At 33.0% G+C, this 72,089-nt stretch overlaps 2 protein-coding genes and 1 pseudogene across 13 annotated transcripts; 1 reads left to right on the top strand and 2 right to left on the bottom strand.

The window, feature by feature from the left end:
- Positions 1-1,291: 1,291 nt before the first annotated feature.
- On the bottom strand, positions 1,292-7,135 carry SAY1 (Ubiquitin-like superfamily protein). 2 transcript variants are annotated; one of them, XM_039047922.2, is made up of 11 exons: positions 6,839-7,135; positions 6,291-6,361; positions 5,555-6,137; positions 5,372-5,452; positions 5,185-5,297; positions 4,265-4,466; positions 3,947-4,147; positions 3,733-3,864; positions 2,233-2,376; positions 2,087-2,143; positions 1,292-1,699 (listed from the first exon to the last, which is right to left on the bottom strand). In XM_039047922.2, the coding sequence occupies exons 1-11, from the start codon at positions 6,920-6,922 to the stop codon at positions 1,592-1,594; spliced, it is 1,776 nt and encodes a 591-aa protein (XP_038903850.1). In that variant the 5' UTR covers positions 6,923-7,135; the 3' UTR covers positions 1,292-1,591. The 2 variants fall into 2 exon arrangements, with proteins under 2 accessions (XP_038903850.1, XP_090162909.1); XM_090306783.1 differs by lacking the exon at positions 6,291-6,361 and having other exon boundaries at positions 6,839-7,081.
- Positions 7,136-39,639: 32,504 nt separating this feature from the next.
- Positions 39,640-49,493, top strand: LOC120090446 (uncharacterized). Of its 10 annotated transcripts, XR_016524227.1 has the most exons (9): positions 39,648-40,091; positions 40,221-40,280; positions 40,359-40,451; positions 40,537-47,984; positions 48,065-48,306; positions 48,385-48,584; positions 48,679-48,771; positions 48,849-48,950; positions 49,060-49,493. XR_016524227.1 is itself a non-coding variant. In XM_090306514.1 (8 exons), the coding sequence occupies exons 6-8, from the start codon at positions 48,682-48,684 to the stop codon at positions 49,414-49,416; spliced, it is 549 nt and encodes a 182-aa protein (XP_090162640.1). In that variant the 5' UTR covers positions 39,640-40,451; positions 40,537-40,601; positions 47,770-47,984; positions 48,065-48,306; positions 48,385-48,584; positions 48,679-48,681; the 3' UTR covers positions 49,417-49,493. The 10 variants fall into 10 exon arrangements, 5 of the variants coding, with proteins under 5 accessions (XP_090162640.1, XP_090162642.1, XP_090162641.1 ...); XR_005485544.2 differs by having other exon boundaries at positions 39,640-40,451; positions 40,537-47,666; positions 47,770-47,984; XM_090306514.1 differs by having other exon boundaries at positions 39,640-40,451; positions 40,537-40,601; positions 47,770-47,984.
- A 10,142-nt stretch (positions 49,494-59,635) lies between these two features.
- Positions 59,636-64,978, bottom strand: LOC120090131 ((-)-germacrene D synthase-like; annotated as a pseudogene). The gene is made up of 8 exons (XR_016524880.1): positions 64,740-64,978; positions 64,017-64,020; positions 63,608-63,856; positions 61,847-62,222; positions 61,551-61,769; positions 61,252-61,390; positions 60,201-60,449; positions 59,636-60,082 (listed from the first exon to the last, which is right to left on the bottom strand). The product of XR_016524880.1 is annotated as a (-)-germacrene D synthase-like (transcript).
- Positions 64,979-72,089: the final 7,111 nt, after the last annotated feature.

Here is a 72,089-nt window from a genome sequence, read left to right as displayed (position 1 = left end):
ATTATTATCCAAAAAGAAAAGTTCCACTTAGATCATAAATACTTAAATAGCATGAGAATAAGAGTGTACACTTAAAAATACCTTTTAAACCTTTATAATTGCTTCTTTTTCACTTAAAAAATACTTTTTTCTTTTTGCACCCTTCCCTCCCCTTGCTCTTCCCTCATCACATTAAGTATTAGGATTTTCGGGACATCAGAACCAAATACCAACTCAAACCAACCCGAATTTATTATTAACTTTAAATTATAATTTTTATTACTTATAACACAATTATTTATACATATATTGATTTTAATTTTATTTAATTTTAATATTTTTTGAATAATTTATTCGTCAACAATTTTTAAAAATAGTTTCATTGCATTTTAAAAAGAAAATTTTCAATATATAGATTGAAATTGAATTGTTAATCTTAATTTAATATATAAAAATAATTAAATTATATTTTTATATATTTACATTTTCGAACAAAATTTTAAATAAATAATCCAATTATCCAAAACCAACCCAATCCAAATATTTCATGATTAAGTTGAATTTGATTCATTTTGTAATAGGAGTTATTTGGATTGAAAAATTTACAACTCGAACAATTAAATTGAACCTAAAAAATCTTTCAACCTAACCCCGAATCTAAATACCTTTATAAAAAAATTCTTTCTTTTGTTTTGTTTTTTTTTTTAGAAAAAGGGTTAATACAACTTTAAATGATTTTAAAGTGCAAAATTGTTAAGTCTTGACAAATAAATAAAAAAACACGTGAGTTAAAAGTTACTTTAATTAAGATTTAAAAAAAACTTCTTGAACCTCTAAATTTATTAAAAATTAAAATATATATTACACAAAAGCATTAACTTATTAATTTTTCAAAATTGATTTGGTTTAAAATATAATTTTTTTTCTAAAAGATTGATAAACTCTATCAACCTCTATCGACTTCTAAACGCTCAATGATAGACTTCTATCAACGTCTATCATTGATAGACTTCTATCAACGTCTATAAAAAGATTAAAACTTTACTATGGTATAAATAATTTTCCTTATTTTTCAATTTTTGAAAATCCACTTCTTTTTTCAAATTCCCACACACTTTTTCGACATATTCCAAAGTATGTCTCTTCATCCTCCATTTGCTCTTTTGATATAAAAGCTTGAATCATGTCCTTCAAACCAGAAAGAAGCTGATTTATCAAGGCTCTGAAATGTCCAAAAGATGAAAATGACAAGGAAACATCAGAACCAAAATAACCATTTTGTGGAGCTATCTAAAGATTTAGGCTAACAATCTAACATATGCAACGTTTGCGTCTAAAATGAATTGAACTCTAGTCATGTACAAAGCAGCAGCCACATAATTCAATATGATTTCTAAAATCATAGTATTAACAGGAAAAGCTGCATACAGGCAACAACCTCCACGGCACAAGGATCAACAAATATTTTGCACTTCAAAGATCATTATTTATACCTTCAAATGCCATCTCTGTTTCATCCACACAAACAAAGCTCCAACAGAGAGGGAAGACGATGTAGTTTTCATGTATATGTCATTTAAATTTCCGTGGTTCAGAACCGATGCAGTTGCAATTAAATCAACTCCAGATACAAAACTTCTTGTTTGCTGTTAAGTCCAAGTTCATTCAACGTTAATGAACCCTCCCCATCTCCGAACGCTTTTCGAGGATATGGCCTCACCTGTTCCATGGATACATACATACATCAGATGAAATCTCCAAAATATTAACCATAGGTTTAATCATTAGATTCTGTATTAGTCTTTGATCTAACTTTTGAACTTCCTATTTTAGCTCCCATGACCTGGGATATGTAAGTATTTCATTCATACAAAGTAAATGTCTACTCTTCAAGCAAATGATCAAATAATCAAATGTCTCTGTTGGGTTTTAAAATAAATTTTGATTGTTTATTGACAAATCACACCCCTTCCAAATTTGTTCTTACTCTCTAGTTAGCATAGCATCGGAATTACTATATAGTCTTGGAAGAAAGACAAAAATAATCACTTGACCGAGAAACAGGACACATGATATTTGCTCGTCTTAGCATATTGAATGTACTCACCAGTCTATAGGAGCCAGGCTTGACAACTCTACCAATATCAATGAAGTCCATGAGACACTACAAAACATATCACAGGCGGTAACTGGTAAGGCAAAGAGAGGGGCATAGAATACAAATCCACCGTCAACAACCTTTATAAAATTCACCTGTAACTTATCAGTTTTGAGAAATCGACGACCACGGCGACTGCCATCTGGCATGCGCACTAATAGTGTCACAGCATTCTCATCATCTGTTCTTGGTTCACTTGGAAGAGAAGCTTCTATTTCTGCCAAGCATCTTTCGAGTTCCTGCTAATTAAAAAACCATGGAGTGAACATCTAGAACAGAAGATTGCTAATTGTTCCTAAATTCCAAAAATGTGGAATATATGGACCAAATATATCTTGCGGAAGTTAAAATATATTTCACCATTATAAAAGGAATTACAGTACAAATTACACCTAACCAACCCAAACAAAAGGTTTCGGAAAGGAACATTCATTTGAAGATCAATATTCATCACAGCAATGCTATGTTATCTTTTTTTTTTTTTTAATAAATATTCGTGAGTGTTCAAGCCAGCTTACGTGCATCTCAACTAATCTCACGAGACAACCTGCTTGATTTTACCACATTTGGGTGTTAAGAAAACTAGTAGGATATAAAATCCTAGGTAGGTGGCCACCATGGATTAAAATAATGCTATGTTATCCAAACACTATTTTTGGATCATTAAACAGCCTTTGAATAAATGAGAAACTGAGCAACAACGTCAGTTTGGTATAGAGAAAAATGATAACCTCCAGTTAATTTCTATCAAGTTACCACAAAAACGCTAATAGAAAATAAAATAAAATAAAGCAAGGACATGGATAGAAGACGGATACCACAAGGACACATCTATTAAAAATGTGTAATATATAAAATAGTTTATATGCATTTTAATGAAATTCCCGCTATGAATTTGTTAGTACCTTATGATATTTTCATATTAGACACCTAAAAGAAGTGTTGAAATATGCAACGCAACACCGCTCTAAGAGGTTGAAGAAACAAATTACCTATTTCTAGTGATAAAAGCCTTAATCATTTAACATTCTATACAAAATTTCAAAGTACTAGTGCATTTATATATTCTTTTTTTGAAAACATAAGTCTGATGTTTTTACTCTTAAAATTTATTGTATATTTCCCAACATATCATTTTAGCATCTTATAAAAGTAGTATCAAATGACAAACAATTATTTGAGAGGAAATCAATAGATAGCTCTGTCGTGGTTAACAATTGCTAGAGATAAGTTTCACAAGTATCGAACTCATATTTAATTTGTTCAATCAGTGTTCAACGTGTTGTAAAAATCTATTACATGTTCACATGGACACATTACCCTAGTTTGTCCTATTATACCTCAGAAGATAAAGTTCATAACTATAACAATCAGTAATGGGATGTAATGTTTGTCGAGACTACTCAGAATAGAGTACAATGTTCTGTGTGGAGCCTGAATCCCCTGAGAGTACAAGAGAGCAAACAGACATATAATACACACACACACACACACAAGTAACTTCTCTCAAATATATATGTAATATTCTATGAATTAATTACAACGGATGGGAAAAGGGATCTCCAGAAGAGAGCTACAGAAATGACCAGAATTACCTTCTCAGCATCCAATTTCTGACGGGATTCTTCCTCTCTTTGTCTTTCTTTTTCACGAACAGCTTCAGCTTCTGCCATGGCCTTTAGTTCTTTTTCCCTGTCAGCTTGTAAGGCTGCAAGATACTCATCATCCTGCATGCGCAAGTGACTTGCAATTAGACACAGTAGATGGCAACCAATTGAACAGTTTTTCCACTTAATACCAAAGCCAAACCTGTTGTTCCCTTATCAAACGCTGAGCTACTAAAGAGGGTGAAGGAGGGCGAGGGGCTGGCTGCATATATGAACCTTGATTTCTCATGAATTCATGAGGTGCAGATGGAAAACGATATGAACTTCCTTCAGAACCTCCACCAAACATGGCAGCCTCAAGCATGACTGCTTCATCATGCTCCTCTGAAGAAATTCCACCCCACTTCAACAGAGAAGGTCAACAGTTAAAACAGATAGTTACAAATCAGCAGCTAAGAAGAAAAATCTTTTTATCATAACAATGCAGAAAAAAGAAATATGGACATGCCAGACTCTATACCTCATCAGAAGGAAAGATATTCCCATTGTGCTGTGGATTATTACTAGTATCGGAATGCTTGGGACTAGATGAAAGGTCTACATCTACTTCAACCCCCTTTGCAGGCTCAACATAGGACTTGCGTTTAGATCGATGCCTAACTAAATTATCTTCCTCTAGGTCTTCAACTTCAACTTGAGCAGACGTGCTTCCCATTTCCATCCTGAATTTTTCCAATATAACATCATCAGCCTTTTGCATCAAACAATACAACACAAATTACAGACTCTCCTACTCAGTAGGCATCATAATAAACAAGTTAATGATAATTTATATTAAAGCTTAGTTTGAGATTGTTGTAACTTTCAAAATAATTGGAGATAACTATATTTTGAAGAAAATCAATTTTGAAATGAAGTAAATTAGTGTTAGGTAAATATCAATCTTAAACCTGAAAATGTATGTTTCGGTGTTTGAAAAATTAATACTAAATTCTTGTGATTCATCTATCGTGACCAAAGTAGGCATACCATTGCAATTATTTCATATTGTTATTTAATGCCTAATTTATTATAAGATAATTATTTAAAATTATAAATGATTAAAATTGCAAGTAAAGCTTTTTTAATATAAATTATTTCATAAGATTTAGGAGAACTAATTGTGTGTGTGTGTGTGTGTGTATGGAAGGATAGAATTGGATCTTTTAAAATTTTGCAGGAGAAGGTGCAAATTTTTAGGATAGTTAATTTCAAAGTTTCTATCCACCTGATAGCTAGATCGGAAAGTGATTCAAACTAGATAAATTATATAAATAGTCATTTTACGAAACAATATTGACAGTTAAGACTTTCTTATAATTTCTTTTGGTAACTCCAAAAGCAATCCAAATGAATCTAGCTAGCATAGTTTACAGATAATACAGTTCTTGAAAAGAATACCTTCCATTTAGTGCTCTGACTTTCCTCAGCTCCACGTCCACCTCAGGTAACTTAGAAGCTTCTATTTTCGATCCTCCAATATTCTCCCCTCGCTGAGGGATTTCTTCCTCTGGCTGCATTGTCAATACAAGTCAACCATGAGATGGTGTAAGCTTTGAGACAAAAAGGGGCTTTTAGACGAAAAAACCTTGATAGATGAAGCTGCAGGTGGAAATTCAAAATTATTCAAGTGAGAAAGATGTTCTTGAGTTCTAAGGTTGTTTAAATCCTGCCATCATGATAAAAGCCAAATCAGTAATATACCACAATACGATGCAATGCCTCCACAGAAAATAAAAAACCACACCACATTTTTAGTGTTAGTGCATACAGTGTGAGTAGTTATGGGATCACTAGGATAAGCTTGCCCAACATCCTTCTTTGAAGCCTCAATTGCAGCACGAATCATTTCTTCTTCAATATCATTTCTGTCCTGAAATTCATCACCATCAAAGGCACGAGATATAACATTTCTGTCACGAGATATGTTACTTGCAACAGCCCGATGCTCTAAATCTGGTGCATGTGCTATAGAAGCAACTGGAGGTTCTTCATCTTCCCTATCATCAATTATTACAGTCCCATGAACCTCTGGACCATGGGCATCTAGAGTCCCAGTGACATCCTCAATTGTCGGCTCATGGCCAGATTGGCCAGACGGTCGATCACCATCTCTAAATTCTATGGGAATCTCCCTCAACTCTCTTGGATGAGTAACAACTGGAGCAGAACTTGTAAAATCAGAGGTGCGGTCAAAGAACCCCTGGCGAAGATTTTGATCAAGTAATGAAAATGGATTCATTATCTCTCTAGCTGTAGATAGAAGAGACCGAGGAGGACCCTGGGGTTCAACTTCAACTGGATCATCAATGTCCATGAAATCATATTCACCAGAAACAGAGGTTTGACGTGCACTGGAGATGATGGGAAGAGTTTCAAGTTCATCATCAGAATATGGTTAGATACAAAAAAGAATGTATAGATATGCAGGTAAGCAATTCAATTCCTTTTTCAAAAGAAAAGTTTAGAAAAAGAAAACACGGAGTGAAACGGAACTAGTAGCATACTTTACAGACGAACTTCTATCTCCTTCATTGAAATATGCATTCACAGCAGCATTGAGATCAGCACCATGTGCCTAAATGTAAGACCAAAAAAAGAAATTGATTGAAGAAATTAACAACCAAAAAAGAAGTCTAACTAATCATCAATGCTTAGCATTTGTATCCCCCCTCCTAATCTTTACTATCACATCTGCCAGCAAAACACCCACCCCACGAACTGCCAACAAATAACCAAGAGACCAGAAGATACTAAATTTAACTAAAATTTCACCACCCCGCATATCCATAGTTGAAATTAAAGAACCCCCGAAAACAAAAATATAGAAAAATTAAGTAAATTAAACACTCCCATTGACAAACCACAAAATTAGTTTCAGAAGCAATGACCTAAACCTAAACGCCCTAAACGTCCTAAAATCGACATCAACAGTCCAGAGGGAGCATAAACAAAAATCAAGCTGAGGCAAAATCATCATCTTCGTTCCAGGAAGGGAGAACGGCAACGCGATTACAAAAAAAGAAAAAGGGAAAGAAGAATATAGCTAAAAAACCTCTAGGCTTTGAACGGCGATGGCTTCGGAGGCTCCTGTGACGCTGATGAAAGTATCAATTGCTTCACGCGAAGGCATCGCCATAGAAATCAAAAATGATTAGAGAGAAATTGGAGAAGGAGGAAGTTGATCGGAGGAGTATTATCTTGGTGAATAATGAGAAAATTGGCCTTGATTATACGTAAGGAATATAAAGAGATTGGTATTGGAAGCCGAAAGCGCTGGAAAGGAAACGTAACGGACAATTAACCTAGACACGTGTTCTACAAATTTGTTGGCACTCCAATAACTATCCCTAAACTCTCCCATTTACACACTTGGGGACATTTGATGAGCGATAAAAGTACAGAGTTAGTTGAATTGGTAATTATTGTTAGATGAAGTTGGGTTGTGTGATAATTATTGTCCGTGTTAGAGGCTGACTTGAGTTGAGTTGAGTATCTGGTGCTGTTTTTATAAATGGAATTGATTGTATTTTTTTTTTTGGATTTTAATTTTCAACTATATACATATTTTCCTAACTTTTCTAAGATAAAAACAAAAAAGCTTCGAATTCTTTTCCATTTTCAAAACATGACAAATTCTCTATAAAATATTCACATACAGGACACAAAAATTTGAATTTAATTTTTTAAACACTCAAATAGGAGTGGATATTCCATTCAAAAACCCAACTTAATCATTAATTACCGTAAAAGTTAAAAAGAACCGAAAGGATTAATGCAATCAAATGAAATTATTGGCATTATTTTAGATAAAAGAGGTGACACTTATATGTTATCTTATGATCTAAATCATAAAACCAACTATTAGATGGTCTTTTTTTACCAATGTGTGGAATATAGATTTATCTTTTTCTAAAACGGGTGAAATGATTTTAGAAATATTGATGTATATTTTTTTCTACTATTATGTTGCATCAGTGTACAAACTATCTTTTTTTTTAAAAAAAAAAAAAACTTGAGCCATAATTTTAAATTTCACTATTTCATTAGAATTATGTAATATTTGAAAACATCAAGGGGTATATTGTTTAAAACATATTGTTGAACTTTTGTTTAGTGAAACAATAATAGGAACGTCGTATGTAATACTTTTTAGATCTAAGAAAAAAATAAAATAGAAGAAGAATAACTAGATCCAAAAAACAACCATAGAAAGAAAATTAAAAAAAAAAATGAAAAATGAGGAGTTGAGAAAGAAAAGGGAGAATAAAAATCATACAAGCCAGACAGAGAAAGAAGAGAGAAAATGAGAAAGACGAACTAGAAAGCGAAAGAAGCGAGAAGATGATAGAAGGTGAGTAAATGTGAAGAGATGCATGAGAGAGAAATGGCAAAGTAATTGAGGGAATTGGGAGAGTAATGAAAATGCGTGGGAAAACGGGTGAGAGTGAAGGTGATAAAATGGTGGATAATTAAATCCACCGTTTTTATTTTTATAAGTGGTCGTCGAAGTTGGGCACACAAAAGTGATAGTTGAAGTATGTCACCGAAGTTGCTTGTGCGAAGGTAGTCGTTGGAGTTAGTCGCTAGAGTTGTCATCGGATGTGGACGGTGGAGCCTGAAGTTCTTCGTCAAAGTTGGGCGTGCGAATGTGAAAGTCGTAGTTGGCCAATCGAAGGTGGTCATCAGAGTATGTCGCCGGACTGTGGTAGCGGTAATTGCCAATGGAGACTGATCGGCGGAGCCATTAAAAACATTAGAGGTAGAGAGAATTGGGGTGAGTTGGTAAAATAACCAACTTAACCCCATCAACATTTAAAGTTTGTTGTCAAACATTGAGTTGGTAAAAAATACCAAATCAACCCAACTCCCTTTGAGTGGTCAAACACCCCCTTGATGGGCCCAATTTATTATATATACCACTTTTACCATACTTCATTGAATGATATATTAATTTATTTAATAAACATCGTTATATATATATTTTTTTTAAGGTATGTTTGATTCAAGGAGTTGGAAAGTAGAAACCGTGAACTCCACTTATTATTTAGCCCAAAAAGTCTATGGGTCCTACTACCAAAAAAACATCAAGAGATGTTTACATAAAACATCCTCTTTAGGACATATATTTCAAAAATATCTTTAAATTTGAATTTTTTTTCAAGAAAGGGTTTTAGTATTATTTTTGGCCAAATTTACCCTTTTTTTTTTATTTATATATATATATTTCTCTATTTACAAAGCTTTCTTTGATGGTGTTGACATTCAACATACGGAAGTAATTAAGATCTTAAACACTTAATTTCATCAATTTTGGTAATCTAGCAAGCATGGTCATAATAAAGAAAATAGGGTTTCATTAATTATACCTTTGAAGAACTCTTCTTTCCTTCAAACCTAGTTTGAATCTCTTCTCCAACAAAATGTAGACCACCATTTGATCTTCCCTATTATGCTTCTCTACTATGCTCTAGGACCTCAGATTGGATTGTGAGATCCAAAATGAGCTGAAATTGAAAGGAATTTTGGAGAGAAAAGCTGGTTTTTCAGGTTTTGAGAGAAAACACTTTTTCTTCAAAAATGGTTCAGCTGCATGCTCTAGAATCTCAGCCCATTTACCTGAATTTTGTTCAACCGCCTCATGCAATTAGATTGCATAATAATTTGACACCAAATGTGTCAATATTTAGTGGAATTTTAGTGTTCAAAGTGGGAAAACCCACTATATTTTAAAATTTGATTTAAAATAAATTTTTTTTATCGAATTTTCAATATAATTCAAATTTTCAATTTTTAATTAAAATTTTTAAAATTTAAATTAAAACAGAAATTGATTTTTCATAAAATTCAAAATTTTCAATTTTAAATTAAATTAATTCAAACATTTAATTTTAAATAAATTTTCTTTAAATAATCAATTAAACAATCTAATTAATTGAATTAATTTAATATGAAATATTAAATTAATTAAGCGCTAATTCCTCAATCATTATTCATGTAATTAATATTTAAATCAAATTGAAATATTATCCAATTATCCAATTTTGTTTAATTCAATAATTAAATGTATCATTATATCGTATATAATTACTGATTCTCATAATTCGAATTTGAACGTTTCAAATTCTCTATCACGCTATTCTAAGGTTTAGTCTGTTTGTGAGCTAGTAGGGGACCTAATGAATCTACAGATCATGAGCTCTAATAACCCGAGATTAATTGGCTAAACTCTTTAAATTGAATTAATTAGCATTCGTTAACTACCGGGTCACCCACTAAAACCCGTAGTTGCACTCTTCTCACTGTAGATATATTCCTGTCTACTTGATTTAACCATAATAAGCAAGTTAACCTTTCACAGGTTGTTCGTAATAACGGTTGGGTCAAAAGCTATTTTACCCCTGATATTACATCTTGCTCCTTAAGTCCCATTGATCCTTTAATGAACAATATATTTGTGATCCAATCACCAACCGAGTCCCTCTCGAGCCAATGAAAGGGCAGGGCCCCTTGTTTAAAACTTGGAGTCAATACTTAAAGGGAAACCTTTATACTATCCCTAAAAGTGGAAATGATTGAATTTCATCTTGCATCCTATGTCCTCAGCTCTCTACTCGATTTTACCCCTGAAATGGGAAGTTTATTGAGCCAGCGCTGTTGGGCCAACCTTCACCCATAGATAATCTCGAATAAACATGAGCTCGTAGTTAGCTCAGGATTAAGGTCAAGTTACCTAGGTCATCACTTTGAAATAGTTATTCTTAAATAATAAACAACATTATAAAGTAAGAATGACTTATTTCTCGGTCCGGTCTTATACAAACTCTTTGCATATGACGCCCCCACTTGCATGTCTCCATATGAACGATTCAGGATCACATTGTTTGTACTAAATACAAAGCAGACCGTATCCAATATTGTTTCCAAAATAAGGTATCCAACCTTATCCGTATACTATAGACCGCTTTGGCTATCTACTCGAACTTTATCTATTCTTATGTCTCCACATAAAGTCCAAGTACTCATATAATAACCATGGATCTTAGTTTATTGGATTTAACTTTTACAGGTACAATTTACATATTCAATAAAAATTTTATTAAATAAACCTTAATAACTTTTCTTTTGTAAATAGAATATGTTTAATTTTACAAACTGCAAGTTTTAGGACATACATTCTTAACGAATGAGAGAGAAACTGCATTTATTATGGAAAAAGAAAATGCATTTAATATGGATTTTTAACATTTTCAAATGGAGAAAGAAAATGCATTTATTTGTTGAGATTTTTTCCTTTATTTAATTTAATTGGAGAGAGAAATTTTATTTTCGTCAGTTCACATATTCTTTTTTTTCTTTTTCGGATTCATGGTTATTTAAAACATACCTTAGAAAATTTTGTTAGGTATTTGAAAATATTCTAACAGATACATGAAATATACTACTGTATATAAACTAGAGATTGATTCAATTCTTGACATAAATCACCATTTCGTTTTTCATGTTGATTTTTTATATCATGTAAATTTTTCCATTATTTGTTCACACGTGAATGTAATATATTCCATTGTTTATTTGTAAACATTCTAAAAACTATATGAAATATATTGGTAAATATATTTGATATCTACTCAAATATTCATGGTTATTTTTAAATATACCTTAGAGCATAAATTTCAAAACATATATACAAGCGTGTATGTATCATATATCATAAATTCAAAATAGTCGAAAATCAACAAAAATATCTATATAAATCACAAATGGACTTGATGTTCAACATAAAATATATATATAAGCATATATATCACAAAACAAGAAATCTAAATACAAAAACCATCATCGTTTATATAAAATAAATGATTATATATATCATAGTGTATATATATATATATATATATATATTTATTTATTTATTCTTGTTTTGTGTGTCCAACAACTCTCCTCATCTTCATATCTTATTCTCCCCATCTTCATCTCATCAAAACCCGCCATCGACCAAATCTTCTTGCCTAGCTCCATCGACTGGATCTGCCCAAGTCCATGAGTAGATCTATTCGCACCCAGTGTCGGAAGCTTTGCCACGTCGTTTCACGTCGTCCGTTTACTCGAGCTTATGCCGTCGTTGATTGGATTTACTTAAGTCCTCATCGGATTTGCTCGCACCTGGTGCTAGAAGCTTCGCCCCGCACCACACCGTCTCACACCGTCCATTTGCAACCACGTTGTCGTCTGCTCGAGCCAATGTTGGATTTGTTTGTGCCTGCATCGAATCTGCTCGTTCCCAATGTAAAAGTTTTGCCTTGCACGAGGCTGTCCTGAGCTGTTCGTTTGCAACTACACTATCGGGAAGGAGAAAAAAAGAAGGAGGAGGAAGAAGAAAGAATAAGTAGGAGGAGGAGGAAGAAGATTTCAACTTATTTTTCTTGTTTAAAAAGCAACATCAATGGGCGCAAAGCCCTAGGATCGTGTATAGGGGAGTGAGAATAAAAAAAAATATTTTTTGTTTTATAAAAAAATATGGATGAGGCTTAAATGGTAAATATACACCAACTTTAGCGAAAATTTGTATTCTCCTGGCCTATTTTTGAAATAAATTAAATGTTAAAGACAAAAGTGTAATATGGGCCTAGAATTAAGGTTACATGTGTAGAAAGCCCAAACATTAATTTTATACTTTATCAACTCTTTATATTGTAGGCCTCAAGAGTTTACAAATCCCTAGACTTCATAATTCCTTAACGCTCACTATTCCATTTCTTGTCCCAAACATCCCCTGAAAGATTGAATGATGACTAATTGAATGCGTGAATAACATTTATCGAATCATATTCAACAATAAAGGTAGGGTTTGACTGACCTAACAACTAAACAAGAGAAAATAGCCCTAAATCGATGATTTCACATTTCCAAGCTTTAATGGGCCAACCATGATCAACACCCCAAACCTTCAAACTTTTCTCTTTACTCCATGATGCATCGACATTGAGCTCCCAGCAACCGATGGAAAGAGGAACCACATATCTGAACTCGCATGACCCTTGAATCTCACTAAAGTAGGGAAAATAAATACGCCTTCAAGACTAGAAAACATGGAATTATCCATCAACTTCAACACCAGATTTTTTTTAAAGTGGAATCTCGAGTTAAGCTGGTGATTTATGTGCCTCCATAGATTCCACATCACACTAATCGCAAAAGAAGATCATCCCTCCCAAGTTTGTTCATCATCCATTTCCATCAATCATCGAACGAGACAAATAAATTAGGAAACATAGTTCATCAAATTTTTTTGGTAGAACTTACACCTCCAGATAACATGACTAGATACCTCCTTCATTCTCCTACAAAACAAACAAGTAGTGTTAGTATTAAACCTTTTTTTTTTAAATATTATCCTAGGTTGGGATTAAGTCATTGATAATCCTTCTTCCATGAGCATATTTGGCTCTGGGACCGCCTTGATATTCTAGAGTGAATTCTAAATAGGAATTTTACCACCCAATGAGGAAAAGGCCCCATTTTGGTAGGAATTAAGCAGAGTTGCAAAGTGTTCAGCACTTTTGATTAGGAGACCTTTATTAATTGTCACGGCTCTAGATAATTTCATCCTTTGAGTGATGAAATCCAGGAGGTGTATTGAGGATATCCTCAATGTCTGCTACCAAGAAGTGATTCCTGATAATGGAAGCCTTCCACCCATTTTGATCATCTAATAACTCTTTCACTCTTTTTCCTCTAAACTCATCGCTCACCCAAAGTGGATGATAATTACTTTCTCTACTAATCCAAGAATCCTTATTAATTGTAATGTGTGCATCGTTTCTCACTTTCCATTTATATCCCATTAAGAAAAGATCTCTACCCCATATGATGCTTCTCCAGATCCCCTACCATATTGTGTAATCCTCCACGTACATATTCTAAGAATTTGGTTGATTCTATGGTGGAACTTGCTAATTATGCAGGTATCTTTTCTTTTGTTAAATGTAGTCGTTCATGTAATTTTGTTCCTCACTCGCTTGCTTGAGCTGTATATAATTGTTTACTGGGACTCTTGTTTTCTTGATTGGGTGTTCTCTATTCTTCATGAGGATCTTGTTTGTAGTTAGCTTGTTGGTTTAATGAAGTTTTCTTTCCAAAATAATAATAATAATAATTACATTTTTAATTTTTTTAATAGAAAATAATGAACAAATGTTATATGATAATTTTTTTAAAAAAATTATACTTTTGAACTCTAAAGTTTGATTTAGGTTAAATCTTGGATCCTTGAATTTTAAACTCAATAATTCTATCCCGGATATTTGCTTTTAGTAATATCCTAGTTATCTTGTTAATCTTGACATGACATTTTTTTTATTAAGGAAATAAATTTTCTAACCTTTTTTAGTTAAATTTTTTTAATTATTAAAATTTTTCACCTTCCTACTTAGTTTCTTTCTCCTTTTTTTTTTTTTTTCCTTTTCTTCTCCTTCTCATGGCTACCATGTCATCGGTCACCACTGTCTGTGGCCACTAGTTTTTTCCTTCTCCTTCTTCTTTTCTTTACTTTAACCAAAATAATAATAATAATAATAATAATAAATAAATAAATAAATAAACTAAACGCCAAAAAATGAGGAGAAAAAAAGAATGATAAGATCATTATTGAGTCATTGACCATGAACTACTTCATGAAGGACTCGAAGCTAGGAATGGAGTTTGCATTGAGGGTTGTGGCAACATTTGTGACCCTATCTTTATACTACATGTTTGATTGTTGATATTAGTGATTAAACCTTGATGACAATCCTAGCTTCGATTTGAGATAATTGCAATTGCCCCTCTTTAAGGAAAGTTTGGATATTGCCTCCATCCAAGATTGTATGTATTCGAGTGAGAATTCAACCTATTTTTGTCCGATATAACACATATAAGTTAGATTATGAAGAAAATCTATCACAAGGATGATCTTCACTACAATAGATGTGCAATAGTGACAAGAGCTTGATTTCCCATAGTCAAGGTCTTTAATGTGCTATTCATCGTTAAAATTTGTTTACTTGGTACCATACTTCTAGAAGAATGTGAGTTATTTGCTCCCCATTATTTGAGACTATGGTGTATAAGATATTACATTTCCTTCATTCACAGCCTTTTTCAACGAGGAATGACTTGCTAATGCATATCCACCAAGGTTTTTGACCCCTAGGTCGTCATTCCATTGTGTAAAAAAAAAAAAAAAAATACAATTAGGAGACATGTCGAGAAGTCATGGTATGGACACTTCTCTACTAGCTTTTTGAATTGTTCCCCACGTTACATCAATATTTTCATTAAAATGGAAACAAAAAGAAAAAAAATGTGGTGATAATCTGTAAAATAGTGATCTGAGTAAGTTTTAATTATACCCTTATGGGTTGTTTGGTTTGAGGGAATAGATGGTGAGAATGAGTATGGATATATAAAATCCTTGTTTGGTTGGAGAATTTGAGGTATTTACGTGGGAAAATATTTTTTCTTAGGCATCAAGGATGTCTCTCTTTGTATGTTTTTTTATTCCCACCCTAGTTGGTGGATTTTAATAAACCTCTGCTTTTGTTTCTTCTTTTTTTTTCCTCCGTTTTTTATTCATTTTTTTATATGTTTTTTCTCTTTTTTTATTCATTATTTTCTCTTCTTTTTATATTTATTATTTCAACCTTTTTTAATCATTTTTTTCTACTTCATGTGATATTTTTACATGTTTTTATTTTCTATTTTTTCTTTAATATCTTTATTTATTTTTATTTTTTCCTTCTTCATTCTATTTATTATTCATCTTTATCTATTTTTATTTTTTCTTTTAATTTATTATTATTTTTCCTTTCATTCTTATCATTTTTCTCATGAATGAAGATTAAATTAAATTATTTTCTTTAAAATTATTATGGTGTAAGTTAATTATTGAAAAGTAAATTTGGTTTAATTTAATACTTTATAATTGCTCATTATTCTAGTAACTTTTATTATAAATTACTCATTTTACAAATACTTGTAATTAATAATTTAATTATTATTATTATTTAATCGTTAAATAATTATCTTTCTCAAAATTTTGAATTGAATTTATTGTTTATCAATTAATCTATAAAATTTTATAGAGTTATCACAATTAATTTTATAAATTAAATACAAAGATAATTTGTTCCCATAAAATTCAGATAGCATTTCCATGCACAACAAAACATAGTCATCCTTAATTTCAATCAATCTTATTCCTAGGTTTATAATTTTCAATCATCTTTAATTCCTGAGCATCTAGAAAATCTTAAATCAAAGCACCCCCTAAACTTTAGGTAAAATTTTAGTTCATGCACTTATTATTTCAAAAGTTTCTTTTCTAACTCTTTTTACCTTAAATTTTGAAAATTTTCAAAACAACCCTTTTATTAGCTTTCCTATGAAAATGAAAGAGGAAAAAATAATATAGTGTGATAATTAGTTGAAAAATAAAGGTTCTATATACACCTGAAAATTTTCTTATAGTACGGTAATAGGAAAAAATTTCTATACTACCTTCACTCATTGTGTACTACGTCAACATGCTTTTAAAAATAACATAGACCCATCGACATTGATATAACTTCATAAATATTTATGAAAACAATAAGAATATGGTACTCCTATAGAAAAAAAAATCCACACATAACACTACCTTAGCACATTGTGCTAAACGGTCTTGGATTAAAGGATAAAATAAATTTAGGGGATAAATTTCTTAATTAAAATAGTGGGGATGGTGAGAAATGAAGCTAAAATAAAGTAATCTCTTTCCAATGAAAAATTAAACACAATAAAAAAAGGGGAAATTAAAAGGATATTGTACTTTTAGAAACTATTTAGGAAAATATTGTTGTTTTCAAACTATTTGTAAAAATATTGTTGTTTTAAATAAGTCGAGGGTTGAAAATTCGACTTAGATAAGTCGAATTTTGAACCCTCGACCTTCCTTTTTTTTTTTTTTAGGAAAATATTGTTGTTTTCAAACGGATTCTGTCATCTCAGTAAGTTTACTAAATAACGAGCCAATGAATCTCCTTCTTTTTGCCACTGAACTTCCCAATCAAATTCGAGAGCGAGAGTTTGAGAGAGCGAGATTTTGAGCGAGAGCGTGAGCGAGAATACCGTACAAATTTCCTTTTTTTTTTTTTTTTTTAATCCTTTTTTTTTTTTTTTTAATTTTTCATTTTATAAAAAAAATTCTAAAAATATTTATTATTTTATTTAAACTCTAAAAAGAATAAATTAAAAAAAATAATAACTCATAAAAATAAAAAATGTAAATTAAATATCTCATTTATATAAAAATAATTACAAAAATCAATGTGTCCCACAAGGCGGACGTCGTCGATTTCGAGCTGGTTGTCGTCGTCGACTTCGAACTTGAGGTTGCTCGGGTTCTTCTTGATGTTGCTCTGGTACCTCTGCAGGCGCTTCATAATATAAATATTCATTATGCTCTCCACGACCCCGACCATGTCCATGCACGTATGAAGACGAAGGACCAGCCTCTGAGTCATAATGTCCTGAACCAAATGTTGGCATCATCATCATCGGACTAACATAATCAGTTTGACTCTGCGTCTGTGTCATAGGGGACAAGTCTTTCACATTATGTGCAATCTCACTAAACTCATCCTCTTCCCAAATAGGTCTTCTACGTCTAGGAGCTGGTGGTGGAGGAACAATAGGTATATCGTACATATAATGAATTTCCTCCATATAGCTTTGGTTGTCACTACATATAGCAAGAACCTGGTTCGGATCGTTCGTGATCCCTTATTTCTGCTCTTCTTTTCTTGAAATAGTTCACGCATTTGAAGAATGTTATCTGAGCAATAGCATTTATAGGCAACATTCGAGCTCCTTTGAGGGCTCCATTTATGCACTCTGATAGATTTGTCATCATCCGCCCATATCTAAATCCTCCATCATGTGCAAGTCCATTGCTCTAAACTAATGTTGTCAAAAAAACTTAGACAATTCCGATTTATTCCTTTGATATCTTCAATTGCTTTGTTGAACTTTTGAATTTGAAACTGACACCCGACACGATAAACATAAACTGACACCCGAAAAGTTCACGTTATCACAACAAGATGAATTGGACAGAACCAACAACTCGACAACGATGTGGATTTTGTAACCAGTTAGGACATAATCGAAGGAAGTGTCATTCGTTACTAAGACGGGCTCCAGGTAGTTAGGGATTGAATAATAAGTAATTTTTTTTATTATATATTCATTTTATTGTATATTCAATTTTTTTATTATAATTTATTGTATATTCAATTTTTTTTATAATAATCTACTGTATATTCATTTTTTTTTTTGTAATCAATAAAGTTGTACATTATAATAATCTAATATATTCAATTTATAGTATAATAATCTAATATATTCAATTTATTGTCTAATAATTATTCAATTATAGTATAATAATCTAATATATTCAATTTGTTGTCTAATGATTATTCAATTATAGTATAATAATCTAATATATTCAATTTGTTGTCTAATGATTATTTAATTATAGTATAATAGTCTAATATATTTAATTTATTGTCTAATGATTATTCAATTATAGTATAATAATCTAATATATTCAATTATAGTCTAATGATTATTCAATTATAGTATGATTATTAACTCTTTTTTCTCTTTTTTTTTTTTTATATATATTTCTATGGAAAGTTCAAATAAAGTGAAGACTCTCATTCTCTCCTAAGATCTCGCTCTCTCCTAAGATCTTGCTCTCTCACTCTCGCTTTCTCCTAGGATCTCGCTCTCTCGCTCTCGCTCTTGCTCTCTCACTCTTACTCTCGCTCTCTCTGTTATTGTTGTTATTTTTCCATTAATGATTACTAGCTTTCATTTCTTCTGGAACAATCACAAACACTTTTTTGATTATGGATCTACTTTTTTGTTCGTAGATAAAGCTAATTAGGAATTGTCTTTCATTCCAAGGCATAACTTGTATCCATGCGCTTCATATTCGCCTGGAGTTCGCTCCCAGAAATATAGCCATCCCCACCCCCTCACGTCAATCCCACAAGCCTCCGTCTAATTCGAAATGATAACAAAATGCATAGGTTGTTAGAAACAGCTCGAGTACACAGATACATATAATATACCATCTCATTACTTTATTTCCTCTATGAGGGAAAAAGAAAAGTAATAAACCAGCAATCTCGAGGGTGGATGTGTGTCGAAACTTCAACCTTCGACAACCTAAGCGAGATTCGCGAGATTTCCCTTGTCGAGGGTTGAAGTTTCGGCTTATGTATTGTTTCCAAGTTTTTCTTTATTCGTCGAGTTCTCAACGTTCGACCTCTAGCCTCGAATTCCCAAAACAACAATATTTCTCTAATAAGTTTCAAAACAACAATATTTCTCTAATAAGTTTTGAAAATAACAATATTAATATTAAAAAGAGAGAACCTTATGGGAGGAATAATTTTACGACAGATAAATTATGGAAAAGTAAGATCATATTTGTGGAAGGGATGAGAATAACAAAGAAAAATCTATCCCAAAAAAAAAAAATAGTAATTAGTTTTCATTATCTTTTATTTTGGGGTTTTAAGCAATTATTAGGTACAAACCTACCTACATCTCATCTCCGTATGCATCCTCTGTAAAAGAAAAAAATATTCCAAAAATATTTTTTTAGAAAAGAGAATTTTTGTCTCGTGTCACAATTTATAATTAGACACTTAAGTGAAATACTTAAATATAGCTCGACATAATACTTGTAATGTCAAGATTGAAGTAAGAGATTTAATTCTTGACCCCACCACATATTGTAAATTAAAAAAAAAAAAAAAAAGAATCTACTTGGTTATCTTTAAAGGTGAGTTTTATACCATCAAGGTTTGATAACTCATTTTTTTCGATGGTTGTACTAAAAAACAAAACAAAATAAAGAAATTATATGTTAATTATCTAGGGTCCGAAAAATGTGTATACAAGTTTGACAATATTGTAAAAAAAGGAAATATAATGTAAAAACAGAAACACTGTCTTTCAAATACATATACTTTCAAAAATAGAAAAAAGGAAACGCCAAATATAAACATAGCAATAACCCAATAAATAAAGTAACCGAAAAAGCATTCTCAGAATCAAAATCAAATTGCTTTTCAGTCTGGCCATATACGTATTTATATATACATGAATTAGTAAAAACAGATCTAGAAAAATTATGATCAATAATCGAAGAAAAGAATTTGAATTAAAAAAAGGATGAAAGAAGAAATTAAGCTCTAAATTTCAGAATTCATATAGAGATTAGAAGCAGCTAGCATATTATGGATAAAAAGATGAAGAATGAACAATAAATATATACTAGTGTTGAGAATCTTACATTGGAAAAACCAAGGGGACTCACACTCTTTATAGGATAGATGAGTTACTCCTCTCATTGCCAATTGGTTTTGAGATGGAGCTTCATACTCTCTAATATGGTATCAGAGCCCATAAAGCCCAAAAGGTGATGTCGATCCAATAAGAAGAAATTGTGATCGGATCACTTTATAAGATAGATGGATTACTTTTTTCATAGCTAATTGGTTTTGAGATGGAGCCCTACACTCTTTATTGTTAAGTTGAATAACAACAAGTGAATTTAGAGAGATCAATGAACCTTTTGATCGAGAGCATATGCAAATTACTTTTAACGAGATAAGCTATGCTTGTTTAGCTTCACCGTTTTTGTTGTCGTTGTCTTTGTCACCGTCTTTCTTGGGTGGGAGCTCAAATTTTGGTTTGTATTGGCTTGATTTGTGGCCTCCCAATGCTTGGTGAGACCAAAACCCTTTTTCACAACTATTGTATTTGTATAATTTCTTCACCTCTTTGAGCTGTTGGATTTCATTTTCAATTCCATGATTCACCTCCTTCGTTTTCTTCATTCTCTTCCTCATATTATTCTCTTTTTGTTGACCCACCCCATCAATTAGGTCAAAAAGAGATTTGAGTTCAACTTCCAAAGCTGAAGAAGAAGATATTAGGAATGTCCTAAAATTCGCAGTTCATAATTATGGAAACATATTCTATTTATCAATAAAAGTCTTATTGAAGAATTCCTTCAATAAAAGTGTTATTAAAATTGAAATTGCATTATGTTATAAAATCCAATAAACGAATCCATGACTATAATATGGATACTATAACTTTATGTAGTTCTATAAGTATATGGATAAGATTGGGTACTTCGTCCTAGGGACACTATGGATGCGGTCTACTTTGTATACTGATACAAACGACGTGATCCCAAAACCGTTCGTGTAGAGATATGCGAGTGAAGGCATCCTATGCAAAAGAGTTTTTGCCTAAGACCGAACCATGAAATGGTCACTTTTCTTTATAACGACCATTTACTATTAAAACTGACTATTTCAATTCGATGACTTAGGGTAACTCGATCTTAATCCTGAGCTAATTACGAACTCCTGTTTATTCGGGATTATCCTTTGATATGCATAGGTGAGAATAGTTCAACAACACTACTTAACACATCTCCCATTTTGGGGATAAGACCGGATAGCTAGCTATGGACATAGTCCTGAAAGATGGATTACACTCGTACCCGTTTCAGGGTTAGTAGATAGGTTATTCCCTTAAGTATTGATTCTTTGTCTTGAATAAAGGGGCCCCGCCCTCTCATAGTCGAGAGGGACATGGTTTATTAGTTGGACTATAAACCAATTGTTCAATAGAGGAGAAGTGGGAGCTTAACGAGCAAGATGTATTTACCAGGGTAAAAGGATAATTTTGACTTAGTTGTAAAATACGACCGGCCTATGAATGATCGACTTACTGGTTATGGTTAAATCAAGTGGATAGAAATATATCTACAGTGAGGAGAGTGCAACCATCGATATATAATGGTGTGTCTCGGTGGTTAATGAATATTGATTAATTCGAGTTAAAGAGCTTAACTGATTAATCTCAAATAGTTGGAGCTCATGATCTGTAGGTCCATAAGGTTTCTTTATTAGCTCGTAAAAGATTAAACCTTGAATTAGAAAATTGAGCGTATTTGAAATGTTCAAATTCGAAATTAGGGTTTGGAATTTGAAATGACGTTCAATTTCAATTTTAGGGTATGGATAATTATATTCGATATAATTAAAAAATTAAATTTATTGAAATTAAAAGTAATTGGAGAGTTAAAAATATTTAAATATTGATTACATGAATATGGACTCATGTTTAAATTGGATGTTTTATTAATTTAATATTTGATATTAAATTATTATTTATTTATTTAATTAAATTTGTTTAATTAATTAATTAAAATTAAATCATTTTTTCTTTTCTAAATTCAATTTATGGAAATTGAATTAAGATTTAAATTATTCTCAAATTAAATTGATTTAAATTGAAAAATGGAAAATGCTAGTGGAACTATCTTAAAAATGAGATTTTGAGTGGATTAATCCACTTTTTAACACCTTGCTCACTATCTAAGTGCTAAATGAAGTGCCAATTAGCTTATTAACTTAGTGCTTGCATGTATCAACTGATAAAAAAGTTCAATTTCTGAATTTGAACACTCATGCAACCAGTATTTTGACAAAAAATTGTGAAAAATCAGTTTTTCACTCTAACTCTCTCAAACCCATTTCAATTGCTCTCAATTATATGTTTCCACCACTCAATCCAAGGCTGATAATAGTAGAGAAACTCCTCTAGGTAGTCTACTAGAGATTTGGAGATCAATTTCGTAGAGTTCAGCTAGAATCAAGAAGAATTCTACAAAGGTATACACATATGAAACCCTCTTTCTATTGAAATTGTTTTTAGCATGCTTTGAACTCAAATTAAGTGTAATTAGAGTACTTATGATTCTGTTTGCTTCCGCTTTATGCTTGTTGATCCTATCAATTGGTATCAGGGTATGATTTAAGCACTCAATTAACGTTAATTTGAGTATGGTGGGTGAATTTCTAGTAATGCATGTTTGGTGACTGATATGGTATTTAAATCAACTTTGGCATTAGAATTATCTTTGATTCAGTTGTTAAATTTATAATCAGCTCTTGGTTGATGAGCCTTAATATTTGCTTAAGGGTTTATAATTTTATTAGAGTCAGTAGAGTTGAAAATAGGTTGTACTTGAAGATTCAAGCAAGAAAGGTCAGAAGCAAAAACTGCAGAACCAGCCACTGCCTTTGCAACGTCGTGACGCTATTCTTAGAGTGTCACAGCGCTATTTATCCTGAAGTCCGAGGCGTTGTAATATTGAGATGAAGCGTTGCAACACTGCTCATCCCAGTCCAGAAACGCATGCGCACTAGGACTGGTTCGCAGGAGTAAGCCGGTTCGATTAGTTTTGGCTGCCAAGGGTCTGGTTCAACCCATATTGATCTGATACAGACCATTTTGGAGCTTTGGAGGGCCGGTTCGGGCGGTTCGATCTGATTTAGGTCGGTTCGAGCGGTCCAAAGGCACTTTAAAGCTGTTTTTGTGTTGAATTTGTATTAAATTATTTTATTTTCTTGCTTAGGATGCCAAAGTTGGTTTATATCAGTGTGTTTAAATATTTTATTCATGTGATGTATGTTTTATTATAATTAAACATGTATGTGCATATTGTATGTCATGTAGATTTTAAATCCCACCATAGGAAAACATGTTTCATGTATTAACATATGTTATAAATTAGTTATAATATATAGTATGCATGATTAGTATTTCATAAGTTTAATATAATTGTTATATTGATGTATGAAATACTTATGTGAATGTTATAGTATGTCTATTTTTTTATAAGAATTATAAAATGAGTCAGACATTTAAAATCTATAACAAAGATTAGATGTATGCTCACTTAGATTTAATAACAACTTGTTTTAATAGTTAAAATAAGTCGTTATCTTATAAAACATGGTTACAAACTCAATTGGTCTATAATCCTGTCTAAGGCTGGAGGTACTTAAATTGACGGTTTACGTAACACCTCCTACCTGGGAATTTTAGTCGAATTATTGAGCGTTGTTAACCGATTTTATGAGCATGCATGAACGGTTGAGGTAATTAAATGGTTTGATCACTTAGACATCGTAGGTTAAATCCAAATATAAACGTTATACTTGGATAAATCACATAGACTTAGGATGTTTTTTAGCTGAAAGATACCTATGTACAAAAGATACCCAAATAATTAGAACAATTTAGTGGGAGATTAATAATATATGCGATATATTATTTTTAACTCTCGCATCCCTAAGAGTTCACATCGTGAGATCCATGCTCGACTTCATGTTGCTTTTACCGCAACTGCTCCATACGGAAAGTTTTTACATGGATAAATATCAAGGTGAATAGGGGAAGTTCATAGTAAATGGATGTAGGAAATGTGTCAACATATCCTACGGTCTCTTCCATTAGTTTTAACTATGAGATTCATATGTTGCGTCTACTGTCGTTTTTAGGCAGCACTAGCTAGTTGTTTTTACGACGATCCATTTGAGGATTGTACCATAGGATTCAGAACAACCCAAACTTCATAAATGAATAGGGTTTCTTAGTTTCGGTTTGAACATTGTCTTCCTATTCAGGGGAATATTCATACCGTTCTATGAAATCTAAAAATGGAGGGTCATACTTACAAGAGTTACTAAGTGTTAGTAAGTTCTTGACCGAAAATGGTAACTAAATGACCATAGGAATAAGAGTTATTCTGGATATAGTATTTGTTGGGAATGTCCTAAAACTCGCAGTTCGTAAATATTCTATTTTCCAATAAAATTATTATTGAGTATTTTATTCAATAAATTGTTATTGATATTGTATTAAGTTTATAAGAATCTAATAATGAATCCATGACTATAATATGAATACTTTAACTTTATGTGACAACATGAAAGAGGGTTAAGGTTTAGTATATAGCCAAAATAGTCTATAAATATATGGATGAGATTGAGTACCTCATCCTGGTGACACTATTGGATGCGGTCCATTTTGTATACTAATATAAATGACATGATTCCAAAGCCATTCATGTGGAGACATGTGAGTGGAGGCATCCTATGTAATGGGTTTTGCATAAGATTGGACCTCAAAATAGTCACTTTTATTTATAACAACCGTTTACTATTAAAACTGACTATTTCAATTTCAATGACATTGGGTAACTCGATCTTTATCCTGAGCTAACTATGGACTCCTATTTATTTGAGATTATCCTTTGATTTGCATAGGTGAGATAGTCCAACAATACTGCTCAATAGGCCTCTCATTTTGAAGATAAGACATGATAGATAGCTAGGGACATAGTTCTGCAAGATGGAATTCACTCCTACCCGACTTAGGGTTAACAGATAGGTTGTTCTCTTAAGCGCTGATTCCTGGTTTTGAACAATGGGGTCTCGCCCTCTCATGATTGAGAGGGACATAGTTTATAAGTTGGACTATAAACCAATTGTTCAATAGAGGATTAGTGGAAGCTTAAGAAGCAAGATGTATTTACAGAGGTAAAACAGTTTTTTTTTTTTTTTTTTTTACCTAGCTGTGAATACGAACAGCCTGTGAATGATCGACTGACTAATCATAGTTAAAGTAGACAGAAATATATTTACAGTGAGGATAGTGCAATTATCGAGCTATAGTGGTGTGTCTTGGTAGTTAACGAATATTGATTATTTCGGTCTAAAGAGTTTTTTAGCCAATTAATTTCAAATTGTTGATGCTCATGATTTGTAGGTCCATAAGGTCCCTCTACTGGCTCGTAAATATCTTGGATTAGTGAATTGAGCCGATTTGAAATGTTCAAATTCGAAATTAGGGTTTTGAATTTGAAGTGTGCAAATTCAATTAGGGTTTTAATGAATTGTATTTGATACAATTAAAATGTTTAATTTTGTAGAAATTAAACAAAATTGGAGAGATTAAAATATTTAAATATTAAATTGCATGAATAGGACTCATGTATAAATTAGGTGTTTGATTAATTTAATATTTGATATTAAATTATTATTTATTTAATTAATTATTTAAATAAATTATTTTTCAATTGTAAAAATCAAATTCAGATTTGATTTTATATTTAATTTTAATCTTAAGGAAAATTAGATAAAAATTCAAGAAATTGAAAAGCAAAATTTGGAAAATTCCACTATTGAGTAGCATTTTCCAATTTTTGCATCTTCAAATGGAGTGGATTCCTCCAAGTCAAACACCTGGTGTACTAAGGATCAGCTCTTTGAGGTGTCCATGAGTTGAAGTCGAAGGATTTGCATGTTTTTCATAGTTAAATTACTGAGAAATTCATGGGCATGAATGAGAGGCTTTGTTTTATTTTTGAAATTCTACTCTCTCTCTAATAACCCTCCTCATCCCTTACCAAATTGACCTTAATTTGAGATTCCACCTCATTATGTATATAACATGAAATGATTAACCTAACTAGCTGTCAAACTACTACTATCTTCTTATTCTCTCTATTACAAAAGTGTGCCACTTGAACATGAATAAAAAAATAGAAAGTGAAAATGCTAAGAAAAGAGATAGTTTGAAGAAGATCAAGGAGGAATGATCAACACACCATGATTGGTGTGGGTCAACAAACATGCTTAAGAAAATTTTGCAAAAGGTACTCAAGTCTTTTATTTTTCTTTCTATTTTTTCATGATGCCATATACATCATTTCTAGTTAAAGATTGGGATTCACTTTAGAGAGGTTGGACTTGTTTGATATAGATTTTTTTTTCCTTCTTTGTTATTTTTAACAATATGTTGGTTGTTGATTCAATGACAGAGGTTATTATACATATGTTCAATAAAAACAAACGAATATCAAATTTAGCAACTTCTACATATTAAGATTGTAAAGAAAAATGTTATATTAACAGTTTTGTTTGTCATTGTAAGTGCTATTGATTGTGTTGTATTCTTTTTTTTCTTGATAACCCTAAATCCAATAAACTAACATTCTAGGTTGTCTTATAAGTCTTGAACTATATGAGGAGACATACAAGGATCAATGTTGAAGATACAGCCTAAAGGGTCTATAGTATAGGGATAAGACCGGGTTCCCTATATTGATGACACTATGAATACGACCCACTTTGTATTTAGTACAAACACAATAATCTAACGCGTTCATGTAGGCGACATACGAGTGGAGATATCCTTTGAAATGAGTTTGCCTAAGACTAGACCATGAAATAGTAACCACTAGATGTAACTCCATTCCTAGTTAGGTTTTTATTTCAATAGGATGATCTAGGCAATTTAGCTTTAATCCTGAGTATATTATGAACTCTTGTTCACAAGGGATTGTCTTTTGATTTGTACGGGTGAGAGTGGCCAATTTGCCGACTCAATAAGCTTACCCTTTTGGGGACAAGACCGAGTGGGGAGCTGGGAACATAATAATACAAGATGGAATTTCACTTTTTTCCAATTTTAGGGTAAGTAAATGAGTGTTCCCTTAAGTGGTGTCTTTGGGGCTTGAACAAATGACCCTACCTTCTCATTGGCTCGAGAGGGGTTTCTGTTTAATGGTTAGACCATGAGTAGGTTGTTCATTAGAGGAGCACTGGTACTTAAGGATATAGGGCAACCCAGAGGCAAAACGATAATTTGACCCAGCTGGTGTTATGAACACTCGTGAAAGACTTACTTGCTGTTATTGATCTATATCTGTGGACATAGAAATATATCTACAGTGAGAAGAGTGCAACTGTGGGTCTTGAGAGGAGTGTAGAGTGTACCCATAATTAACGAATATTGATTAATTTGATTAACAAGTTTAACCAATTACTCTTATATCGTTGGAGCTTCTGATCTGTAGGTCCATGAGATCCCCTTCCTAGCTTGTAAAGGGATTTGAGATAATTATCTCTTGAATAGAGTTTGAAATATTCAAATTGACTTGGGAAAATAGTCAAATGTCAGGTATGGTACATAACACTGCACACATAAGGCTACCAACAACCGATGCATAGAGAATTCGTCTCATTTCCTCAATCTCTTTAGGAGTCTTAGAACACTGTTTCTTTAGATAATACAATTCCATACATGAAAGGTAATTAACCCATATTGGAATTATGTATCGAATATCTGACAAGCATCTTGTCAATATACGATGTGTGAGACAAGACCAACCTTTTGTTATTACGATCCAGATAATCTGCATCCCTAGAACAAACTACGTTTCTACTAAATCTTTCATTTGGAATTGGGCGGCTAGCCATTTCTTTACATCAATCAAAAAACCTATATCATTCTCAATGAGTAGGATATCATCCACATACAACACAAGGAAAGCTATTGAGCTGTTGATGATTTTCTTGTAAACACAAGGCTCATCAACATTTTGATCAAAGCCATAAGATTTGATCACATCATCGAATCGTATATTCTAAGATCGAGATGCTTGTTTCAATCTATAAATGGATCTTGTTCTTGTTCAATGAATCTTTTTGGTTGATTCATATAGATTGTCTTTTCAAGATTACCATTCAAAAAAGGCAGTCTTGACGTCAATTTTCCATATTTCATAGTCATAATACGTGGCTATGGGCAATAGAATTCCGATAGACTTTAACATGATAACAGATGAGAAAGTTTCTTCATAGTCCACTCCCTCTATCTGAATATAACCCTTTGCCACAAGTCTAGCTTTAAAAGTCTGTACCTTTCTATCCACACCTCTTTTTCTCTTGTAGATCCATTTAAAACTTATAGGTTTTACCCCATTTGGTTTATCTACAAGCTCCCAGATAGAATGAATGAAGTGCATGGACTCCATTTCTTAATTGATGGCTTTAATCCATTCATCCCTGTCAACATCTTTCATTGCTTGTTTATAAGACAATGGATCCTCAACTCAATCATTAGTTATGATGTCTTGGGCTTCTATTAAACACATGTAACGTACAGGTGGGTTCATAAACCTCCCACTATGTCGAGATAATCTTAACTCTTGAGATGGACTTGTATGACTAGATGAACCCACATCAACAACTCTTGATGATGTATTAGCCTGTTCAACAACCCTCGTTGAAGTCTCAGTGGATTCATTAGAAATTTCTCTTAAAATAATTTGGCATCGTGGCTTATAATCCTGCATGTGTTCTTCTTCCAAGAAGGCAGCGTTTGTTGACACAAATACTTTATTTTCACTTGGATCAAAGAAGTACCCACATCTCGTTTCTTTGGGGTGGCCTACAAATAGGCATACTTTTGAACGAGGCTCCAACTTTTTTGGATTTTCCATTAGCACATGAGTTAGGCATCCCAAAATTTTGAAGTGGTATAAACTACCTCTACGATCTCTCCATAACTCAAAAGGTATTTCAGAAACACTCTTTGAGGGAACATTGTTTAAAATGTAAAATGTAGTCTCTACTGCATATCCCCAAAACGAGTCAGGAAGTTGAGCACAACTCATCATCAACCGAACCATGTCTAATAGAGTTCTGTTTCTCTTTTCCGATACATCATTTTGTTGAGATGTACTAGAGGCTGGGAGTTGGGATGTTATTCCATGTTTTATCATATAGTTTTGAAATCTTAAGTCCATATACTCTCCACGACAATCAGATCGTAGTGTTTTTTTTTTCTTTTTACCTAACAAGTTTTCAACCTCAGTCTTGTACTCCTTGAACTTTTGAAGTGCTTCAGACTTATGTTGCATTAGGTATAGGTACCCATATGTAGAATAATCATCTATGAAAGAGATGAAATATTCACACTCTCATCGTGCTATTACATTTATCGGACCATAGAGGTCTGAATGTATAAGTTTCAAGGTCTCTTTGGCTTTATAACCTTTTCTAGTAAAAGGTTGTTTTGTCATTTTACCTTCAAGGCATGACTCACATACAGGTAAAGAGTTTTCTTTTAAACCATTTAGAAGTCTACTTTTTACCAATCTCTCAATCATATTGAGATTGATGTGACCTAACCTTAGATGCCAAAGATGGGAATTTTCTTTAGGAGAAACTCTTGGACTCTTAACAGTTGTTGTTGTTTGAACATTTCAATATTTAGCACGACTTTTGTAACTAACGGCCTTAGTACATATAAGTTATTTTCCATTGAACCAAAGCCTAATTCCATTCCATTTTTAAAAATAAACACTTTATTTTCAGAGAAGGATAAAGAATACTTTTATTCAGTTAGACAAGAAACTGAAATCAAGTTTCTCTTAATTTAAGGTACTACATATACGTCATCCAATAACATATATCATTTCTTGTCCAAAAGTAACTTAAGCCTGCCTACGGTAACAATTGAAACAGCCTCACCAGTCCCGACTTTAAGAGTCATCTCTCTAGCTACCAATTGTCTCCAGGAATTAAATTCTTGAGAAGAAGGACATACGTGATTAGTAGCTCTTGAATCAACTATCCAGACAGAATCATCATTCTCTACTAAGCATGTCTCCAAGACAAATAAATAAGTTTTATTTTCTTTGGAGTTCTTCCTTTCATGGAGAGTAGTGGGATCAGCTCCACAGCTCATATCATAAACTCCAAGTTTCATCTTAGAGGTCGATCCTCGTTGATTAACTGAAGGAACTCTATGAGAAGAGAACCTTGAGCGGAAGCGAATCAACCAAATTTCATTTTTCATTGAATATAAATTTTTACAGTAAACTAGGTACAAGATATGCATTTATCTATAAATTACAACATGCTAATGAAAGGGTTTTAGAAACCTCACCTTTGAAGACATTTCTTCATGATTTCCCTAGAACAATTCACGAACTCTTTGAAGACTTTCTTCAAGAATAATCTCGAACAAGAACGAACATAACCACAAATGTTTCCTCGGTATTCTCAAGGTGAGAACCTAGGAGTGGTGGACTCTGGCTATTTTGGTTTTGAGGGAAAACTTATTGTTGAGGATGAAGGATTGAGAATGATCTCAAAACTCAAAACAAACACAAAACTCTTATGTTGTTTTCTCACTTTCTTAATCGATCAACAGGCTTAGCAAGAAGAAGAAGAAACTTTTTCTTTTCTACTTGCCAAAAAATAACCACCTACCACTTATCATATTATATATATATTGATTTATATGTTATATCAAATATAACATATAACTTAAAGTTTTAATATTATATCACTTACAATATAAACTATAGTTTCTTTTATCTATTATATGACATTTTATATAAATCATATTTATTAAATTTAACAACTATGAATCCAATTCATAGAAAATATATTTGAATCTCATTCAAATATTTATGTCCTCTCATTAAGCTACGATGTATCAAATATATTATAATAAATATATCACATATAATTGAATCAACTTAATTATATCATATATAATTAAATCTCTCTTTTAATTTGAATAATTCAAATTAATCTAAAAGCTGATTCTCAATTAATACTATTGAGCTACCAAGGGGACCTCATGGACCTGTAGCTTAAAGCTCCAACGGTACATAAATAATTAATTAAACTCTTTAATTAAATTATTCACCATCTATTAACTGTCGTGCACTCCACTATAGACCAACAACTGCACTCTTCGCACTACAAACATATTTTTATGTCCATTGGATATAACCAATAGACAGTATGATGACCCTTTACAAATTGCCAGTGAAGAAGTGAATTCCATCTTGTGTAGAGGGTGTGACACCACATTGTTCAAGATTCGGAATCAACCCTTAAGGGAGTAATTTATCTACTTACCTCCAACTCAGAGAAGGAGTGAATTCCATCTTGTGTAGCTGTGTTCTCAGCTCCCCAATCAGATGAATCCCCAAAAGGGTAGGCTTGTTGAGTCTACGATCTGGCCACTCTCACCCATACAAATTAAAGGACCGCCATCATATACAGGAGTTCACAACTCACTTAGGATACATGTTTAAGTTACAAAAGATAACCTTAGATGTTAGTTTATTGGTTTGTGGTTAATTTAACTAAAATATCATATATTTTATAGATAACGAATAAAATATCATATATTTTATTAAATACACAATGAGTTTGTTCAATAATGTTTACAACTATAGGACCCTACGAGATTTAGGACATCAACCCCAACATTAACTTCATTAGATTTAGTAGCAATTGCTTTCTCTATTTGTCCCTTAACATTTAATATAGACTGAAGTTTATCTAAAGAGCTGACATTATTAGTTTCATTATCATCAACCCCATTTTGCTTGAATAGTGAGAACTTTCACCAAAAAATTATTGCATTGATGGCATGATATGATGTGCAGTGACCATGCTCTAAAATATTTTGGTTAATGCATTAGGTATGCTTGCCAAAATGTGAATCCCAGCCTCAGAATTAGACTTTGTCCACATCTCGCATGCATAATGAACATTTCGTGTTGCATTAGGGGTTAGAATTTGAGAACAATCCTCAGTAATGACAATGTCGAGGTCGTTAACTACGAAAAATGTTTTAAGTGATTCTTTCCACGTCGTATAATTAAAACTGGTCAAACAATTAGAGGCAACTAACAGAAAATATTATTTGGCATTTTTGTTGAAAAATTAACAAATTGATCTACATTATATTTTAGCGTAACTCTAAATCAGTTTTAGTAAAATCTAAATGAATCCCAATTAACATCTAATTTTGCAATGATGTTTCAGTGATCTAGGACATAAGCCACCGAAGGGTAGTCAATTGTCCCTTCACTGAACTGAGACACTCTAGTCTCAACCAATTATTACACCAGAATAACTTTTATTCCTATAACAATCACCCATCATTAATTTGGTCAAGAAATCATTAACTAACTTAAAAATTTCTTGTAAGTGTGACTCTTCATTTTAGATCCTAAAGTTCCACCCCAATGAGCCAACCGAAGGGAAAAACCGATTGGGAAAAAAGCTAAAGTGATCCTATCCATTTATGGAGTTCACCTTGATATTGACCTACTGCACAAACCATCCAAGGGGGATGATCCTAGGGCACCTCTAGGCCGTGCAAGAAGATCTCACGGTGCAAACCAATAAAGGAGACCGTAAGACATGTTGACACACATCCCTCCCCACTTACTATAAATTATAACGTTTATAAAATTATCTAAAGTGATGTCATGCATCATGCAATTCCCATTTCACTACTATATATATATAACACTTATATACTGAAGTAATGAAATAAATAACATACATTGCATCCATGCATCCAAACTATATATTATAACTGTTATAATATAATTGATGCATGACTATGTTATTTATGCATGCAAGCATATAGTATAACACTTATATTACATGATGCATGAGCATGCAATAAAATTAAAACATGCAACTATATATTATAACACTTATAATATAAATGATGCATGGATAATGCATAACCTATGGTGGGATTTTACTATATGACATACTTTATGACATATATAAAAAAATTAAACCATACATCATATTCATAATTTAAATAGAAATTATAGACTGAGATTGGACTTCTGAAGTATTAATTAAATTTATATAATGTTTATATTAATTTAGTTAATCAAAACTATCTATTACAATAATAAATAACTCAACGGGTTCGAAACAAGTGAATAGGGTCTTGAAACAGAATGAACTAGACCACCAACAATTGAATCGCCCTTGAACCACCCGAACTGGACCCAAACTAGCTCCAAGTCGAACCGAACTACTGCGGATCGATGCTGAAATGCACTTCTTCTTAGTCTTGGAGTGTCGCGATGCTATGGAGAAGAACTCCATTCACCACATAGTAGCGTTATAACGCTAGGGCACAACGTCGCGACACTAGTGTACAATCGCCTACTGTACAGATTAGATATTCTTCGAATCTCATCTGGATTGAGCCCTGTTTTCGCTAGAAAGTCACCGGGAACAACACGATTAACTCAAAATATTAAAATTATAGACTCGATAGCAATTTATGCCCAAAACAACGGGCCTTTACAAATTGAATATGCAAAAAAAAAAAAAGTAGAAAAAAGTAAGATCCAACCCCGAAACATCCATAATGCAAAACCATTTAGTAAACATTCATCAACCATGAAAAAAATTACAGAATGTAACCTACCACTGTAATTAAATTCTGAAAATAATAAAAATTGGTATCAAAACCTGACTCTGATACTAGTTGAAGGGAAACCATCGAAGGTCCCAGTACGGAACCGGGAATTGTTTCCAATTTTAAATTTTTATCACAAAAATTTTAAATTACATAATATACAGAAGAAAAATATTATGCATTTATTAACTTCAATTTACAACATGCTCAGACCATAAGTAATTGGGAAGAAAATATCCGCTTACCCTTGAATACCAACTTTCTTCACGTATTCTCTCTTAGTCATGATCTATATTGATTCCAACTCGAAATTACCAATTGGGAACCACCACTTGAGAACCCTTTACTATACTCTTTAGGGATAAAGAATTCAAGCAAGAGTTGTGGGCTTTGCTTGAATCCTCGGAAGAGAGAAAGGAGAGGAAGAGAGGGAGGAGAAGAGTTTTTTCCACAGAGAAGTCTTCTCTATGAAAACTGCAAGGTGAATGAGAGATCCACAGAAAATGGAAGAAGACGAAGAAGATTTCGACCCCCATACTGCATGTATTGTTTGTTGAGAGAATTAGGGGGAAGGAGTTGTAACTCCATCCTTTTAATTAAATTAAAATATAAATAAAATTTAATTTGATTAAAATTAAGAAATAAATATATATATATATATATAATAACTACCTTATTATATATACACACACAATATATATTATATCAAATATAACATATAATTTATAGTTTTATATTGTAATAAATACAATATAACCTATAGTTTTATTTTTCTCAACTATGCATGACATTTAATATAAATCACATTTATACTAAAATTTAATAATATGAATCTCATTCACATAATTAATATTTGAATAATTATATCATAGTAAAGACTTGCATGAAACTAACGCAACCATGGGGAACAAAAGCTCTCATGCTTGTGTCCCCTTACGGTTAGCATTTGTATAATTTTTTACTCAAACTCCATAAATAGATAAAATTGCTTTAGTTTTTGCCCTAATCGGTTCTTTCCTATAGTTGGCTCATTGGGGTGAAACTCTAGAATCTAAAATGAGGGGTTACATTTATAATTTTTTTTTAAGGAAGTTAGCATTCTTTGGACCAAACAATGATGACTAATGATTATAGGAATAAGAGTTATTTTGATGTAATTATTAGTTGAGATTGTCTCACTTCAATGAAGGGGTAATTAATCACCATAAGGTGGCCTTTAATCTGCACCACTGAATCATCATTACAAAATAGATGTCACATAGAGTATATTAGAATTTTGCTAAATTAATTGGTTATATAATTGGGTAAGGCGTTTATTTACTAGTATATGTAAATTGTATGGTTTCAACAATTTCAAAATGATGAACGCTACTTTAAACCTGCTTTACGCTGATAAGTTAAATAACAATAACTATACGAGCTGATAAATTACTATTAATAATGTACTCATTATCGATGACCTGCGATTCTTCCTAGTTGAGGAGTGTCCTCAAGTCCTAGCTGCCCATGCATCCCGAAATGTTCAAGAGGCATATGAGTGATGGGTCAAGGCGAATGAAAAGGCCCAAGCGTATGTCTTGGCCAAGAAACATGAGCCCATGCTCACAAACCGTGAGATCATGGAGTCCGTAAGGGGAATGTTTGGACAACAATCCTCATAACTCAAACATGATGCTCTCAAGTACATCTTTAATGCCCGAATGAAAGAAGGGACATCAATTCGTAAACATGTTTTGAATATGGTGATCTACCTTAACATGACGAAGATGAACGAATCTGTCATTGATGAGTCAAGTCAGGTTAGCTTCATCTTGAAAACTTTACCTGAAAGTTTCCTTCAGCTCTGTAACGACGCTGTCATCAATAAGCTTGACTACAACTTGACCACCGTTCTCAACGAGCTGTAGACATACCAGTCCTTGATAAAATCAAGGAACAGAAAGATGAGACAAATGTTATCTCGTACTCCAAAAATTTCCACAAAGTTTTGACCTCTAGAAGAAAATCTGCACCATCTTCTTTCGGCACCAAAAATTGGAAGAAGAAGAAGGAAGGTCAAGGGAAAGCTAACCCCACTACTGTTCAAAAAGGAAAGAAGGTCAAAACTACAAAGGGAATTAGTTTCAATTGCAACCAGGAGGGACATTAAAAGAGGAATTATCCCAAATATTTGATAGAAAAGAAAAAGACCAAATAAGGTAAATATCATTTACTTTTGTTGGAATCTTTTTTAGTAGAGAATGATGATTCTTCCTGGATAATAGATTCAGGTGCCACTAACTATGTTTGTTCTTCATTTCAGAGAATTAGTTCTTGGGGGCAGCTGGAGACTGTTGAGATGACGATGTGGGTTGGAACTTGGCACGTCATCTCAGCTGTGGTAGTTGGAGAACTCCGTATTTGTTTACAAAAATCTTATCCTTTATTAGAGAATGTTTATGTAGTTCCTGATTAAAAAAGGAACTTGGTTTCTGTAAAGTGCTTATTAGAACAATTGTACAGTTTGAGTTTTAATGTGAATAAATATTTATTTAAAAAAGTGGTGTTGGTTTTTCAAAGTTAGAGAATAACCTGTATGTGCTAAGGGCGTTAGCATCAAAGGCTCTCCTAAATACTAAACTATTTAGAACTGTTGTAACTCAAAACAAAAGAAAAAATGTTTCTCTTAAAGAAAATGCCCAACTTTGGCACCTAAGATTAGGTCACATAAATCTCAATAGGATTGAGAGATTGGTTAAGAATAGACTTCTAGGTAAGTTAGAAGAAAATTCTCTACCAGTATGTGAATCATGCCTTGAAAGCAAAATGACTAAGAGACCTTTTACTGGAAAAGATCATAGAGCCAAAAAACTCTTAGAACTTGTACGTTTGGACCTCTGACCTCTGTGTTTCTATGAATATTAAGGTAAGAGGAGGGTTTGAATATTTCATCACCTTCACTGATGATTATTCAAGGTATGGGTATGTTTACTTAATGCAACATGAGTCTGAAGCCTTTGAGAAGTTCAAGGAGTATAAAGTTGAAGTTGAAAATGCGTTAGGTAAAACCATAAAAACCTTTCAATCCGATCAAGGTGAAGAGTATATGGATTTGAAATTCCATGACTATTTTATAGAACATGGAATTTGATCCGAACTCTTAGCACCTGGTACAACTCAGGAAAATGGTGTATCAGGAAGGAGGAATCAAACCTTGTTGGACATGTTTCGATCTAAAATGAATTACACTCATTTATATGACTCATTTTGAGGTTATGCAGTACAAACTGCAACCTATAATTTTAATTATGTTCCATCCAAGAATGTTTTTAAAACACCTTTAGAATTATGGAATAGCCATAAAGATAGTTTACGCCATTTCAGGATCTGGGGCTGCCCAGCATAGTGCTTGAGGCTAATTTTAAAAAGTTGGAACAACATTCAAAATTATGTCTATTTGTAGGCTATCTCAAAGGAATGAGAGGTGGATACTTCTACAATCTTAAAGATAATAAAGTATTTGTATTGACAAATACTACATTTTAAAAAGAGGACTACATCAGGGAGCACAAACCGCTTAGTAAAATAGTATTGAATGAGCTTTCCAAAAGACCCACTGAATCTTTAAAAAGAGTTGTTGAAGAGCCTAGTACATCAACATGAGTTGTTGATGTTGGTTAATCTAGTAGGTCACATCCACCTCAATCGTTGAGAGAGCCTCGACGTAGTGGGAGGATTACGAACCTACTTGTTTGTTATATGGGTTTAACAAAGACCCTAACCATCATATTTGATGGGGAAATTGAGGATCCATTATCTTATAAACAGGCAATGGATGATGTAGATAAAGATGAATGGATCAGAGCTACAAATCTTGAAATGGAGTATATGTACTTCTATCCAATCTGGGATCTTATGAACCAGCTTAATGGGGTAAAACCTATAGGTTGCAAATGGATCTACAGGAGAAAATGGGGTAGAGATGGTAATGTGTAGATCTTCAAGGCTAGACAAATGGCAAAAGGTTATACCCAGGTTGAAGGAGTTAACTATGAGAAGACTTTCTCACCTGTTTCCATATTAAAATCTATTCAGATACTCCTCTCCATTGCTGCATATTATGATTATGAATTCGAAAAATGGGCCTCAAGACAGCTATTCTAAATGGCAAGCTTGAGGAGACCGTCTATTGCAACAACCAGTGGGATTCATAACCCAAGGTCAAGAACAAAAGTTTTACAAGAAACAAACTTCTTGATCTTGGAATATATGGTTTGATGCTGTGATTATAGCGATAAGATTTGATTCTACGATCAAATCTTATCGCTTTGATCAAAATGTTGATAAACCTTGTGTATACAAGAAAATCATCAACAATTTAGTGGCTTTTTTAGTGTTATACGTAGACGATATCCTATACATTGGGAATGATACAGGTCTACTAACTGACATAAAATGGTGGCTGGTGACACAATTCCAAATAAAAAATTTGGGAAAGGTATAGTTTGTTCGCGACATTCAGATCTTTAGGGATCGTAATAACAAATCGCTGGCCTTGTCTCAGGCATCATACATTGACAAGCTGTTTGTCAAGTATTTGAAGCAAAACTTCAAGATGCTACCTTTAAGGCATGAAGTTGTCTTTTCCAAGGAATAGTGTCCTAAGACGCCTCAAGAAGTTGAGAAGATGCGATAGATACCCTATGCATCAATTGTTGGCAGCTTGATGTATGTAATGTTTTGTACTAAACCTGACATTTGCTTTGCAGTGAGGATAGTCAGTAGATATCAGTCTAATCTAGAATTAGATCATTAGACTGCTGTTAAAATTATCCTCAAGTATCTTAGGAGAATGAGGGACTACATGCTCGTGTATGGGTCTAAGGGTTTGAGCCTTACAAGATACACTGACATTGATTTTCAGATCGATAGGGACTCTAGGAAATCCATTTCAGGATTAGTGTTTACTTTTAGTGGAGGAGCTATAGTCTTGAGAATCACTAAGTAAGGGTACATCGCTGACTCCACCATTGAAGCAGAATATATAGCAGCTTGTGAAGCTACCAAGGAAGCTGTTTGGCTCAAGAAATTCTTCACTGACCTGGAAGTTGTTCCAGACATGCTAAGGCCCATCATTCTTATTGTGATAATAGTATTGCTATGGCTAATTTCAAGGAGCCCAGGAGCCATAAGTTTGGAAAGCACATTGAGCACAATATCACCTGATTCGGTAGATTGTGTATCGAGGGGACATGATCATCATCAAGATCACTTTGGAGCACAATATTGCTAATCCATTTACAAAGGCCCTCACAACTAAGGTGTGTGAGGGTCACTTGGAGAGTCTGGGTCTACGAGACAAGCTGCATCTAATTTATGGCATTTAGAAGATGTTACTGAACGCGCATTGTATGCACTAGTTTTTTTTTTTTTTTTTTTTTTTTTTTTTTTTGTACGTTGTACTTATTTGTACTTTTATTATGTACACCTATAACATCCCGAGTTTTTCATTATTCAAATTCTATATTTTCATAAAATTCGAGGACAATTTTGTTAATTTCGAAGTTTAGTTTTCTTTAAAGGGAAGATTTGGATTTATGTCACATTAATTTAATTTTAAGTTAATGTCGAGAATTTAAATTTATATTGGGGAAATTAATTTGATTTTGATTTTGGAGTTTGAAGAGAAAAGGGGAAGAGTTTTAAGAATTTATTTATTTAGATATATTTGTGTAATGAGGGAAAGGTTAAAATAAAAGTGAAATAGAATATCGAAATAAAATAAAATAAAATTTTATTATATTTTATTTCTTTTATTAAAATAACCCTTTTCTTTTAAAAAGGAAATTTAAAAACTCTTTTCTCTCCCTTCTTCTTCCTCCCTCACTCCTCCTCCTCCCCCCCCCCCCCCCCCCAGAACCTCTCTGTGTGCCCTAGCAGCCCCGACCATCTCCTCTCTAGCTGGAATCGCGCGCATCCGACTGAGCCGCCACCAGTTCGCCGGTCGTTCGTTCGTGGGCCGTCGTTTGCACAGGTCAGCTCAATCTCGTCAGCAAGCAGCGATCATCAAGATCTTCTTCGCCGCGCGCCGATCTCGCCCATCTTGTCAGATTTGCGTCCATGCTGCCGTCGTCCCAACCGCTTGACCATTGCGTGCCGCCCCCATCTCCCAGCAGCTCGAGCCACCACCGTAAGATCCAAACACACCGCATCTATTCGACAGAGTCGTCTGCGTCGGTGGTGCCGTCGTCGCCGCCTCCAACCGATCTCTTCCACCACCCATCGCTGCACTGGCCAGCCCTTGTTGTGTGGGTCTTTGTCAGACTCTTTGATTTAGATAAGATCTATTTTTCTGTTGGGTTAAGTTTCTTGAAGGATTTTTGGATGCCCATTAACTTGGAATGGAAGTTAAATTTGTCGCATTATTTTGACTTTAGATTTGAGCATGGGAAACTACTCAAGAGGCTGTCCAGCGGATTCGAGATTATTCAATAAGAGTTGTGGTTCTTATTATTGGTTTTTGGGTATGCATTGATTACTGGATTAAATGTTGACTTAACTCGTATATCTTGAAGGTTCCAAGTCGTTGTCCATTTGGATTTAAAATCTGTTAAGAGGAGATTTTGGAGTCGAAATCTTGGGAGTGTTTGTTGATCAAGTTTCGTTGGGTAAGCTTTTGGGTATCTTGGATTTGGGTATGAGGTTTCGTAGTTATTGTTGGACTAAAATTTAATGGTTTTATTCGTATGTTAGGGTTGTTACATCAAATTGCTGTCATCGTTTGGTTGCCTGATTTTATCTGTGGATTTTCGATTAAGGTAAGTAATCTTACTACTGGAACTGCCCTAGTGCCAGGAAATGATATTTATGATTTATTGAGGATTATTAGTTAGCATGATATTTATATATGCCTTCATTGACTGAGGTTTGAAAGGACTGGTGCCAGGTATTGATAAATATGATTTACTAAGGATATATTGATAGTTTGATGTTTATGTATACCTTGTTGACATGAGGGTTTAAAAGACTAATTGCACATAGAGATGGTTGAATACTAGTATGAATTGAGTATATTATTGTTATTGGAGATCTTGTTGAATCTGAAGATGATGAGATGCATACGTATGTTATAGAGCTATGATGAAGAAATTTATATGTATGTTATAGAACCATGATGATGAGATGTATATGTATGTTATGAGACTAGGATGACGAGAGATATATGTATGTTGTAGAATTATGATGATGAGATGTATATGTATGTTATAGAATCATGTTGTGATACTTGTGATGTTGAGAGTATGATAGTGTCCTTGCTGATTAGTTAGATATTCATCCGAGGTTGTGTTTCCTTCGGGATTCACCAGAGGTTGTGTTTCCTTTAGGATTCACTAGGGGTTTTGTTTCTTTCGGGATTCACCAAGGGTTGTATTTTTTTCGGGATTCACCAGGGGTTATGTTTCCTTCAGGATTCGTCAGGGGTTGTGTTTCCTTTGAGATTCACCAGAGGTTGTGTTTCCTACGGGATTCACCAGAGGATGTGGGTCCTACGGGAATTACTAGAGATAGTGGGCATACTTAACTAGTGTAGGATGAAAGTCCGTTATTCATGTATGTATATGTACCATGAGGACTAGAGAAGTTTATATGTTCCACCAGAGGTAGGAAACTGGAGGACATAGATGCCTAGCTTGACCCCAGTAGTGGGGTTACTTACTGAGTATTTTATACTCATTCTTTCTCATGTTGTTGTTTCAAGTAAAGGTAGAGATGCACCGACGATTGACAAGCAGAATCCGAGGACCCATTTTATGCTTCCACTCATGATATTTAAATTTCTTTTCATGTTTTCAACTTTCCGTTTTGATGTTTGAAACTTACTATCAAGATTTGTTTTCAGACTTATTTATTATCATTTATGATTTATGGGTACCCCATCGTTCCATGCATGCATGTATTTAGTAACGACCCAACTTGAGTCTTAGGGGGTTGGGTCGTTACAACACCCCACTAGCTTTAGAATAAGTGGGAGATTGTTGGGGTTGATGCCCTGAATCTTGTGGTTTTATAGTTTTAAATTGTATTGTACAAACATTTTATTTATCTAACAAAATAAGAGGTATTTTATTTGACATTTAGTTGCATTAACCTACAAAAACCAATAAACTAAGATCTAGGGTTATTTTCTGTAAGTTAAACATGTATGTAGAGACATATCGGTGGATCATGTTTAAGTGATAATCTAAATGGTCAGTAGTAGACGGATAAGGTTGAGTATCTTATCTGAGTGCACTACGAAACGACCTGCCTTGTAGTTGTTACAATTGTTGTAAAGTGTTACAAATGATCTGATCCTAATCATTCATGTAGAGACATGTGAGTGGAGTATACTATACAAAGAGTAGGTATAAGACCGGACCACGAAATGAATAGTCTCTATATATAACACTATTGTTAGTAGAGACTTACATTTCATCAAGATGACCATATGTGACTTGACCTGAATCTTGAGTGAGTTATAGGATGACCATAGGTGTTGTGATGAGATCCTTTGTCTCTCAAATCAAGAACATTCATCCCATTCCAAATTAATCTTGAAACCCGCAAACTCTCAAAGATTCTCTACCTCGAGAATATCGAGGTTTCTACATGAAGGTGTCTAGTTTATTGAGAAATTTGATGTGTTTTTTGGTTGCTCGTGAATTCGAATGGAATTCGAAGAGTTCACAATTTCAAGAGGATCGTGAAGTTATTATTATTTTTTTTTGTCTTTAAGGGCATGTGATCCTCAAATCTCTTTTTCCTCTTTAATTTCTATAAATAAACATGCTTATTAGATTATGTATATATTGTTTCCGTCCTCTGTGTTTTCTGTATGTTCTATAAAATTAGAATTGGGAGATGATCGCTTTCGCAATGTGTATTCGCATATCATTTCACAAAGTGTGGTGGTGGTGGAAGTATAACCCTTTTATCAAACGTGCATGCCGCCGTCGCCATTTGTCCGACTAGATGGGTTTAGGTAACCGCACTTGTTTGAGTAATGCAACACGGTTTTTTTTTTCGTGTTCGGGTTTAGACGACTCTAAGGTGGTTTGTGATGGTTTTTGTCATTGTCACAAATGTTATCTTATCGTCTATCTTTGACACTATTAATTCCTGCTGTAATTTTTTCTTTCCTTATCTTGAAATTTTCTATAGATTTTTTTTGTCCGATATATTTTCCTTATTTGAGGCACTGTTTATTATTTTCTAATTGATGGTTGCTTCCTTTTTTTGCCATGGTTTTAAAAAGGAAAATAATGGTGTTCATTTAGGGTTGCTGCACTTTATTATAGTTGAAGAGTGTTTTTATTTTTGGTGGCCGAATTGTGTAACCATTCTGTTTTTAGTCCATTCATCATATTTCGCTATGCAATTGCATTGATTGAAAATTGTAATTCCTTAAAGATAATTTATGCCTTAGTGGGAACCTAAGGCACTACAGTTGAGAAGGAATTCTTGATCCTAGGGACAGACTAAGACTTCGTTTTTCGAGAAAGAGTTCTTCATCTTAGGGAGTACCTAAGATTCATCAGTGAATGGAGTTCATTGAGAAGCAGAGAATATAATAAAGTTGGAAGTGAGTTTCACACACTGTTGGAGGCCGATGTGATCAACACTAATAATAACATATTTAGGGGGAGTCTAAGTTCGTTTGCGAGGGAGTCTCACATCTAAGGGGAACCTAGATGATCGGTGAGTTGGGCTCCACGTGAGTTGTTGTAATAGTTGTTGTATTGTAGATAAGTTCTATGTTGTAATTGCTTGACTCTTTAATATTAGTAGATTTTCACCAAACTGGGTTACGAACTTCCTTATGTCTTTACTTGATTTCTTGTTGTTGGTATTTTGTTCTCACAATGTTTGTCTTTGCTTTTTGTTTAACATCTGTGTTCTTAATGACGAGTCATCTTATAGCTTTTTCAATAGCTATTTTCATTTTGGATAATGTTTGAGGTTAGGCTTAGTACTTCTACAGTGGATTTATTGTTTTGGAGTAATGAAATTTATACTTTTGTTGATGCATGGTTTGTAAGTTTCCGTATTTTCTTTAATATCCTATTTTTCTCATTGTTGATGGTAAAAAACAATCACAACTTTTATGTTATATGGAGCTTATATTGATGGGCAAAAATCATCAATGAAGGTTATGAGGCATATGTTGAGGGACAAAACTAGTCACCAAAGGTCTTTTTTCATGTCAGGCATTGCCTGTGAACGTTTAGTTGAATTATTAAAGGGGGAAATCTTCTCTTCAAACCACGTTCTTGTAGCTAGCATCTAGAAAAGTCATTTCTCACTACAAGAAAATTGAGCTATTTCGACAATCTTTTATCGGAGGCTATAAAAAACCTTTGAGAAAGATAAATATATTTATTGAAGGTATTGGAAAAACCTTTGAGAAATATGTACTTTTTATTGAAGGTTAATAAAAACATTTGAAAAAGATATATATTTATTGGAGGTTTTGAAAAAAACTTTGAGAAATATTTAGTTTTTATCGAAGGATAATAAAAGCCTTAGAGAAACACATACATTTATCAGAGGCTTTGATAAGTCCTTTGAAAAATATGCACCTTTTATTGAAGGTTAATAAAAAAATTTGAGAAAGATATACATTTATTGAAGGTATTGGAAAAACCTTTGAGAAATATGTACTTTTTATTTATTAGAGGTTTTGAAAAAACCTTTGAGAAATATGTAGTTTTTATCGAAGGGTAATAAAAACCCTTGCCAAAGACATACATTTGTCGGAGGCTTTGATAATTCATTTGAAAAATATGCATCTTTTATTGAATGTTAATAAAAACCTTTGAGAAAGGCTAGGATCGTGAAGATGCGTTAGACGGTCGTGAAGATGCACGCAGTGTTAAACGATGAGGAATGACGCACTAGACGATCGGGCTATACGATAGACAAAGTACTGCACGATCAGTGAAAGCACTAGACGATAGCTGTGCTGCGCTAAACGATGAGCAGACACGCTACACAATAGGCAGAATACTAAGCGATGGGCGTTGGGCGATAGACGTAGGCATGGGGTGATGACGTTAAGCGATAGGCGGATGCGTTAGACAATTGTGAAGATGCGTGCGACATTAAATGATGACGAATGACGTGCTAGACGATCAGATTATACGATAGGCAAAGAACTGCACGATCAGTGAAAGCGCTAGATGATAAGCATAGAAGCTGGACGATAGCGTTAGACGATAGCCGTGCTATGCTAAACGATGACCAGATGCGCTATACCATAGGCAGAATACTAAGTGATGGGTGTTGAGCGATAGACGTAGGCGCTGGGCGATGACGTTAAACGATAGGCAGATGCGTTAGACGATAAGGCGTCAGCGTTAAATGATGGAGGTAAACGATGGGCGCGATAGCTAAACGATAGGCTATGCACAAGTGATATTTATTTATTTTTATTCTGGAAGAATAGTCAAATTTATTATAGTTTTGGGAATTATTACAAAATATGCATTTGTAATAATTTAGAAAAGAAAACAAAAAAACCACTAGGGTTTTTATTTGGGAATTATTATAGATAGTTAGTGATTTTTTAGCATATGGAAACTTATCTGGTTGGAATACAAGTGGTACTTTAGCTTGTCCTTCATGCAATTTTGATACTCGTTCACTTTATTTTAAAAATAGTAAAAAGATGTGCTACATGGGTCATCGTCGTTTCTTACCCATAGAGCATGAATGGAGACTACAACGAGAGTTGTTCGATGGGTTTATTAAAGAAAATCTACCTCTTAAGAATTTTTCTGGAAGTAATATACTTGAACAAGTGAACCAATTTGGAGAACATGTATTTGGCAATAGTGTGAAAAAGAGAAAACGTTCTAAAGATTGGCTAAAGAAAAGCGTATTCTTTGAGCTACCTTATTGGTGCACTTTATTACTACGACACAATTTAGATGTCATGCATATTAAAAAAAATGTTTCTGAAAACGTAATCAGTACATTATTGAATATTAAAGGGAGGACTAAAGATAATTTGAAGTCTCGTCTTGATCTTGAAGAAATGGATCTAAGAAAGGAATTGCATCCAATACAAGAAGAAAACAAATTATACTTACCAGCTTCATGTTGTACATTGTTATCAGATGAAAGAAATGCATTTTGTGAGTATTTGAAGAAATTAAAAGTTCCAGATGGATTCTCTTCTACTGTTGGAAGGTGTGTCGATCTAAAAGGAAGAAAATTATTTGGTCTTAAAAGTTGTGACTACCATATTATTATGGAATATTTTCTTCCATATGCACTTCAAGGGTTGATGAGAAAGGAAGTTCGAGATGTATTAATTAAATTGAGCAATTTTTTTAAGATATTGTGCTCAAAAGTGGTTAAAGTGGACGATATAAATCTTCTTCCTCCGTCGTTCTTTGATATAATGGTGCATTTATTAATCCATTTACCAAATGAGATTAGAGTTGGTGGATTAGTTCAGTATAGGTGGATGTACCCATTTGAAAGGTATTTAAGTAAGTTAAAAACTTATGCACGCAATCGAGCTCATCCTGAAGGTTCTATTGCAGAAGGTTAGATCAGCAATGAATGTGTAATGTTGTGTACTAGATATTTTCACACCATAGAAACTAAGTTCACCAATAGAGAAGAAATGAAGATAATGATTATAATCCTTATGAAGGAATATTATCTTTAAACCACTTGGTCATCCTATGGGACCAGACAAATAAACAAGAAGGCTAAAAATACATAAGTGGAAACAAGCTCATCTCTATATTTTAAAGAACTGTGATGATGTCCTCCCATATATTAGGTATGTAAAAGTTTTCTTATTGATAATTTTTTTAAAATATTTTAAAATAGAATCTAAAGTAACTTTCTAATTTTTTAGTGAGGACATACAAGGATTATAACATCTTGACCCTAGAAACGCACAAAAAAAAGCATGATAAAGAGTTTGTAGAATGGTTTGAAGATCATGTAAGTGAGAAAAGACAACAGTTATGATATATATTCATCTATACAATTTCTATTCATTTTAAAATTTGATACTATTTTCTATGTATGTTACTAAATTATATATCGATGGAAGCAACAAAGTTGACAAGTAGTTATTAGATTTAACTCGAGGTCCATCACAAGAAGTAACATGCTACAAAGGGTACATTATTAATGGATTTAGATTTCGTATCAAGAATGGTGATGATTTAAGAAAAACACAAAAGAGTGGGATAGTAATGAGAGGAGCTGATGATCAAGAGTACTTTGGTGTATTGCATGATATTATTGAATTGAAATATATGGGTGGAAACAAGGTCGTCTTTTTTCAAATTATTTCTGAAATGAAATCAAAGAAAATACTAAATAATAAGCCAATGATTTTTTTTCCGTGTTTCAGAATCGAATTGGCTTAAATAGTCATGATCTTGCCACTATGTCAACGCTCCGTATCCTTCGCGGCCGCCAATAGGTCTATGCCCCTTTTACCCCTTATCACCGGAGACTTGAAGTAAGGAATTCACCTAGAGCTTCTATAAAAAAAAGAGGGCAAGTAAAAATTCAAATGGTAGAATATCAACGGTCTTGGTAAAGGAATTAGTTGATGATCATGGACTAACTAGTGTGAATATAATGTACACATTGGCTGCAAATGAGCCATTTGTATTAGCATGCCAATTTGAACAAGTTTTTTACCTTGAAGATAGAAGAAACCCGGTTTGGTATTTTGTGTTGAAAGTTGATCCAAGAGATTATTACAATATCCCTTTGATCATAGATGAAGATTGTCAAGAAGAAGATGACGAAGAAGACGTAAATAGAGCAATTTAATTCTTAATTTTTTTGTCTATCATTTATGTTAGGTAATCTCTTTTTAACTTTATAATATATGATCTCTTATTTCTTAAACTAATACTCAATTTTTATTATTTTATTTATCTAACTTGTTTTTTTTTTTCCAACAAGTTCATTATTTGTGTAAAGGATGAAAAAAGTAAGAAGCAGATTCAACAACAATAATAGTATAGATAGTCACGAGAATGCTACGATTGCATCTACATCTAACCAAATAGTTGAAGATCAACAATATTCAATAAAATCTAAAGTTGGTTTACAAACTTCATCATCGTTTACGGGAGAAATTAGATCAACTACTAGTCATGAAAAATTTCTTAATAGAGGTAACATGATTTTTTATAATATATGTTATTTGTTTTTGATTTGTTAGTAACTTACTTTCTTTTCTTTCTTTTTACTTTAGAATCTTCTTTTGGAGTAAGAAAAGTATGTGGTCCCACACGAAATCTCAACCTAGTTAAACTACCTCATGTGATTAGATTTGAAGTATCGTGGAGGAAGAAACGACCCGTTGGAGATAATGCTGATATCTTTAAAAGCCAATGCACTATCTTAGCTAGACAAGTCAACTTTACTCCTCTATAAGTAAAAAGTTGGAGAGATATTGATACAACAACAAAAAGGAAACTATTTGAGCTTACATTGGTATGTGAAAAAATTATAATTTTTTTTTCCTTTAATTTACTTCCTACATAATTAGATTACAACTACAATTTTTTTTAGGAACGATTTAAAGTTAAAGGTCATGAGGCTTCAGTATTGCTTCAAATTCATCGATCTTATAATAATTGGAGAGACAGTTTAAAGAAAAATAGTTGTACAAATATGATATAGTTGCAAAACCTTTAGTAAATATTCCACCAGGAATTACAAGAGAAGATGCAGAATATCTTTCAAAGTTGTGGAAGTCAACTGAATATCAGGTTGTATTCTTATATCTTTTTCTTGTACATAAAAAAAAATTGTACTTATTGTTATTTTTTCTATTGATGCTCATACTCTACTTTTGAAATACAGGAGATGTGTGAAAGAAATCAAAAGAACCGTTCTAAATTGAATGTATCTCACACATGTGGTTCACAAAGTATACAACAAAGAGCTGAAAAAGAGGTAATTAGATGAAAAATTACATAAACTTCTTTTAATTTAGTCAAATTATCTAATATATAATATTTTCACTTAAATAGGTTCAAGTCACTAACGAAGAACCGAGTCAAACTAGAATTTGGGAGCTAACTCACTTGAGCAACAATGGATTGGCTGTAAATGAAACTACGCAGGAGAAAATGGTAAATACAAATATTATAGTTCTAACAAAGACACGTGTTTGTTTGTTGTAAACATTTGAATTTATATGTGTTAGTTTTTGAATTATAATATGTGAATTTGTATTTATAGTCGAAACTTAAATCATATGCTTCTCAAGTGATTGATGGTACACTTGACATGAACGAGGATGAGACTTTTGTACGAGTATTTGGACCGGAGAAACACGGGCATGTTCATGGTTATGGAGTAGGTGTTACTCCTTCTGAGTTGTTTGGATCATCGTCTACTATACGCGATCATGAGCGTCGTCTCAATGAGTCCGAACAACGACTTCAAGAATTTGAACAACAAAGAAAAGAATTTGAACAACAAAGAGAGCTTGAGGTAGAAGTACTTAAGCGTCAAATAAGCGAATTAGAAAATCGTTTTGAGGATAGATTTCAAAAAATGATGGCAGAGATGTGTAAAAAATTTGTTTCTAGTTGATCAATTGTAGTTTGATGTTATAGAATTTCGATAGCCTTTTGCTGTACTTTTATGACATATAAGTTTACTTTCATTCATGTCATTGTCTATTTTTTCTATTCTATTCTTATACTTTGTAGTTCAGGGTAGTACATGTAGATGAATTAGAAAAAACAACCTTCCGAGATTTGTCAATAAATATGCTAAGAGATTTTGTAAGAGAATTTTCGAAGGTTATACAATTGTTGATAAATAAGTTTTTATGAAGGTTTTAAAAATTTTGAAAATAACATGATAAGCCTTTAAAAACAATGAAAACCTTCGAAAAAGACTACTTGATAATATATAATTATTGATAAATAATTTGACAATTATCGAAGATATATAACTTTTGAAAAATAATAATTTTCGAAAGTTAATCAACCTTTGAAAAATAATATTTTTCGAAGGTTAGTAAACCTTTGAAAAAGTTTTTTTGACGGGGTCTAATTCGACACTTTTCAAAGGTTGAGATAACCTTTGAAAAAAAATGTATCGAATGTCTATTACATGTTTTTTCGAAGGTCTTTGGCCTTCGTAAAAGGTCAATTTTCTTGTAGTGTCACCTGATGACTTTATTAGCGTCGAAAGAAAGCAAAATTTTTGTTGTGATCTCTTAGTTGCTCTTCAAAATAAAAATATTAAAACAAATTTTCTTCCATCTTGTCAATTTCTTCTTGTTTGATTCTTTGCTTATAGATTGTTTCTGTCACATTACTTGTGTTGTATTTTAGAATTGTACGAGTCCCGTGAACTAAAAGAATATATCATTTAATGATTTGTCAAATACTAAATAATATGTACTATTGTAATATTATACGACTTTCTTTGGATTTTCCTTAAGTGAAAATTCAAGAAGAGAGATGAATCAGTCTCCCTGGTTGGTTTAAGTGTAACTTTCCAATACATTGAATGTTTTGCCTTTAACTGTCTGGTTTAAATGCTCCAATTATGAAGCAAATCTACGAAATTTTTCTTGTAAGAATTTTTGTTAATACAATTTCCAAACCATGAACATGAAAATCCAAAGAAAACCATATAAATTGGGTTATACACACTATCAAGAAATAAAAGCATTAAAATTTCCAGAGAAAATGAACAATGTTTCTCAAATGCACCAGTCATGCTACTCTTAGATCTATGGCCATCTTGGAAGCGTCATGAACAAGATAGGAAGTAATGAATGGAGCTGGCGACCATAGAAACCACAAATAATAAAACACAAAATTCAAAGAAGGAAAAAAAAAAAAAAGGTTGGGGCTTGCTTAAGCTTTTCCCTTCTCATTCACATGTAAATCGCTTAAGCTTTTAAGATAATTGAGCCAAACTTTTATATATAATAAGACTTTGGTAGAAACCTAAGTGAAACTGTAAAAACGTTGATTCAAATACATATTTCAGCTAGTTTAGTTTTACATAACAAATTTTACATCATGTAACTGACAAGAGATATGTAATATAAATATCTACTGATCAGATCTACAACATGCATTCATCAGTTTTTCTCTTGTAAACACTAAACCACTATAAAGCAATCTTGAAAAGAAGTAAAAGAAAAGAAATCTTCCCGTGGATGTAGACATTTTGGTCGAACCAAGTAACTGTGCCTTCTTCTTCTTCTTCTCCTTATCTCCTTGTAGATCTTCATCTATTTCTATACAAAAATCAGCACAAATATCATTTAAAATCGAACGGCAACATATTCTAAGTATTAAGTAAAAGAGAGAACATCAAGTAAGAAGAAAGAACATCGAGTAAGGAAGAGAGAAAATGATTTTACCTGATTGAGTTTGTCTTCCCGAGTCCACTAATCAATTCAGCCGGTAGGTGAAATCTTGCCATAGACGTGTTACTCGATCCTCTAATACTCGTGGCTCAACTACAACCATATTTTTGACCAACTTCAGCCGATCTTATCCGGTAGCTCTGAGCCATAGTAGTGGTGAAACCTTTTGTTTTGGGCTGCTAACATCAAAATAACCCAACAGAAACCTTGTTTTTTAGGGAATTGATTGTTCAAACGACCTCGAACAATTCTATGTTGATCAAACTTATAAGTTGTATGTGTGAGTTTGTGTGTTGGCAGTCAATATGAGAGTATATACAATGAGAGTTTTTCTTTAATTTGTTGTTAATGTCAGCATATCGAATTGTGGTACCTAGAAGCAAATAGTTCATGTTGAATTTCTTAGAAAAAGTAATAAAACCTTTTAATATTTTTGTTTGGATATATATTTCATTTTTCATCATGATTCACTCTCACCAAGTTTCTTCAACGGCCCATTAAGCTAGCTTTTGTGGCAATTGATTGTTCATACGAAAATTGAGCAATTCTGTGTTGATCGAACTTATATGTGTAAGTTCGCGTACAAAACCCTAAACTTTGAGAGAATGCCGTTAGTGTGGCTAGGACAAAAGTTGTTTCCTTTGATTTTTCATTTAGTATACAAATGTAATACATACAATCTATGATTGGGTAAAGCTAAATTACAATCCAAACTAAATATAGAAAAATTTTACAAAATAAATAAATGACAAAAATATATTCAAATAGATATGAAAGTATTTCTTAATAACCCACTCAAGTTGGAGCATCAGGATCCCAAATACCCAACTTGTGAAGAAGATAAAGAAATAGACTTGCGAAGAAGATAATGAAATAGTTGTTTTTCCAAGGTCTTCGTAAAGATATCTGCAAGTTGCTCATTTGCAGCAACGTGACTTTTAGCAACGGTGCCATCCTGAACAGCATGACAAACATAGTGACAGTTTACTTCAATGTGTTTCATTCATTCAACTTATGGCCATTAGATATTTCACATCGATCTAGTGCAATTGGAGCTATTCGATTCTTCACATCTATCAACGACAATTTTTTTTTGGACAATTGCTTAGATGACAATTTAACATAAAATAATAGTAAATCTAGCTCAATCTAAAACTATTTGTAAATAGAAATTTTTTTAACTTTTATCGTATTTTTGATAATTCTTTATTTTTTTTTAAAAAAATAGGAATGTGGATAGCTCGGAGGTCGTATGGAGGCAATGGACTAATAGATTGAATGTGGAAGAGAGGGACAAAGGTATTCTCATCACGTGGAGTATTTGGTCCTATTCAAATATTTTCAACCTAAACGACTCTGTAGCTGATGCTCAATAATTCAGAAACATAATTAAAAAGGTTTTGGAGTATAATAAAAGATAGAAAGGTTTCTCGGCTTAGAATGGATCTAACGCCCATACTAATGAAGAAAATTAGAATAATTAGTTTATTTTAGTTTATATTTAGTTTAATTGTTAATTTAGATTCATTAATGTTCAATTAAAATTAGTTAGTTATTTGTCTTATTTGATTGTAAGGCTATAAATAGTCAATTTAAGGTTGTAATTGTCATCCATTTTGAAATAGAATTTTAGTTATTCCGAAAATATTCTCTCTTAGGCATGGATTTCCATTGCTTGGCCATGGATTTGGTCTAATGCTCCAACCTGCTGCATCAGTTGATATCAAAGCCCTCGGATGATGTTACCGGGAAGAAGGCAAACCATAGATGGCAGTCGGAGACACGCACATCAACGATGGACGGCGGGATTCATCTCTCCAAGGTATTCTCAAACCCAACATACCTCACCAGCATCACCATTTTCATATTCATCTCAACACCCCATTCGGAAATCCTAAATCATATCAAAATTCATCCATCCACACAAAGCATAAAACAAAAATAGCCACTACCACATCCATCCATCAGATTTTGTAGCCAAACAGCTTAAAAATAGCAAAAAACAGTAGATGTTCTCTGTAAAAATTTTGCAAAGTACAATGCTAGAGAAGAAGATTATGAAGCCAAAGATGAAGCATAATACAATTATGAAGAAGATGAAGACACTGACATCGAAGAAATTGAAAAAGAAAGTGCAAGGAAGAAATCATATATCGGAAATATTTTGCATCCATGGATGATTGAAGTAAAAGAAAACAGAGGAGAAGAAATCAGAAAAGAAAAAGAAGGTGAAAAAGAAGAAAAAGAAACCACAGCTCTGTGGTCCAAGGCCGATTTGCCGAACGCTAGTGTCACTAGACAGAAAGACGAGTTTCACTCTTATGGCATCGGAGTTGATTTCGAACCTAAAATTGCCGGAAAGGATTACGAGACGTCACCCATTGTTGCAGCATTGGAGGACGCTCAATCCGTAGGCGATGCGGATCTCAACATCGAAAATTCACTGGAAAGAGCGCCGACCCACCATTGCACTGTCACTAGTGGAGCGGATGAAGAGTGAAAGGACATTGGTGATGGCTACTGAAACTTCATTGTAGGGTGGTGACTTCATCGTTAGAGCTTCATCGGAGGAGAAATCACTACAAAAAATTTGGTATTTCCGAATGAAAATTTTCCCGATGCTAAAAAAGCATCGAGAAAAAAAGGCTCTCTCGATGGTAGTTTTAATGTCGTCGGGGGAAAGAGATATTGTTAACGCCTTATACTACACTATCGGAATTAGAAAAATATTGCGAAAAAATTCCTGACAACTCCCCATGCTATATGTATGGCGTCAGGAGAGAGCACTTATCCCGACGCTAAGAGTAGGGGCGTCGGGATAAGAAAACCAGTAAAATAGGCTCTTCCGACGATTTTTTTTTTAATAAAAAAAACCATTGAGAGAACTAGCTTTTTTTAAAACCCTCATTTTCTTTTTGCCCTTTATTTCCTCTTAACCCCTCTCCCCTTTCAATTTTTTTCTGTTCTACCCATTTATTTTTTTTTTCCTTCTCTATCGTGCAACCCTCTCCCTAAGTTTTTTCTCTTTCTTTTTCCTTGTGTCGCCGCCTGACCTCCGTCCCCAAACTCCAGCCAGTTGAATCCGTTGACCCAACCTCACTGCGACTGCTGTTGTCTGACCCAACCTGAAGCGCTACATTGCTTAACCCCAACTAGAGGTGATGCATTGCTCAACTCTAATCGGAGCCCACACCGCCTGACCTGAATAGATCTACCGCCACCTACACTGTTGCGTCGATTTGCTGCGCAACCACCAGTTTTGCCCAACCTTCTCTCTTTCTCGATTCACTTTGAGGTATCACTACTATAAAATCTACATTACTTGACAATTGTAGTTTTTAATTACTTGACATTTCTTTGGAAAGAAAACGTCAAGTAATGATCTGTTAGAAAAGAAAATGTCAATTAAAAGGGTTAAAAAGACGGAGATTGATGGAATGTTTTGACACATTTTTCGTGTCAAGTATAATAAGCTCTTACTTGACACGAATAAAATGTCAAGAATAATCGACTTATTATTTTAAAGAAGTAAAAGGGTTAAATGCCCTAGAGCAACCCTAAAAATTATCTCAAATGCCCCCTTCCAAAATCCCCTTCCCGATGTTCTCTCAAGCCCGATCTCTCCCTCCCTTGTCCAATCTCTCTTTTTCCTCACGCAAAGCAGCTCCGTCGGTCGTCTCTCTCTCATTACTGTCACCCAATCGACTTCCCTTCATAGCTCGATCCGGGAGATCTTATTGTCGTCGGCCATTCACATGCAGTGATACTACAATCCCTCTCCCTATCCAGTTTCACCACCAGATCTGTAATTGTTTACTACTAGTTTCAGTGTCAGTCAAGTCGGTCCAGCCAGATCCCCTCGTCGTCGTCGAGGTTATCCACGCTATCATCAAGATCCATCTTTGTATCAGATCTTTTCACACACGAGCTTTACTCTATCTCGTAAGATCTATGTTCCATCTCGCTGGAATCTTATATTTTTGGTTAAGGTTTTGGTAAGTTTGGTGAGTTTTGATTACTTTAGTGGGTTTCTTGGAAATTTTTTAATACCCAAAAGTTTTTTTTACGCAATTTGATTGATGCTCTTTGTGATTCGGCTTTAGATTCAAGATTTGGAGAACATTAATGTGCTGTCCAACAGGTTGGTATCGATTTCGGTAAGATTTTCGTTAAGTATATGAGGTATATCTTGTTTGCTGTTGGATATTGGATTTGTTCCATTGTTGTACACAATATTTTGGTTGGTGTTGGTAGTTTTGCTTGAAGATTTTTTAACACTCAATAATTTTTTACATTGACTTAGTAATACCTATCAGTTTTTTTGGTGTTCGATTGAACTGTTGGAAGGAGTTGAGTTGTTGTCGAATAGGTTTGAGACCGATCTTGACAAAGTTTTGATAAGGATGGAGGCTAGTATTAATAGTTATTTGTTACGAAGTATTAGTCTAATAATTGAGTTATTTTCAATTTTTGATGCTCAATTCAAAGATTTCAAGGGATTGGAGTCACAGTCCAACAAAGTTAACGATGTTTGGACATTTTGATAGGTATCGAGGCCTTGAAACTCTTTTGGAATTGTTACATAGTTGCTGGAATTTGAGTTTGTAACCATTATTAATGAACATTTCGTAGGTTGGATTACTTAGTTGTAGTTTTGAAGTGGCATTCGAATCTAACCACATTTTGGGTAATCTATTTGGAGTTAATTGGTTATTTTGGTGAATGAAATTAGGTCCTAGGGGTTGAACATAAATTTGGATTTATGATTATAGGTTATAATTATGGACTTTTGTGGAAGAAGCTTATTTTTTTTTTAAATTTCTGTATTTGTAATTTTGCTATCATATTTTTTAAAAATTTGTAACTAGAGTTGCTAGCCTTAGATTCAAATTATTTGTAAATGAAAACTTGCATGTTTTCTCTTATTTGATTCTAATGATGTATTTCTAATATAGTGATTTGGATTTTGTTGAAGAGTGTGTGGTGAGATACGCTTGGTTGTTGATTTTGGACAAATATTTTGGGAGTGTATTTTCCTTTTTTAGGTGGTTTATGAAATTTTCAAGGGAAACTTAGTCGAAATTTTTATAAATTTTGATTTAAAAAATTATAATTCTAACGGTTTTTACTATGAAAGATTGCTAGCCACTTAGTTTTGAAAAATGCTTTTAGAGCATGACATTGGATTTCATAGTTTAGTTGATTTGATTTTAAGTGTTTGAATCATAGTCTCAACTCTTGGAAACACATTTGTTATTATGATTTCGTAAAATTTCTATGTATTTGATTAAGTTTTAGTAAGATTAACACATTTCATATTCTGTTGAACTTAGATTTGTTGTGCAACTACTTAGTTGTGGAAATGAGTGTTGCATGCATAAATTTTTTTTATTGCTTGTAGATAAGATTGAGCTTCCAATCTTCTCTTCTACTCGTTGATTCCTATATTAGTTTTTTATTAAAGGTGTACTTTGATTGCCTTTATAGAGGGATTACAACTATGGTTAAAAGAGAATGTATGAAATCCCAATAAGTCCCTAACTTTAAGTTGCAGATACTTTTAAGTTTTGAGTATGATATTTTTCCATTGCATAAAATAAGCCAATCATGTACATTTTTTTATGTACCAGACTTTTTGTCATTGTTGTATCTTAACACTTAATTCTATATTTTGAAGTAGTTTATTTACTAATTTTAGAGATTTGTTTGTGGGTGTGGAGAATGAGTAAATTTTTTTAGAGATTTGTTTGAAGTGATTGTTCTTTTTTTATTTGTAGTTCTTAGTATCGAGTTGATTAGATACGTTTTAAATTAAATTTCATATTGATATGCTTGAAACCAATTTTAGATAAGTTTTAGATTTAAATGTTATTATCTTGAATTTTATATTTAAATAAGTCTTAGTATCAAGTTATAATTGTAGATAAGTTTTAATTGAATTGGTTTATTTAAATTGAAAAAGTGGGAGTTTTAATCTTATTTAAGGGAAAGGGAGTTTTTTTTTTTTTTTCTCCATCCGAACGCGTCTCTTCAAGAGTCGTATTCAATAATATTTTATTATTATTATTTAGGGGAAGGGGGTCTTTTTTTTTTTTATCTCCATCCAAATGCGTCTCTTGAACAGACGCATTCTGACCAATTTTATCTTCTTCCGCCTTCTTCTACCATAAAAAAACTGCCTTCCCTTCATTTCTTCCACCGAATTCATCTCCCCCTTCACCAAATTCATCTTCTCCTTCACTGAAACCCTCATTTCAACTTCACCCAAAAGAAATTCATCTTCCCCTTCATCACCGAAGCTCTCATTTCATCTTCACCCAAAACAAAATTCTCTTCATTTCTTCTACCTTCTTCATTTTTTTTCAAATACCGATCATCTTCTACCTTCATTTCCACCTTCATATTATTAATTTGTTTCAGTGTAGTATTTTATTTGGTAAGTTGATATATTTTTGTTATTTAACTTTGAATTAAGTTTTTTTGATAATTTTACTGATTTTTTTAATGTTTATTTTGTTTACAATGGATATTATATTGAAGAAATGTTCTACAAACCATTTTTCAAAGTTTCTTTGATAAGGTGCAAGATTTTTCTTTTAATAAGTTGATATATTTTTTATAGTGGGTTATCATAAGGGAGAAGTACATGTGATTAACATTGTGTTATATATGTTAGGTTAAGTATTAAAAATGACTCTAATAAATATAATAAACTTTAATGTAGTCCGCTTTACTGCTAGTTGGTATGTCTTCTTTGGTTTTTATTACTTCTTTAAAAATAATTACCTTGCAATTTTATTGCTATTTTGGTATTTTTTTTTAGGATGAAAATTTTATTGAGGTGATTTTAAATGGCATCAAACAAAAATATCTATCAAATCAACAACGAAAATGTCAAAATTAATTTATGTGGAAAGAAACTTTGAAGATAAAATACAACATCTAAAATGACATGGAAAATCTTCTTAACATGTGTATATCCACCCTAAATTATTTAAAACATGCACATAAATGTAGATCACTTCCCGTATTTTGTAAGAAGCAAATTAAAATCAGCCCAATCTATTGTTCTTGAAAAAAATTTGTAAACAACTCACACTTTGTTCTAAGTATAAAATTCCCCATTATCTGGCATGTTATCACCTCAGTTCGAGCCCATCCCCGATAAAAAATGTTCGCCTGATCCTAACTTCCCCACTACTTATCTAGACGAATCACGAGTTAGGAAGGTTGGCAGAGCTTGTACTTCTTGCATGCAAAATGAGATGGATTGGAGGGAACGTTACAAGACACGGTGCACAATTTGCAGACAAGAATGGCATAATAGATGGAATTGTCCCAATCGAACTCGTGATGTGGCTTAGTATTTTATTTTTAATTGTTATGGTATTTAATTGATTGTAACTTCTTTTACTTATTTATTCTTTATTAATTGTCATTATATTTAATTAATTGTATTTATTGATTATATTTATACAATGAAGGGTGTATTCTTTATTAATTGTCATTGTATTTATGGATTGTAATCACATTGATTTTTAACACATATTTAAGTTAAATTTAATATTGTTTCTATGGAATCAGATGGACGGGGATGTTACCACATGGCCATACAACGACTCGATTTTCTACTTACAGTGCAGCCATAGATCCGAGGCTATTTGGGAAGATGAGCATATAGATGCAATGCATTGTCGGTGAAGAGAAGCTGTTATTCGAAAACATGAGAACCTAGAACCTCGTATATTGAACGATCTATGAGCTACAAGATTCTACGAAGTCTCTTGTATAAAATCTATACAACTAAACTGACATCTGATAACAGCATTAGTGGAACGATGGTGGCAGGAGACACACAATTACCACATGTTGCATGGAGAGTGTACAATTACACTTCAAGATGTAGTCATCTAATTTGGACTCCCGATTAATGGAAGACCATTGATCGGGTCTCTAAATTTCGACCTAGCCAAAATCAAAATTAACTCCTCCCCATTCTTGAATTTCAACTAACTCAATTATTTTATCAGTGTATTTCCAAAGAAACGAATTATCTTCTCCAAGCTACGTTTAATTTTGAATACTTCAAACGCCAAAAAAAAAAAAAAAAAAAAAAAAGAATCTACCCAATTAAGTCCAAATAATAATTTTCTCAACAATTTCTTTCAAAACTTAATTCAAAATACTTGTGCAAGGTGAAATCTAAATTTCAATTTCAATTTACAAAAATTACTAGCCTCAAAATTTCGGAGGGTTAAATAGAGTGTGACTATTCTCCAATGTTAAGATGAATTTACCAAAACTAAAAAAATGATGATAACTCTATGTATATTGAATTTAAAATTAGTGATATTTATAAGAATATACCAACTGATCATTACGATCGTTAGTTATAAACAAATAAAATATGAGGTATTTGAGTCAAAGTTTCTTCAATTTAACATAAATTTTGGGTCAATCAGTGATTTAACAAACTATTAACTACACATGCGTCAAATGACTACAAATATATTGAAAGAAAAGGTGTTGAGATATAAAAAGATCGATCAAACAACGTTGTAGAATTGATCAAATTGGCACAGGATGAATAAGCAATAAGGTAATAAATTGCTTGGTTTCTCCATCAGCGAATGTGTAACCATCTCCTTCCTTATAAAAGAGATCTGAAAGTCGAGCAACATTCAACACACAGTCAAGGATCACATTTGGAAACTTGGAAGATTTTATGTAGTCTTTTGTTACATCTTTCCATGCTCTTTCCACTTCCTTATCTAATTTAGTTAGGGCCTCTTCTTCTGATACTCCATATTCCTTCATGTAACATTCAATTGCAGAAGCCACATGACCTCTCTTTTGTTCAAACTAAACATAACACGAGTAAATATATAAATCATAGATGCATAGAAAAGTACTATTAAAACGCTATCAAAAGATTCAAAATCATTCTTTGCCATCACAAATTTATTTTTTTTCTGTGTACCTTGTGCGAAGCTATGTCATTGAGAAGCCTGCCAATTACTCCAGTTGCTTTAAGAAGCATAGGGTCAGTTTGAGCCCATTCAAAAACCTCTCTTGAAGCAATATTTCCCAAAGCAAGGAAGGAAACTGAAGCAAAAAGATAGTAGGCAGCAGAAATGAGGGCAACTTTCATGTATTCTTCCATTGTTGGTATGTAACCTTCATTGAACCATTTGGCTTCCATAAAATAAGCTCTGCATTGCCTTTTCATCTGTACCCAAAACCTCAAAATAAAATTAGAAAAAGATGTCTTCTTTTAATGTCACAACTCCTTCAGGTTAACTTACCAAACCTTGAATGTCACTCGGCAAGATAATATGTTCGAAACCGTAAAAGATAGGGTAATTACAATCGGTAGAATTTTTAGGGTTAATAGTCAAGTATATAGCAATTTTTTTTTTTTTTTTTGTTAAAGAATTGTAAATATAGAAAAATTTATCGTTGATAGATTCTTATTAGCAATATGGGCTATCACCGATAAACTTCTATTAGAGGTATGGTATATCTTTGATAAACTCTAGGAGTTGGATCTAAATTTTGCTATATGTGTAAATTCTTTTACATTGTATTATATTTGCTAATATTTTGGGTTTGATTGCTATATTTGCAACTATCCCAGACAATTATTATGAAATGTAATAAAATAAATGGTTGTATTGAAATATAGTAAAATGAGTCAATGTATTTACAAATATAACAAAATATCACCATCTATTAGTGATAGATACTTATAGATGTCTACCACTATCTATTTCTGACAGACAGTGACATTTTGCTATATTTAAAAAAGTTTGTAGCAAATTTGTCATTTAAAACAATTACCCTAGGATAAATATATTTCCGAAAACAAATAATTTGAAAAAACTTTTTTCTCCCTAGCTTTCACCTTCATCAATATACATTTTCAAAATTGAATCGCCCAATACACAGTAAATAACTAATTACTAATTGTGAAATAAACACAAGTGGATAGAAAAATATATATGAAATTTACATCACAAAATAGAATTTACCGCTTCTTTTGCATAATCAAATGCAAATGGAATATTATTATCCTTGCAAATATCTTCAATCTCTCCATAAACTTCAAGTATAGCTTCATAAAGTCCTTTCATATAATTTGGGAGCTTATCAATGCAATTCACATCCCACCTTAAATTTAAACAACAAAAGATCAAACAATATTAGATTGGAGCTGTCAAGATAATTATTTAATCCAAAATCAATAATAACAATTTGATTATCTTATATAATTTTCAAATACTAGAACTAGAAAAATTTTAGTTTAACACAAGGAGTTGAAGAGCTAAACCTTTCAATTGCTTTGGTGAATGGTTGAAGTTCATCAAGTGTGGCATAGACATCATACATATCATCAAGAACAGATATAAGAGCAATTACTTTGACTAATATTCTTCTAGCATTAGAGTATTGTGGTTCATAGTATATTCCCAATGCCCAAATATAGCACTCCATCACCCTATCTCTTGAAAAATATAATTGCTCCCTCAATTTCAAATCCTTCCACCACCTATATATTAAATCCATAATTAGAACATTATAAAAGAATCAAACATATTAGAAACTTTAATGAAATAAAAGCTTCACCTTGAAAATTCACCCACTTCTTTTTGGTAAAATTTTTGAAGAGAATTGTAGTCCAACTTTGCAAAAGTGAGCAAAACATCATTATTCTTCAATGGATTCTTGGTATAGAGAGAAATATAGTGCCTAGTCATAAACCTTGGCAAAGCCTTATGGATTGGCCACTTCAAAGCATATTTAGCTTCATCTGAGAAAGGAGAGGTGGAATCCATTGCCATTGCTTGAAGTTGAGTTGTTGTGAAAGCTAATGCTTCATCTAATATATTTTCTCCTTTAATTCTCAAGTGGGATGCCTCATACAAACTTAATATTCCACATTCATCCTTCACAATTGATTCTTTGAAATCTCCATTTTCATTTGTAAATTTATTGAATATCTCTGTTTATGAAGATTAACAAAGATTAAGTTACTGAGTTTGTTAACAAAGATTAAATTACAGAGTTTGTTCCCCCAACTTTTACTAAATTCCTTAATTTATAAGAAAGTACCTATTAGATCACTAAGCTTTCAAATGTTGTATCTAATACATCTGCAAACTCTAAAAAACTTTATCAAAAGTTTGAAATTTTAATTTATGTCCGATACAACAAGTCTCTGTTTTATAAATTTTGTTTTATAAATCATGGGTAAATTAGACATAAAATTAAAACTTTAAAACCTATTGAAAACAAAATATTTAAAGTTTAGAGTCCGATCGATAAACATAAGGTTTTGGCAGTCTATATTTTGTGTCTTCCTTTCATTACTAACGTTTTCGAAAAACTGTCCAAAAGAAAATGTTCCCACCTTTTATAACTAGCATACATTTTTTAAACTCGTCGAAATAGTTTTTTTCAGTCCTTTTCTCGACCAATATTGACCACACAAATTTGAATGAAAAATTATATTTTCATCTTATATCCAAACTATCGATTGTTTTGGGATTTCTAAGTGGAATCTCTGCTAAGATGCAGGTCGATATTCAATAGAATTTTTCTCAAATCTTACAACCTTTCTAATCTTTTAAAAATTAAAAAAAAAAAAAAACTACAATCCCATCCATTTAAAATTTCATTTAGATAATTGGTAAATCATTTTGAAAATTCACATAATTGTGGAACCAAAAAGTTTGGGTGTAAGATTTAATATAGACTAGGAAAGATTAGAGAATTATATTAGAGAGAATTTCAAAAGATCTAAAATTTGGAAAGATTACACAATATTTTAAAAAAATTATGTTGAATCTCAATGTTCATCCTGGTGAGATTCACTTTAATAGATCAAAAGAATCGATAATTTGGATATAAGATGAGAAAAATAATTTTTTATTCAAATTTTGGTGCTGAAAAGGACCAAGAAAACTATTATAACAAATTTCTTTAAAGGTACTCATTCTAAAAAGTGAAACTTAAAGAGATTATTTGTAACAATTTTCTGATTCAAACATCATAAGTCGGGTTTAGAAAAAAAAAAAAGTTTTCAAAACCTCAAAAGCTATTTAATTTCTTAACAAACATGAAAACATAATGAAAAAATTGGAAGGAAACTTTCAAAAGTAGAAAACTAAAACTAAAATCAATTACCAAAGTGGAGCTTTAAGAATCAATTTGACACTTATCGTAGGTTGAAAGACGTATTATATGCTTTTTATACCTCAAGAACCTATTAAACATAATAACATTTAGAAAACCAAACTTATTATTATTAACATTTACCAAATAAATCAAAATTCTCAATTCTCTTCTAGAATAAGTAATTCTTTGAAAAATATTTTATGAATTTACCGCATGAAACGTAGTAACCTTGTTGTCTAAGCAATCAAAATCTAAGAGCAATAATGTAAAGATCTTCATCACCGTCAACTTTGCTAAGCTTTTGCATATGTTCTAGAATTTCATTAATTTCATCTTCAAAGTGGTAAGAAACACCTAGACGTTGAATTGAATCAATTAAACTTAGTCTTTCTGAAGTTATATCAGCAGCTGCAAACATGCTTCTCACTTCTTCTTTTAGTTCTTGAAGTTGTTTCCGAACTTGTCGTCTTCCACCTAATTTTTCATAATATTGTATCCCACATAAAAAAAACATATGTCATAGCTATTATGTAATAATACTCATATCCAAAAGTATTATGAACCTCTAGCTCTAAATACAACTCGTTCTTTTTATTTTTTTATTTTTAAAATTTTAAACCAACCTAATATAGCCCAGGTGTTAGAAGATATACACTTTTGAGCAAAAAGTTAGACGTCGAAATCTCCACCTATGTTTAATGATATGAAATGAACAATTAAAGAATATAAAAATAATGTAAAGAAAGATAGACACACAGATATACGTGATACACTAATGGTGTGTAAGCTACGTCCATCAGACAGAAAGAAAACAATATTATTAAAAAGAATGTTTTCAAAATACAAAACAACGCCAGTAAAGTTAGAGAACTTGTATAGTGTATTTCCCTAAACCCTAAAGTCATAATCGTAATTAACCATAAATAATGAAATATGTTGAATACGAATTTTAACAAGGCATACCATACTTGGATGTTCGAAGCACTAAGATAACAAATTTAAAGCATTTCCACATTTAACAATGCTACAAGATATGTGAGTTTACTAGTATATTAATATGAGCATGTACAAAAATCATGTATAGTATAGACGAGTATTAGGTAAACGATTTTGGGGCTAAAAGTAATACTAAGTAAAGGAAGTTTTTATTTTAATTTTTAAGCTTAGGAATTGAAGAAAACAATTACGATAGCTAATAACCAAAATGATTAACCAATCTAGTTTAAAGATGAAAATAAAAGTTAAGCAACAACGAAAAGAAAGGAAACTATGAAACAACAAAGATACTACATAATGATGGAAAAGAAAAAATTTGGAAACAAAGTTATTATATTACATATACCGGATTATCGTTGCAATGAGAGGAAAGAAGATAGTCTCCCCAAGAACTTGGGGGAAAGTTTGCATCTCGACGAGGAACACCACCATTGAAAGAGCCATTATTTGGTGCCATTGGATCTGTCATTACAACTTCTTCATATGACATTTTGTCTTGAAGAGAAGAAGATTAGAAGGCAAATGGATTCTGTAAAGGGTTTTTTTAGCTTAATTCTTGTTAAAAGAATTTAACTTCAACTACATTTTAGGTGTGGAATTTATAGATAATAATAATGCACGGCTGCTGTTGCTAGTGCTTATCCAATTAGATATATTATAGACCATTCATTGACGTTGAATTTATCCAATGTAAAAAGTTGGCTCGTCTTGTAGAACGATGTTTTGTCTGGATGTGATCATTATTCATAAGAGGCAAACTTTTAAAGTTTAAAAGGTTAGGAAAATGTGCCAAAAGGAAAAATATATCAATAAAATGTTGATGTTAAAAGATATATATGTCTCGAAAAAATTATAGAAACGAAGTAGTAAAAAAATGATGTTTGAATTAGTAAATAAATATTTTCTACTTTTAAATATAGCTAAAATATTTATTATTTATATGGCAATTAGACATAAAAATATTAGTAAATATAACACAATACAAAAGAATCTGTAGATATAGCAAAATTTAAATTCAGCTTTTCGAGTCTATCAGTGATAAAGTCTATCGTGATTTTGAGAACTTTTTTCTGTATTTTTAGAGAGATTTCCGTAATTTTCTTCAATCTTTGTACAAATTCTTGCAAGACTCAATGAATTTCTTGAAGGTTTTGCTACTTCATGAGTAGGTAATTTCTTTTATCTTGGGGATTATGTTAGGTTAGCTAATTCTTGAGACTTTTTCATTCAATTTCTTCTTGTAATTTGTTGTTCTTGAATGTTCTTGCTGTTAATTAGGTTGCAGAAACTAATGATTTTGATGGAAAGTTTGGACCTCTTTTCCTATTTTCTTGAAAAGATTTACCAGTTTAGAACACTCACATTAATCATGCTTGATTTTAGTCTTTCTAATTCCAAGAATGTCATAGCTGAGAAAACCTAAGAAATGAATGCAATTTAGGAATTAAATGTGGAATGTCTTTAGGAAGCTTTTATGATCTAAATTACATTAATTGGCTAATTCTTGTTTTACTTTTACTTGGTTTCTTAGAACCAACAAATCCCCACTCTATTTGGATTTCCAAACTCAATTTTATCAATTAATAGAGATTCTTCGTGGATCGACCTCATGCATCCACTTTACTACGTGTTAGTATTAGTAGTTGTGCGCATTTTGCAAATTCTATTTGTTTTAGGTTATAATGAGCTAACGACATCATTTTTAGCTTGAACAAATTGGCGTCATTTTTGGAAAACCATACAATTGGCTTATTTGAATTTTGAATTACTTTAAAAATAAAAAATAAAAAAATAAGAGAAGTAATAAAATCCCAAAAACAGTTAGTGTGATTAAATTTCCTTTTGTGCATGACCTGCTCTCCTTGGAGTGTACTTTGTGATTTGATTGTAAACATTGACCGTGAGGAGAGGCAACTTCAAAGGAAAAGAACAAGAGGAGAAGAAGGAGAAATTGAAGAGCTAAGACAAGAAGAAGAAGAAGAACCAACACATTCAAACATTATGGGAGAAGCAAGAGAGTAAACCTTGCGAGAGCTTATGGAGCCAGATTACAACCAACAACCATTGTGCATAGTGTACCCGGAGACTATCGTTCCATTCGAACTTAAATCGGGACTTGTGCATCTCTTGCCTACATTTAGAGGACAACCTAGCGAGGATCTACACAAACACATGAAAGAATTTCATCTAGTATGTAATGGAATGCACCCTCATAGGGTAACCCAAGAACAACTTAATCTTAGGTCCTTTCCCTTCTCTTTGAAAGATGTGGCCAAAGATTGGCTATACAATTTGCCCGCGGGATCCATCATTACATGGAATGGTTTGAAAAAGTTCTTAGAAAATTGTTTCCTTTCATCCAAGGCACTAAATATTAGAAAAGAAATCTATAGCATTAAGCAAGTTGTAGGAGAGTCACTTTATGAATATTAGGAAAGATATAAACAACTTTATGCTTTATTCCCTTATTATCAAATTTGTTAACAATATCTTATCCAATATTTCTATAAAGGCTTACTTCAATTTGAGAGGAGCAACTTTGATGTTGCCTCTAGAGGGGCTCTAGCTAACAAGACACCTATCGAAGCTAGTCAACTCATATCTACCATGGCGGAAAATTCTCAGAATTTCGAATCAAGGACTCTCGTGGAAGATGTGGTGGTCACTGCAAACAAGGAGGTGGAATAAACTATGATAATAGAAATGGTATGAATTCTAAAAATTAACAAAAAAGTTCTTCCTCATCTCAAGGAAGAGGAGATGGAAGAGGGAAGAGGGAAAGACTTTGGCAGAAATCAAGGAAGTGGACGTGGTAATTTTTCTAACATTCAATGTTTTAATTGCAAAAAGTATGGTCATTTTCAAGCAGATTGTTGAGCACCGAAAAATTAAGATGGTAATTCCACCATGATGTATAAAGTGGAGAAAAATTATGAAGGTGTTCTATTTCTTACATGTAGTGCTCAAAACGATGTTATAGAGTCTACGTGGTATCTTGATAGTGATTGTAGTAACCACATGACGGGAAATGGAAGTATATTTGTTACTTTGGATGAAGTGAAAACTTGTGATGATACCATATTGCAAGTCAAAGGCCAAGGTGATATTCTCGTTAAGACGAAGAAAGACACAAAACGAGTTATGAATGTATTCTATGTTCCAGATTTGAAGCACAATCTTTAGAGTATTGGCCAACTACTTCAGCGAGGTCTAAAAGTTTCATTTGAAGGTGGTGTGTGTGCCATAAAAGATCAGACTGGTGCTCTTATTGCCAAGGTAAAGATAACTGCTAATAAGATGTTTCCTCTTGTTACAAAATCAACAATTAATGAACACAAAAGGAACATAGAGATAGAGAAGATCGACAAACAGATATACGTGGGTCACTAACGGTTGTTAGCTACATCCACGGGCAGAGGGAGAACAGCATTATTAGGAAGAATGTTTTCAGAAAATTACATCAAACGACGCCTCTAGGGTTTGAGAGTTTATATAGCGCACTACTCTCTAAACCCTAGGGTCATAATCGTAAATAACAACAAATAAATAAATATGCTAAATATGAATTATGAATAGGTTTCCAAAAAATTCCCGTGCTTGGTTGTTTGAAGCGGCAACAAATAAATTCAAGGCATTCCAACAATCTCCACCTTGACTTGAATTCTCTCCTAGATAAAAGATGTACCAAAATGCAACATAAATCAATATTGCCAGACGTACCCAGACTTCTCCCTCATGCCTCAAAGTGTTCCACAAAGGTGACCATTAACAATTCAAAACATTCAGCAAGTCCAAACAATGTTGGAACTTGCCTTGTGGGACCGGTTTGGTGAACATATCAGCAATGTTATCAGCAGTACCAATTTTCATCACTTTAACTCTCTGCTCACCTCTTAAGAAGTGATATCTTACATCTATGTGCTTAGTTCTCTCATGCTGAACTTGATTCTTGGCTAGGCATATTGCACTCAAACTATCACAATAAACAATAGCTTGGTCATGATGCAAACTAAGATCACTAACTAACCCCCTCAGCCATATTCCCTCTTTAGCAGCTTCTGTCAAGGTCATGTACTCTGCTTCAGTAGTAGACAAAATAAATATAGGCTATAAGGTTTCCTTCCAACTAACAATAGAACCACCTAGAGTGAACACATAGCTAGTCATAGACCTTCTACTATCAACATCTCCAGCATAGTCAGAATCAGAATAATCGGTCACAAAACACTCTGTGCAATTTCCATAAACGAGACCAACATCAGACGTACCTCTAAAGTAACGAAAAATCCTTTTAACGGCTTGCCAATGCTCTTTCCCAGGTTGACCCATGAACCTGCTGACAACACTAACAACATAGGCAAGATCAGGCCTAGTACAGACCATAGCATACATCAAACTTCCCACTACACTAGCATAAGGAACTCGAGACATGTACTCCTTCTCAACTTTAGACTGTGGTGAAAGCACAAATGACAAACGAGCATTTACAGCACTAGGAGTATCTATAGGCTTAGCTGATGACATACAAAATATGGACAATATTTTCTGAATATATCCTTTCTGCGACAAGAAGAGTTTATTCTTATCTCTGTTCCTATAAATCTCCATACCTAGAATTTTCTAAGCAGCACCCAAATCCTTCATATCAAACTCAGCACTGCGAAGATTCTTCAATTTCAGAATGTCAGACTTGGACTTTGCAACTATGAGCATATCATCTACATATAAAAGTAGATAAATCATTGATCTATCACCAGCTTTGTTGTGATATACACAACAGTCATACGGACTCCTGTTATAGCCAAGTCCAATCACATAGCTGTCAAATCGTTTGTACCACTGCCTTGGAGACTGCTTTAACCTATACAAAGATTTCTTCAACTTACAAACATAATCTTCTTTACCTGGACATCGGAACCCATCTGGTTGGGTCATATAAATCTCTTCCTCCAACTTTCCATGTAAGAAAGTTATCTTCACATCTAGTTGTTCAAGTTCAAAATTTTGATGTGCTACTATAGCTAGTAACACCTTGATAGAAGTATGTCAGACTATTAGTGAGAAGATCTCATTATAATCAACTTCTTCCCTTTGTGTGAACCCTCTAGTAACAACTTGAGCTTTATATTTAATGCCCTCTAAAGGTGATATTCCCTCCTTTTTCTTAAAGACCCATTTACAAGTGACAATTTTTCTCACCTTAGGTCGTTTAACTAATTCCCAAGTCTGATTTTTGTCAAGAGATTCCATCTCATCCTTCATACTAGCAAGCCATTGAGCAGACTCACCACATGTCACAACTTCTCTATAGGTGGATGGCTCATGAGGATCCACCTCTTCAGCAACCTGTAACGCAAAAGTAACCATATCTTCAAAATCATACCTCACAAGAGGTCCAACACCAACTCTTATAGCTCTATCACGAGCTATACTCTATTGATCTACTCGTGATCTAAAATTCTCAAGCAAAGCAACTTACGTTTTAGGCACATTAATTTCTGGTTGCACATCAGTTTCTGTAGTAACATGTTGATCTTTTCCATCTTGATGTTGTAATTCATTCACAGTTGAAGTGAATTGCATCTCCACCTATTTATCAACACTATTATTTTTTCCCACATCAGTAGACATCACAAAAGGCTTTACAGTTGAGTTAAACATGGAATTTTCATCACATATCACAGTCCTACTAAGTATGACTTTACTCTCAGAAGGTGACCAGACTCTATATCCCTTAACTCCATCCCCAAAACCCACAAATATACCCTTTTTAGCTCTCGGTTCTAATTTACCCTCATTAATAAGATAGTAGAAAGTACAACAAAAAACTTTTAATAAAGAATAATCTGCAGGCTTACCATTCCACACTTCATAAGGTGTTTTACAATCAATAGTTGTGTGAGGTCCACGATTGATCAGATAACATGATGTATTTACTACTTCTGGCCAAAACCTTCTAGCCAACCCTACATTAGAGAGCATGCATCTTGCTCTCTCCAACAACGTCCGATTCATACGTTCTGCAACCCCATTTTGCTATAGAGTATCCCTAACAATATGATGGTGAACAATCCCCTCAACTTTACAGAACTCATTAAATTCATATCCATAAAATTCTAGACCATTAAAAGTTTACAGCCTTTTAATCTTCTTTCCAGTTTTATTTTCAATCAATATCTTCCACTGCTTGAAATTCTTGAAGGCTTCACTTTTATATTTCATCATAAAAACCTAAGTCGTTCTTGAGTAATCATCAATTATAGACAAAAAAATACCTACTGCCTCCAATAGATTTTACTTTGGAAGGTCCCCAATAGTCTAAATGAATATAATCAAGTGTCCCTTTTGTACAATGAACACCTCTTGGAAACTTGCTGCGATGAAGCTTCCCAAATACACAATGTTCACAGAATTCAAAATCCTGCACCTTGTGCCCACAAAGAAGATCCCTTTTTTTTATAGAATTTGCATCCCTTTTTCACTCATATGACTAAGTCTCATATGCCATAACTTATTCATATCATCCTTGTGAATGAATGACGATGCAACAACAACATAACCTGTTATCGTGGAACCTAATTGAAAATATAGTGTTCCACGCTTTATACCTTTCAAAACTATCTCAGAACCCTTATAGACATACATTGTTCCACCTTTACCTTTAAAGCTGTAACCCTTGCTATCGAGTACATTAAAGGATATCAAACTCTTCTTCATTAGTGGAACATGCCTAACCTCTTTTAAACTTTAGAAGGCACCATTATGTGTTCGTATCTTGACTGAGCCGATTCATACTATCTTGCACACAATACCATTAGCCATGCTAACATTCCCTTCATCTATTTGTTGATAGGTTGAGAACCACTCTCTATTTAGGCACATATGATAAGATGCCCCAGAATCAAGAACCCAAACATCATCAGAATGTGCATATTCATTCATAACTAAAGCTAGATCTCCTTCAAAATCGATCTCGAATTCTTCAAGATCAACCTCAACTTGTGCAACATTAGCAGATGTTTCCTTTTTGTCACTCTTTTCCTTCTTTTCCTGATTTCTTTTTATCTTAGGACATCCAGTTTTCCATTGCCCCTTTTCTTTACAGTAGTAACAAGTATCATCTGACCTAGAACCCTTTGACTTCGAAGAATTTTTATTTTGGTTCGACTTCTGCTTACCAGAATTCCTATGTCCCTTGCTCCCTGAAGTAGTTAACCCAGATGCTTGACTTTTTGTAACTGAACTTCCTGCATTCTGACGGTCCTCTCTCATAAGCAACGTGGACTTTGTATCTTTTAAGGTCAGAGTTTCTTTCCCTCCAATATACGAGTCAACGAAAGTCTCATACGATGGGGGCAAAGATGTCAACAAAATTAGGGCAGCATCCTCATCATTAACCTTAACCTCTACGTTACGCAAATCTAATAAAATTTTATTTAATTGATCAGATGGTCTCGTAGAGACGTACCTTCCTGCATACGTAGATGATACAGACGTTTCTTCAGAAACTACTTCATGGTTAAAGATTTCGTCATGTAAAGACTTTCCAACTTCAACCAAAGACCAGCTGCAGTTTCTTCATCTGTGACCTCGGTGATGATGTCATCAACCAAACATAGCATGATCATTGAATAAGCCTTCTCCTCAAGAGTCTACCATTCTTCGTCATCCACGGCAGCCTTCTTTGACTTACCTG

The sequence above is a fragment of the Benincasa hispida genome, chromosome 11 (assembly GCF_027475165.1).
Source record: "Benincasa hispida cultivar pf3 chromosome 11, pf3_genome.v1.1, whole genome shotgun sequence".
Classification (NCBI taxonomy): domain Eukaryota; kingdom Viridiplantae; phylum Streptophyta; class Magnoliopsida; order Cucurbitales; family Cucurbitaceae; genus Benincasa; species Benincasa hispida.
This window is presented reverse-complemented; position numbering and strand designations above follow the sequence as displayed.

Bases quoted from the DNA above. Each gene is read 5' to 3' on its own strand.
- SAY1 (XM_039047922.2), bottom strand. From the start codon at position 6,922: ATGGCGATGCCTTCGCGTGAAGCAATTGATACTTTCATCAGCGTCACA. The intron at 6,362-6,838 runs GTTTTTTAGCTA...TCTTACATTTAG, and splicing joins TCGCCGTTCAAAGCCTAGAG to GCACATGGTGCTGATCTCAA. The intron at 4,148-4,264 runs GTATAGAGTCTG...TCTCTGTTGAAG, and splicing joins ATATCTTTCCTTCTGATGAG to TGGGGTGGAATTTCTTCAGA.
- LOC120090446 (XM_090306517.1), top strand. From the start codon at position 48,682: ATGTGTGAAAGAAATCAAAAGAACCGTTCTAAATTGAATGTATCTCAC. The intron at 48,772-48,848 runs GTAATTAGATGA...TCACTTAAATAG, and splicing joins AACAAAGAGCTGAAAAAGAG to GTTCAAGTCACTAACGAAGA. The intron at 48,951-49,059 runs GTAAATACAAAT...TTGTATTTATAG, and splicing joins AAACTACGCAGGAGAAAATG to TCGAAACTTAAATCATATGC.